Below are 70,885 nucleotides of genomic sequence, written 5' to 3'. Positions count from 1 at the left end.
GTATTAGAGACTCAGCAGCAGGCTCTTGCACAAAGAACATTATCCTTAACTGAGACTATGAATCTAATATACTCTTGATCCCAAAACCAGACATGAACAATATAAGAAAAAAATCCCTGCCGGACTTAATCATGAACACACCTGTACATGTGTGTGCACTTGGTCGTGTCCAACTCTGCAATCCCATGGATTGTAGCTCACCAGGCTCCTCTGTCCATGGGATTTCCCAGGCAAGAATACTGGAGTGGGTTGCCATTTCCTACTCCAGAGGATCTTCCCGACCCAGGGATCAAACCCGTGTCTCCTGCATTGGCAGGCAGATTCTTTACCACTGCACTAGCCGGGAAGCCCCCAAACAATCCTTACTGTGTTAATTATATATGTACAACCATTTTATATGTGTTAAATATACCAGTATAACCATTTTGTAAACTGGTAAAAACCCAAACACTATTAAGCAAAGTAAGCAGCTCACAATTTTGTTTCTTTTCTACTGGACGTTTTAAATGAGCTATTTCTTTACATTTTCTTCTGTATTATAGGCTATTAACATCTCATTTCACAATCGTATTAGTCATATCTTAATGTAGCTGTAATGAGGCAATATTTTCCAATTTAAAGGCCTCTGATTGAAGCCTAAATTCTTATAGAGTAACAAGTAAAAGTAAAAAGTCCTAAACAAAATATTAACAACTGAATACAACCACACGTTAAAAAAGATAATATATCATGACCAAGTTTTATTTATCCCGGAAATTTGAATGGTTTAACATTAGAAAGTCTACCATTATCACATGCCACATTAACAAATTAAAAGATAAAATTTTGAGCATCTCACCTGACAAATTTACTGATTCATAAAAACTCTTAGCAAACCAGGAATAGAAGAAAATACCTTAATATAACTAAGATTAAGTAATAAAAACCTATGGGTTACCATTTGCAACAAGGTGGATGGACCTAAAGGGTGTCATGCTTAGTGAAGTAAGTCAGAAAGAGACAAATACTGCCTGTTTTCACTTATACTCTGAATCTAAAAAATGAAACAAATTAACTATAACAAAACAGAAAGAGACTCACAGACACAAGAAGCTAGTGATAAGGAGTGGGGAGAAGAGTGGGAGAAAGGGCAAGATGGAGAGGGATATTAAGAGGCACGAACTACTAGGCATAAAATAAGCAAGATAAGATCTAATATAGAGCGCAGGAAATATGATCAATATTCTATGATAACTTTAAGTGGAATATAATCTTTTAAAAACCAAATCACTATGCTGTACACTTGAAACTAATATAGCATTGTAGATCAACTATATTTCAACTTTTTAAAACTCTATTCTAAAGGAAATGTAAGGATGTAACATCAGTCCTCTTCAGACGAAAGACAAGACAATGATGCCCAATCCTACCACTTCTGTTTAAACCACATTGGAAATCCCAGGAAATGCAACAAGACATTGAAAACAGGGGCTTGCCCAGTGGCCCAGTGGGTAAGAGTCCACATTCCCGATGCAGGGGGACTGGGCTCAATCCCTGATTAGGGACCTAGATCCTGCACACCTGCTGCAACCAAGATCAGTGCAGCCAAATAAATAAATAATTTTTAAAAGGGAGAAAAACAGAGTCAAAAAGATCAGAAATAAGCTATCATTAATAATATATGATATAATCATCCCAAAAGTATCTACAAAAATACTAAAAATTAATAGAAATGTTGGCAAGGTAACCAAATATAAGATCAATATTTTGAAAACCTAGGGACTTTCCTGGCAGGCCTGTGGTTAAGACTCCACATTGTTGACACCCATAGAATGTACACCACCAAGTGAACCCTAATGTAAATTGTGGGCTCTGGGTGATACTGGCGTGTCAATGTATATTCATTAGTTGTAACAAAAGTACCTTCTGCTGGGGATGCTGATATTGGGGGGAGGTCGTACATGTGTGGGGACAGGAGGTATACAGAAAAACTCCATACCTTCTGCTTGATTTTGCTGTGGACCTAAAACTGCTCTTATAAATAGAATCTTTTTTAAATTATTCAAAGAGAAAGCCACAAAAACATCATTTAAAAAATATATGCATCCAGGACTTCCTGTTGGCCCAATGGTTAGGACCCCAAGCTTCCAATGCAGGGGGCGTGAGTTCAGTCCCTGGTCAGGGAACTAAGATCTTACATGACTCTTGGCACAGCCAAAAAATAAAAATATATAAAATAGCAATAAGAATAATAAGATATTTTAAAAATATATGCATCTGTGTTGTGAAAAAGATCTAAAAGATATAAACAAAATCAGAAAACAGTGGTTACCTCTAAGGTCATCTTTCTCAAACATGTATACAAATTACCTCAGGACATTGTTAAAAGTGTTAGAAATCATATTCTAATTTAGTAGGTCTGGAGTGGGGCCTAAGATTTTGTGTCTTGCACAAACTCCCAGGCAGTGATAACTGGAACCAGCTCATCGTGGCTCGCAAGAGCCAATTGCTATACTTTTAAGAATTTTGTGAATCTGTTAGTAAGTAGTCATAATTAAATGAATGTTATTTAAAGCAGAGGTAACAAATACTGGAAACATCATTTCATAATTATTCTGCATTTTGCCATTATCTATACTCTTTTATGGGCTTCCCAGGTGGCTCAACTGGTAAAGAATCTGCCTGCAATGTAGGAGACCCCAGTTCAATTCCTGGGTTGGGAAGATCCCCTGGGAAAGAAATAGGCTACCCACTCTCTAGTATTCTTGGGCTTCCCTGGTAGCTCAGACAGTAAAGAATTCACCTGCAATGTGGGAGACCTGAGTTCAGTCTCTGGGTTGGGAAAATCCCCTGGAGGAGGGCATGACAACCCACTCCAGTATTCTTGCCTGAGGAATCCTCACGGACAGAGGAGCCTGGCGGGCTACAGTCCATTGAGTCACAAACAGTTGGACATGACTGAGTGACTGAGCACAGCACATACTCTTTTTTTAAGTACTAGCAACATTTTATTTTATTTTTTATTGGAGTATAATTGTCTTTACAATGTTGTGTTAGTTGGAGCTGTACATTGTTGTTCAGTTGCTAAGTCCTGTCCAACTCTGTGACCCCATGCACTGCCACACGATAGGCTGCCCTGTCCATCACTCTCTCCCCGAGTTTCCTAAAATTCATGTTCATTGAGTTAGTGACGCTATCTAACCATCTCATCCTCTGTCATCCCCTTCTCCTCCTGCCTTCAATCTTTCCCAGAATCAGGGTCTTTTCCAATGAGTCAGTTCTTCTCATCAGGTGGCCAAAGTGTCAGAGTTTCAACGTCAGCATCAGTCTTTCCAATGAATATTCAGGTTGATCTCCTTTAGGATTGACTGGTGTGATCTCCTTGCAGTCCAAGGGACTCTCAAGAGTCTTCTCCAACAGCACAGTTCAAAAGCATCAATTCTTTGGTGCTAAAGTAGTAGGTACATATCAACATATATCTGTACAGAGGGAATTCTATACAGCGGTGTGGTGCTACACAACTCTTTCCAATTTTGCAGTCAGTGACACTGAGACCACGGGTTAACAGAAACTGGTGACTTGCAGAAATTCTTGAGCTTGTCTTACAGAACAGCAGGTAAGGGAACAGCTTGTTAAAATCCTTCTGTTTGTAACCTGACTTTACTGATTAAGCTTGATTTAATTGTGTTTTCTTTTTTTAATTGCCTACCCTCCAAGTTTCACATAGCCTAGATAAATATATCGCTAGACTCCTTAACCACCCCTATTAGACAGTACCTCTGACGTATGGGTTGTTATAGTAACGGAAACAGGTTGTTTTTCAGAAACTTGGAGTCAGTTCTTGTCCAGTTCAAGACGGCTGAGACTGGTTGGGACCACTGACCCCACTGACCCTAAAACTGGACTAGCACAAATGTCCAGTGAATGACATATTGATGTCAGAAGGCTGAAAACTCCACCCTCAGATCATGCTAAAGCACCTCCCCTTTTGAACATGCATCCCATGGAGAAGCACATAACCCAGATACACCTACTTTTTTTTGTTGTTCGGTCACTAAGTCACGTCCAATTCATTGCGACCCCATGAACTGTGTCGCCCACCAGGCTCCTCTGTTCATGCGATTCTCCAGGCAAGAACACTAAAGGTTGCCATTTCCTCCTCTACGAGATCTTCCCAATCCAGGGATCAAACCCTTGCCTCCTATGTCTCCTGCATGGGCAGGTGTCTTCTTTACCAATGAGCCACCAGGGAAGCCCATATTTGCCTATACAGAATACCAAATACCCTACCTTTTCCCTAACTTCAATCCCCTTTCCCCAACACCTAAGATCATGCTGCTTCTTTATCCCATAAATATTGCAAGCCGCTCACCTTTGGGGAGGCGGATCTGAGACTTATTCTCCTGGCTTGGCTACCTTGAGGATAAACTCCTTCTCTGCTATCAACCCTCATGTCTCGGTGCTTGGTTTGCAGAAAGTCGAGTAAACAAACCTGGTTTCAGTAACATCACGTCAGTAGCATGAAAATGCAGCCTTGGTGGAGGCTGTGAAAGCCAGCTGTCAATCTTTTAACAGCTCACCATGCTCAGAGAGCAGAATCACAGAACAGGGCTGCTATGAACATTAGATCCTTAGCCTGTTAGTGGCTGCTGCTGCTGCTAAGTCGCTTCAGTCATGTCCGACTCTGTGTGACCCCATAGACGGCAGCCCAGCAGGCTCCCCCGTCCCTGGGATTCTCCAGGCAAAAACACTGGAGTGGGTTGCCATTTCCTTCTCCAATGCATGAAAATGAAAAGTGAAAGTGAAGTCATTCAGTCGTGTCTAACTCTTAGCGACCCCATGGACTGCAGCCTACCAGGCTCCTCCGCCCATGCGATTTTCCTGGTAAGAGTACTGGAGTGGGTTGCCATTGCCTTCTCCGCTGTTAGTGGCAGGTAGTGCTTAACAGGGCTTCCCTGGAGGCTCAGATGGTAAACAATCTGCCTGCAATGCAGGAGACCAGGGTTCAATCTCTGGGTTGGGAAGATCCCCTGGAGAACAGAACGGCTTCCCACTCTAGTATTCTTGCCTGGAGAATTCCATGGACAGAGGAGCCTCTGGGGTTGCAAAGAGTAGGACACGACTGAGTGATTTTCACTTCACTTCTTTCAGGTCTATGAACGAACTAATGGGTGCCATAAAGAAAAAACAAGAAGCTTCCACTGGGAAACACAGGATGCCCCGCTTCCTTTCCCATGGGAGCTGGGAATAAACGCGCCAGGCAGGCGTGAATGCACTCCTGAGGGCCCCTAGCAGGGGAAGCCCAGGACTGGTCCTCGCCCTCTCCCCCACTTCATTTCCTGCATGATTTTGGTTCCCGTATCTGGAAGCCAGTATTTATTTAACTCCTGCCCTGGAGTTCAGCAAGAAAAGCCCAAGGCAACCCAAAGTACTGGCCAAGTAAACAAATGACCAGGTCTGGAAGCAGACAGCGGGCGCCCAGCAGACTCCGGGACTCAGCGCCAGTCACATGGAAAAGGCAGTGCTCATGGCCCCACCCCCTCTGGCCCCGCCCACCACCCCCTGCCTCCTGCCCCTCCCCCGCTGCCCGAATCCTCTCTCCCCCACTCCCTTGCCTTACTCCTCTGACCACCAGGCAAAGTTCCATGATTAATAGAACTGGCTCTTCCTGCAGCCCCTGCCTGCCTGCTCGCTCCCTCCCACCTGCTCCTTCCATCCCACCCTCCAGGGCTCAGATCCACCTTGCCTTCCCTGAACCCCAGGCAGAGGCTACTCTGTTCTGCTATTATTGCTACCCACCCATCAGTACTCTCTACTCCCCATCCAGGGAGCCTCAGCTGAGTCCTACTGTGTGCTGGCATTATTGCAGGTGATGGAGACCCTAAGAGTCAGACAGACCATTCCAAGAGCTTACACTTGGTGAGGGAGGAAGCTGATGAACAAGTGTTTATATCCCCCTAACATTCATATGTGTGCGTGCTCAGTCATGTCCAACTCTTTGCGACCCCATAGACTGTAACCCTCCAGGCACCTCTGTCCGTGCAATTCTCCAGGCAAGAACACCTTGGCGTTGCCATTTCCTTCTGCGGAGGATCTTCCTAACCCAGGGATCAAACCCAAGCCTCCTGCATTGGCAGGCATGTTCTTTATCACTGTGCCACCTGGGAAACCCCAACATTCATATGGTAAACCCTAATTTTTACCTGGTAAAACCCCAGGTAATGGTGTTTGGAGGTGGAGCCTTTGAGAGGTAATTAGAACTAGAATGGGTCACAGGGTGGGGCCCTCGTGATGGGATTAGTGCCCTGATAAAAAGTGGAGGAGTTGGGAGGTTTCTCAGCCTGCCTGCTCCCAGGAAGGCCCTGTGAGGGTCCAATGAGAAGAGAGGAAGATAGCTGAATCTCCCAGCACCTTGACCCTGGACTCCCAGTCTCCAATACTATGAGAAATAAATGTCTGTTGTTTAAGCTACCCAGTCTGTGGGCATTTGTTAGAGCAGCCCAAGCTGGTGAAGACACAGGGGAACAAGCTTAACTCAAATGGTGACAGCACTAGGAAGAGGACACAGGATAAGCGAAGCAAGCGATGGGGGCGAGTGGTATTTATGGACGGTAGTCAGGAGGGCCTCTCTGAGGAGGCGACTTGAGAGCAGAGGCCTGTACAAGGCTGAGTCAAAGAATATCTGCCTGTGTGCTAAGTCGCTTCAGTCTGTCCGACTCTGTGCGACACTATGGACTGCAGCCTGCCAGGCTCCTCTGTCCATGGGGACTCTCCAGACAGGAATATACCTAGAGTGGGTTGCCATTTCCTCCTCCAGGGAATCTTCCCAGCTCAGGGATTGAACCTGCATTCCTTACATCCCTGCATTGGCAGGCAGATTCCTTACCACTGTTGCCACCTGGGAAGTCCTTAGGTGCCCTTTAGGGAATTTATTATTCTTTTTTTTTTTTAAGTGAGGGTCTTTTTAAACAACGAAATCACCAACAGAAAGCACAAACGTGGGAAAGATGTGGCACAAAGCAGACCACGAAGAGAGGAAACAAGGAGACTGAGCGTCTCCTTATTCAGCTGGGAATGTGACTTTCTGACAGCTCACACTAGTCACCGCTCAGCACACATGTTCCAAAGACCTCAAAGTACTTTGAGTACGGATTCAAGGGATTACAAGTAGGCAAGTTTGAAAATCAGGAATCCGCCAATAGTGAAGATCAGCCGTTGGATTAGAAGCATTGGATGACTAGTTACCTCGTAAGCCTGCTGAAATGGATGTTGCTGTTTCCACTTTATAGATGAGGAAAGGGAGTGCCTGAGAGGCTGAAGATCTGGACGGGTCACAGAGTGGGTCAGCACTGGTGTCAGGACTTGAACCCACCTGCACACCTGGCTTAACCCTTTCTTTGCCGCTCAGATCCGGGGCCGCAGCTCTTCCCATACTGCATCTGCAGGGGCTCGTGCAGGCCAGCCCCACGCACACAAACAGCATCTCCTGTGTCTACACCGGAGCTTCCTTTCCCAAACCTCTTTGACTGGGCTGGCCAGAGACCCCTGAGGAACAAAGAGGTTTCCCAGCTTCCTGCCAGGCTGGAGCATTCCCTCACTCTGGTGGCAGCATCCCACCATGCCCCCACACCAGGCCTTCTCTCCCCCTCTGCTCCAGCACCTCCCACCCAGCACCAGACACCAAGGCAACCTGACAAAAGGGGGCAAGTAGCTGATCGTGGGTCCTGGTGCCCACACCCCGCTGGATCTCCAGTAAACCTGGTGTCCACCAGGAACAGACAGGTCACCCTGCCTCCCTCCCAGGCCCAGAAGTCTCTGAGTGGGTCTGAGATTGGCTCTGTAAACTGAAAATGTACCATTCTGCAGCCATGTGCATCTCTGTTCACATGTTAGCAGGGGGCAGTAAACTAGGGCCTGAAGGCCCAGTCCAGCCAGTGGCCTGTCTGTGCACAGCTCACCAGCTGAGAAAGGTTTGTACATCTGTAAGGGTGGAAGGAAGAGAGAAGGAGGAGGAGGACAGAAGACTCTATGTCACCCACAAAGCCTAAAATAGTTACTTTTTCCAGAAAAAGGTGCCCACTTCTAACCAGGATTAACCCCACTCTGGGGGCCAATCCCCCACATACAGAAGGTCACACACGGGTCCCTGGTGTGTGACCTTGGGTGTGTTATTTAGCTTCTGGAAAGCTCTGTCTCTCCATCTGTAAAATCAAGGCAGGAACAGCAGCCATGCCCCAGGATTGTAGAATGAAAACAGTTGTTCAATTCAGCTCAGTTGCTCAGTCGTGTCCGACTCTTTGCGACCCCATGAATCGCAGCACGCCAGGCCTCCCTGTCCATCACCAACTACCAGAGTTCACTCAGATTCACGTCCATCGAGTCAGGGATGCCATCCAGCCATCTCATCCTCTGTCGTCCCCTTCTCCTCCTGCCCCCAATCCCTCCCAGCATCAGAGTCTTTTCCAATGAGTCAACTCTTCGCATGAGGTGGCCAAAGTACTGGAGCTTCAGCTTTAGCATCAGTCCTTCCAAAGAAATCCCAGGGCTGATCTCCTTCAGAATGGACTGGTTGGATCTCCTTGCAGTCCAAGGGACTCTCAAGAGTCTTCTCCAACACCACAGTTCAAAAGCATCAATTGTTTGGTGCTCAGCTTTCTTCACAGTCCAACTCTCACATCCATACATGACCACAGGAAAACCCATAGCCTTAACCAGACGGACCTTAGTCGGCAAAGTATAGAGTACATTATGCAGAGGACATCATGTGGAATGCCAGGCTAGACGAAGCACAAGCTGGAATCAAGATTTCCGGGAGAAATATCAATAACCTCAGATATGCAGATGACACCACACTTAAGCAGAGAGCGAAGAAGAACTAAAGAGCCTCTTGATGAAAGTGAAAAAGGAGACTGAAAAGTTGGTTTGAAACTCAACATTCAGGAAACTAAGATCATGGCATCCCGTCTTATCACTTCATGGCAAATAGATGGGGAAACAGTGGAAACAGTGAGAGATTTTATTTTCAGTTCAGTCAGTCTCTCAGTCATGTCCCGATTCTTTGCAACCCCATAAACCACAGCACACCAGGCCTCCCTGTCCATCACCAACTCCCAAAGTTCACCCAAACCCATGTCCATTGAGTCGGTGATGCCATCCAACCATCTCATCCTCTGTCATCCGCTTCTCCTCCTGCCCTCAATCTTTCCTAGCATCAGGATCTTTTCAAATGAGTCAGCTCTTCGCATCAGGTGGCCTAAGTATTGGAGTTTCAGCTTCAACAATAGTCCTTCCAATGAACACCCAGGACTGATCTCCTTTAGGATGGACTGGTTGGATCTCCTTGCAGTCCAAGGGACTCTCAAGAGTCTTCTCCATGGGCCTTCCCTGGTGGTCCAGTGGCTAAGACTCTCTGCCCCCAAAGTAGGGGCCCCGAGTTCAATCCCTGGTCAGGGAACTAGATCCCACATGCTGCAAATAAGATCTGGTGCAGCCAAATAAATGATTAATTTAAAAAAAAAAGAGTCTTCTCCAACACCTTCAAAAGCATAAATTCTTCAGGGCTTAGCTTTCTTTATAGTCCAACTCTCACATCCATACATGACCACTGGAAAAACCATAGTCTTGACTAGATGGACCTTAGTTGGCAAAGCAATGTCTGCTTTTTCATATGCTGTTTAGGTTGGTCATAACTTTCCTTCCAAGGAGTAAGCGTCTTTTAATTTCATGGCTGCAATCACCATCTGCAGTGATTTTGGAGCCCAGAAAAATAACGCTGGCCACTGTTTCCACTGTTTCCCCATCTATTGCCCATGAAGTGATGGGACCGGATGCCATGATCTTCGTTTTCTGAATGTTGAGCTTTAAGCCAACTTTTTCACTCTCCTCTTTCACTTTCATCAAGAAGCTCTTTAGTTCTTCTTCACCTTCAGCCATAAGGATGGTGTCATCTGCATATCTGAAGTTATTGATATTTCTCCCAGCAATCTTGATTCCCGCTTGTGCTTCTTCCAGCCCAGCGTATCTCATGATGTACTCTGCATAGAAGTTAAATAAGCAAGGTGACGATAAACAGCTTTGACGTATTCCTTTTCCTATTGGGGGGCTTCAAAATCACTGCTAATGGTAACTGCAGCCATGAAATTAAAAGACACTTCTTCCTTGGCAGAAAAGTTATGACCAACCTAGACAGCATATTAAAAAGCAGAGACATTACTTCACCAACATAAGTCTGTCTAGTCAAAGCTATGGTTTTTTCAGTAGTCATATATAGATGTGAGAGTTGTACCATAAAGAAAGCTGAGCACTGAAGAATTGATGCTTTTGAACTGTGGTGTTGGGGAAGACTCTTGAGAGTCCCTTGGACTGCAAGGAGATCCAATCAGTCAATCCTAAAGGAAATCAGTCTTGAATATTCATTGGACGTACTGATGCTGAGGTTGAAACTCCAATTATTCACTTGGCCACCTGATGGGAAGAACTGACTCATCTGAAAAGACCCTGCTGCTGGTAAAGATTGAAGTCAAGAGGAGAAGGGGACAAGAGAGGATGAGATGGTTGGATGGCATCACCGACTCAACAGACATGAACTTGAACAAGCTCCAGGAGTTGGTGATATACAGGGAAGCCCGATATGCTGCTGTTCATGAGGTCGCAAAGAGTCAGACAGGACTGAACTGACTGAACAAACTGTGAACAATGCCGGGATTCATGGCCTCCCCAGGAGAGGAATTCAATCCAGGGCCAGTGATGAGGCTTGATCTCTCAGAGTGTCTTGGGTAATAAAGTTTTATTAAAGTATAAAAGAGATAGAGGAAGTTTCTGACATAGACATCAGAAAGAGTGCCCTCTTGCTAGGTTTTAGCAAGGAGTTATATATCTATTGGTGGTTGAGTCACTAAGTTGTGTCCAACTCTTGCAACCCCGTAGACAGGAGCCTGACAGGTTACATTTCATGGGATTCTCCAGGCAAAAATACTGCAGTTCTGAGTGAACTCCGGGAGATGGTGATGGACAGGGAGGCCTGGTGTGCTGCGATTCATGGGGTCGCAAAGAGTCGGACACTACTGAGTGACTGAACTAACTAACTAACTAATTAGAGAAAGGAAATGTCTCAAAACTGAGAATTGCATCAGGCCCCTCACCCACAACATGCATTCTGAGATAGCACTGACACCAGGTGAGTCATCCCCGGGCCATAAAACAATTGACTTGAATCTTGAAGAAAGGCAGATTTCCTGGCAAATACATAGTTCATTTACATAGCTTAAGAAAATATATCCATAAGAAAAACACAGTGTTTAGCTCAAGATGTGAGATAAAGCTAAATTCAGGTGGAACCAGGTATTCCATGACCACACAGGATTAGAAGAGGAAAAAAAAAAAATGTCTGCCACTTGCAGTTTTGTTTCCTCCTGCCACTTGGGGACCTCTGGCCTCCCTACCGAGGATATTAACATTCTCAAAGCCAAAGGAGACAGGATGACTAAATATAATGTGGGGTCCAAGATGAGATCCTGTAACAGAAAAGGAACATTAGATTAAAAAAAAAAAAAAAAGAGCTCTTAGGACTTCCCTGCAGTCCAGTGGTTAAAATTCCAAGCTTCCAGTTCAGGGGATGCAGGTTTGATCACTGGTCAAGGAACTAAGATGCCAAGTGCCACAAGATACAGCCAAAAATAAATAAGTAGATAAAGCTGGCTTAAAGCTCAACATTCAGAAAACGAAGATCATGGCATCTGGTCCCATCACTTCTTGGGAAATAGATGGGGAAACAGTAGAAACAGTGTCAGACTTTATTTTTCTGGGCTCCAAAATCACTGCAGATGGTGACTGCAGCCATGAAATTAAAACACGCTTACTCCTTGGAAGAAAAGTTATGACCAATCTAGATAGTATATTCAAAAGCAGAGACATTACTTTGCCGACTAAGGTCCGTCTGGTCAAGGCTATGGTTTTTCCTGTGGTCATGTATGGATGTGAGAGTTGGACTGTGAAGAAGGCTGAGCGCCGAAGAATTGATGCTTTTGAACTGTGGTGTTGGAGAAGACTCTTGAGAATCCCTTGGACTGCAAGGAGATCCAACCAGTCCATTCTGAAGGAGATCAGCCCTGGGATTTCTTTGGAAGGACTGATGCTAAAGCTGAAGCTCCAGTACTTTGGCCACCTCATGGGAAGAGTTGACTCATTGGAAAAGACTCTGATGCTGGGAGGGATTGGGGGCAGGAGGAGAAGGGGACGACAGAGGATGAGATGGCTGGATGGCATCACGGACTCGATGGACGTGAGTCTGAGTGAACTCCGGGAGTTGGTGATGGACAGGGAGGCCTGGCGTGCTGCAATTCACGGGGTCGCAAAGAGTCAGACACGACTGAGCGACTGAGCTGATACTGAAACACACCAAGCGAAGGACAGTTAGGTGTCCCATAGTCTCCTCCGGGACACCACTTGAGCCCTCACACCTGCCCCTCCAGCATCTTCCCGTCCATACTAAACTCCCACATCCTGTGTGGCCAAAAATAAAATAAAAAATTAAATCAAACTGAAAAAGTAAAATGCAGATTATTTGGTAGAAAAAAATGATCACATGAAAAAAGTAAAGTTTAAAAAATAACAATAAAAATAAAGAACTCTGAATAAACTATCCGAGAAGGAAATGGCAACCCACTCCAATATTCTTGCCTGGGATAGAGTTGACAATGTACTTATACGGCTTCATCAATAGCAACGTGTATATCACATTAACATAAGGTGTCAATAATCAGGGAAACTGGGTGTTGATTATATCGGAATTCTCTGTACTATCTCTGTAGTATTCGCAGTAATTCTGCGAATCCAAAACTAAAAGTTTATTATAAAAAATGACTCATGAACTCTGTTTCATCTTCACTCACCTCTGAAGCACAAAGTACCAGACTTAACTAGAGGACAGGGCAACGGGCAGCTGAGAACACAGGCTCTTGCCTCAGATGCATGAACTCTGAGAACTGGCTCTGCCACTCACCGCTGCTGTGTCCTAGGGTGGGGGTGGGGGGCTGGTTACTGAACCCCTCTATGCTTCTGTTTCCTTCATATTTATGAGAAGGGCTGATAAAGAAAGCTGAGCGCCGAAGAAGAATTGATGCTTTTGAACTGTGGTGTTGGAGAAGGCTCTTAAGAGTCCCTTGGATTGCAAGGAGATCCAAACAATCCATCCTAAAGGACATCAGTCCTGAATATTCACTGGAAGGACTGATGCTGAAGCTGAAAGTCCAATACTTTGGCCACCTGATGCAAAGAACTGACTCATTTGGAAAGACCCGGATGCTGGGAAAAATTGAAGGCAGGAGGAGAAGGATGACAAAGGATGGGATGGTTGGATGGCATCACCAACTCAAAGGACATGAGTTTGAGTAAACTCCAGGAGTTGGTGATGAACAGGGAGGCCTGGCATGCTGCAGTTCATGAGGTCGCAAAGAGTCGGACACCACTGAGCAACTGAACTGAGCTGATAACTAGGGCATCTATTTCATGAAACTGTTGGTTAGTGTGTAAAGCTCTTAAGCAGTATCTAAGTCAGAAAACATTCCCTGTGCTGTTGATCTGCTGTGTGGCCAAGATCTAAGGACTTCTGGAGCATGGCTGCCAGTCATGGGGAGAGCTGGGTGGCTGGAAGCCTCTTCCATTAAAGGAGGAAACAGACAGAACAGGCTCCATCTTGAAAACAGGACTCCATCTTGGGCCGGACTGTGGACTTTGAGCTATATGCCCAGTATCTATGGAAACGACAGACCAACTGGAAAACCAGACCCCCCAGATGGAAGTACCCCAGGGCTCATACCTAGACTCTCCATTGCCTAAAAGAATACCCTAATTATCTATGTAATCAAATAGTTCTATTATGCTTATTGGGGTATGACCACAGGCCTACTGATAGTTGTCCACTGTTAACTACCTAGGCTTAAGGCATAGGAATCACAGGTTAACTTTGATTGTATCTTTCTCTTCCTTTGTTCAGACTAGTTTCAGGGAATCTGGGGAGGTGGGTTTGGGCACGTACACTTAGGGTATATAAGGTTTTCACAAATGCTGATTGGGGTCCTTGGCTAAGAGGAGACTCTGCCTTGGGCCCGCTGACGTAATAAGCTGCACTTCACTATCTGCATCGTCCTTCTGAGTGAGTTTATTTCCTGGAACGTGTGGCTACAACACCATGAAGAGGATGGAGTCCAGAGGAGGGGGAGGAAGGAGGGTCTGGGAGACCTCCCATAAGTGAGCACACTGTGGGCCTCCTTGGAATGCGGGGAAGTACATACAGGGTGTTGCTGCATCTACAAAAAGGCTACAAAAGCATCCTGAGCACAATGGCCGGAAGAGCCACTCAGGGCGCAGGACCAGCAAAACACAGCGATTGTGCCTCCCCTTCAGGTCCCCCCTCCCCTAGGACCTATCACGGCACTACCATCAAATAAACGGCAGGGAACCTGGGCCTCCAGCGCCCCCACCAGCCAGCCTACAGCAGCAAGGCCACCTCAGAGTGGCCAGGCCAGCATGGCCCTGAGCTCACCCCTTGGCATTTCTGGGCCATGTCTGTCCATGAGCAACCCTGAGGGGCGCTTGCTGTTCAGACCAGAGTGGAGTGGGGGGTGGGGACAGAGGTCTGCGCTGGGCCAGTTACGGTGTGCCTGCAACACTTCGCACCCTGGGAATCAAAGGTCCCAGGTAGATGAAGGGGCTGGGGGAGCCCTCCAGCCCCCAAGCTTTCTGACTCCCTAAGAAGCAGCAAGGGCGCTGGGAGACTCTGTGTGCTCTTGAGCAAACTTGTACACAGAACATGCTGGTTCCTGCAGGTGAAGGTTGTGGCCCCATTTGAATGATGTGGAAACTGAGACCCAAGGGCTGAACTGACCTCAAGTCACCCAGCAGGTCAGTGACAGAGCTGGTCCCAGGCCAGTACTTATTCCTCATCTTAGAGCCAAGAGGCTTCACCACTGGCCTCGGCTGAGCCCGGACACTAGACTCCTGCATCCACGTCTGCCTGGGCTGGACGCTTCGTCTCTGAGCCTCTGTCTTCCTTCACCGTATGGAGAGACTACGCACAAAGAACAGTCAGTCTCTCTGAGGGACTTTGGCAAGTCTCTGTGGTTCTACAAAGCAAACAAAACCATCTCAGCTTCTGCCCTCAAGGAGAGTAAAATATAAGGATAACTAAAGTTTGTTTTACAAACAAGGGTTTTACTCACAATGCTCTGGTTGAATACCATCATGCTTTCTACCTGAGGTGCCATCCCCCAGGGGAGCTAGAAGATGAGACAGAATTTGACGGTGACCATCGCTTCATGTAGGACTTTCTCAGCTGCAAGTGACCAAAACCTAAATAAATAAAGGAGAAACCGAAACCAAATGGGAACTCGCTTAAGTGAAATCCAGGAGTCTGGCTGGGCTGCCTTCCGGTGCAGGCTGCCCGGGGGCTTACGCTCCTCAAAGGCCTGGTTTCTCTCCATTTCTCAGCTGCCGTCCCCTCAGGCCACCTGTGATGATAACAAAGCGGGACAGTGGTCCCAGTGTTTAATGCATCCAGGTTCAAGCCCATCAGGGAAGAAACCCTGTGTCTCCCCCCTGGAAACCTCAGCTGAAGTCTCTCTGCTCTACTTGAAGCCCAACCCCACTGCCCCAGACTCATTGCTGTGGTTTTGGTGAGCCAATGGAGCTTTGGTCAGTGGAGCTGAGTTATAGAGATGGGGCAATCTCACCCAAAGCAAAAGGGCAGAGGGTGGGGAGGGAGAATCTTGAAGGAAATTCAAGATACCATTTTATCCGAAGGAGGCTAGGTAGGCTTACTGTTGCTGTTCAGTCACTGAGATGTGTCCGACTCTTTGTCACCCTGTGGACTGCAGCACACCAGGCTTCCCTGTCCTTCATTATCTCCCAGAGCTTGCTCAAACTCATGTCCATTGAGGCGGTGATGCCATTCAACCATTTCATCTTCTGTCGCCCCCTTCTCCTCCTGCTTTCAATCTCTCCTAGCATCAGGGTCTTTCCCAATGAGTCGGCTCTTCAAATCAGGTGGCCAAAGCATTGGAGCTTCTGTGCACATGTGTAAAAATGAATTAAACAGTCACTGACCTCATCTGAGTCCAGCGGTTTGTCTCTGATTCTCTGAACCTCCTCCATCAGATAACAATTTCTCCCTATCAGTATCTAAACCACAGTCTTGGAATTCCTTGGCAGTCCAGTGGCAAGGACTCTGCACTTCCAATGCAGGGGTCATGGGTTGGATCCCTGGTCAGCGAACTAAGATCCCACAAGCCTCTCAGTGCAACCAAAAATCAAAACAAACAAAAAACCATAATCTCCAAGGATACTTGAGTATTTTCAAGACAGGGAAAGCTGAGTAAAAACTTCACAATCCTAAACTAACATAACATCATAAAGCAACCATACTTCAATAAAAACATTTAATTTAAAATAAAATAAAAAATAAATACTTTTTTTTAAACTTTACAGTCCTGAACTTGAACTGGAAATATACAGATTTTACAGCTTGCTATGCAGCAATCATGGAGGCCTTTTTCTGGTGGCCCCTCCTCCACGCAGACTGGACCAAGTCCCTCACTCAGAGTATCTCCTCTCTTCGCACAGCACTACACAGAGCCCATCAGAGCCGCTGTGACCTTGTCCTAGGACTGTTTACTTATCCATCTCCCTGTCCAGCTGTGAGCTGCCTGGGGACTGAGTTTACTCATCTCTCCATCCTTGACCCAATCGCACTATCAGGCACAAGTTTGCCCCTTCAAAAGTCACTGTATCTATGAGTGATGAGGAGGAGACTTGTTTCCTTCTCATTCCCTACCCTGTTTTGGGTCCACAACAGAGAAGCAGGGTGGGCAGAGGTAAGAGAAAGAGGGACACGTACTCCAGTATCCCCCCGTTTTACTCTCCCAATCCAGTTCCAGGCTCAGACTCATAGACTAAGAGAAGACTTTCTTCTTGGCCTTTCTATTGCCAGACAAGTGCTAGGTGTGAGTTGTGTGAACCTGTTATCCATTGGGCTCCCTGCCCTGCCCCCAGGGCTCCAGGGCTATTTGGGCAGCCTCTGCAGGGCTTTCTCCAGAGTATTCCACATGACTCTCTACTGGGGGGTCTTGAGGGGGACTCTGCTGCCGCTGCTTATTATTACTTGCTGTTGTTCAGTCGTTAAGTCCTGTCTGATTCTTTGAGACCCCATGGACTGCAGCACACCAGGCTTCCCTGTCCTTCAATGTCTCCCGAATTTGCTCAGATTCATGTCTATTCAGTTGGTGATGCTATCTTACCATCTCATCCTCTGCCGCCCACTTCTCCTTTTGCCTTTAGTCTTTCCCAGCATCAGGGTCTTTCTCAATGATTCAATTCTTCTCATCAGGTGGCCAAAGTATTGGAGCTTCAGCTTCAGCATCAGTCCTTCCAATGAATATTCAGGACTGATTTCTTTTAGGATTGACTGGTTTGATCTCCTGGTAGTCTGAGGGACTCTCAAGAGTCTTCTTAGGCACCACAATTTGAAATTATAAGCACAGACTTTTGTCAGAGCCTCTTAATCAGCCCAAGGGGACGAAATTCATCCTTTCCTTCATATATTCATTCATTTACCAACGTGTGCTGAGCACCTCCAGGGTGCCAAGCACTGAGGACACAGAATCAAGTGAGCACAAAGGACCTACAGTCTAGTGCAGGTGATAAATACTGAAACAGGAAGCAATCCCTGTGATGAGATGGGGAGAAGGGGATGGAGAGGGGAAACAGGACAATAGATGAAGAAAGCCTGAAGCGGCACAGTTCTCATAGGCAGCTCTCCCTCCCCTTCCAGCCTGAGCTCCAGAAATCAAGGGACCAGGAGAGGAGCATCAGCGGTCAAGAGGTCCCGCCTTTGTTTACTGGGTTCATCACACAGGCCCACAGGCTGGGGGCTTAGACACCAGGCATGGGTTCTCTCACTTTCTGGGGCCAGCAGTCTGAGATGGAGGTGAGGGTGGGCCGGCACCTTCTTACCGGCAGAGGGCGAGGTGGGTGAGTGGGTTCTTATTTTGTTGACCCCTGGTCCCTTTGTACTCCTGACAAGGCCACTTCCCTAGTGTGTTTCCCGGCAGGCTGACTCATTGGACAGGAAGGGAAGGGCAGCAATGGCTGGCTGCTGACCAGGGACCCCTCACATCTGGACACGCCCAGCACGACCTCCAGGGGAGTGCCCCAGCTCCACACACCAGCCCTCCCTACTCTATGTGTCCTGCCTGGCTAGCAGGCAGCCACCCACCCTCCAGGGGCCAGGGGGGGACCATGTGCTCCCCCCACTCTCCCTCCCTGGACAGTCTTTCATCCAAGGGCCCAGCTGTCCTGAGAGGCTTCTGATGTAGGTCACTCACTCATCCATATGTACTGAGCCTTCGTTTCCATTTCAGCAAATAAGTATTAACACCCACATGGGCATGATCTAGGCCCTGGAAATGTAGTGGCAAACAGAAGGACCAGCCATGGTCCCCCTGAAGTTCACATTCAAGTGGATGGAGACAGAAACCAGAAAAATCAACATAACCCCACATCAGCTGCTGAGAAACGCAATGAGGGGACAACACAGGACAGCTGACAAGGATGCATGGGCTGGGCTGGACCACACGTCGAGGGGAGAAGCCGATAAAGGTCCTTTAGAGCAAGGCTCAGAGAAGGAAGTATCCTCAGGGAGGGGATCGAGGCTGAGGGAACAGCAAGACCAAGGCAGGAGGCACAGTGTGCCTGACAGTTTCAAGTAGCATCCTAGGTGGACATCGCTTAGCAGTGCCGTCAAGATGCCTCGTGGAAGCCGAGGTGCCGTCAAGATGCCTCGTGGAAGCCGAGGCCGCACTTCCCGCGTGGCCCCTCCTGCCAGCCGCGCTCCACCGGCTGCCATCGGCTCCCCTGCTGCTGCTCCCCGGCAGCCAGGTCTGATGGCCCAGATGGCAACCGCTGCTGCCGGCGTGGCTGTGGGTTCTGCCGTCGGCCACGCTCTGGGACACGCCATCACTGCGGGCTTCAGCGGAGGAAGCGGTGCTGAACCCTCAAGTCCTGACATCACTTACCAGGAGCCTCAGGGAACCCAGCCGGCGCAACTGCTGCAGAATGGCCCCTGCTTCTATGAGGTGAAACACTTTTTGGAGTGTGCCCAGAGCCAGGGTGACCTTAAACTTTGCGAAGGTTTCAGCGAGGTGCTGAAACAGTGCAGACTGGCCAACGGATTAGCTTAATCAAGAAGTCCCAATTGAAGACATGAAAAATCACCTCTCGTGACCATGTTGGTTTAGCATTTAAAGTATAATCAGTAGCGAAGATGTGAAGTGTGAGACCACCCGTTAAACCTCTCCTTAATCATTAATAGGTTTTATGCTTCACGACTGTAGTGGAAGAGGGCATTGTCACTATATAGAAGTTCATTGAGATGGTATTGAGTTTGGGATTGGGCAGAAGAGGCGGTTGTGGCCTCTTAAGTGTGCTTTTCTCATGTTATTGTTTGTGAATTGATTAGAATAAAATGATTTTCTTTCCAAAAAAAAAAACAAAGAAGCATCCTAAAGTCTGGGGCATATGTTTTGGGGAAGGGAGAGAGGGGACCAGACACGCCATGTGGTATGGGCAAGGCATCGTATATCGCAGGCCCTGAGGAATTCGGGTTTTACCCTGAGGGACTGGAAATGTTAAAGGTTGAGAACAAAATGTGCCATGTCTTCAAGGAGTTCCCTGTCTAGAATCAGAAGTGGGGCCAGGGCTCTGTTGACAGTGCTTAGAGGAATGCTAATAATTACATTAGACATGCTAACGATGCTTAGAGGAACTTCCCTGGTGGTCCAGTGGCTAAGACTCTGGGCTCCCAGTGCAGGGGACCTGGGTTCCATTCATGGTCAGAGAACTAGATCCTGCCTGCCGCAACTAAGACCTGGCATAGTCAAATAAATAAATAACAATTTAGAAGAGAAAAAAAAGCTTGAAACTCAGCCTCAAGATGGAAAAGCGTCCTCTGCCAGGCTCAGGGAAACACCCACCGCCCGCCTCGGTTCAGAAGCTTGCTGTTCTGCATCAGTGTCAGCTCTCAACTCTTTGTCTCCAAAGGGAGTGCTTGTTTGTTCATCTTGAATTTAAATCGAGGGGGAAAGTGTTGTAGACTCTTGGTTAACTGCCTCAGAAAACCGAGCTGATCCAGCCACAGCCAACCTCATGCCATGGAAAGCAGAACATAGTATGTGTGTGTGTGTGGTGTGTGTGGTGTGTGTATATGGTGTGTGTGTGTGTGGTGTGTGTATATGTGGGGTGTGTGTGTGTGTGTGGTGTGTGCGTGGTGTGTGTATATGTGGTGTGTGTGTGTATATGTGTGGTGTGTGTATATGTGGTGTGTGTGTGTGGTGTGTAGGTGGTGTGTGTATATGTGGTGTGTGTGTGGTGTGTGTATATGGTGTGTGTGTGTGTGGTGTGTGTATATGTGGGGGTGTGTGTGTGTGGTGTGTGCGTGGTATGTGTATATGTGGTATGTGTGGTGTGTGTGTGTGTGGTGTGTGTATATGTGGTGTGTGTGTGGTGTGTGTATATGTGGTGTGTGTGTGGTGTGTGTGTGTGGTGTGTGTATATGTGGTGTGTGTGTGTATATGTGTGGTGTGTGTATATGTGGTGTGTGTGTGTGTGGTGTGTACGTGGTGTGTGTATATGTGGTGTGTGTGTGGTGTGTGTATATGTGGTGTGTGTGTGTGTGGTGTGTGTATATGTGGTGTGTGTATATGTGGTGTGTGTGTGTGTGGTGTGTGTATATGTGGTGTGTGTATATGTGGTGTGTGTGTGTGTGGTGTGTGTATATGTGGTGTGTGTATATGTGGTGTGTGGTGTGTGTATATGTGGTGTGTGTATATGTGTGGGGTGTGTGTGTGTATGTGGTGTGTGTATACGTGGTGTGTGTGTGGTGTGGTGGGTGTGTGTGTAGGCTGCATAAACTCATTGCCCTCTTCGCTTGTCCCTTCCAGCTGTGAGGGTTTCCTAGGGCTGTTCCTCTCTTCTGGAGGGTGCGGCAGGGGAGGGGGACAGGAGAGGAGGCGGCGTTGGGAGACACTTAGCAGAGTGTGGCAGAAATAGACTGTGTGCAAGCAAATGGGGCAGAGAGAGAGAGAAGTTCAAGCAGGGACCATGGAAGTGTAGTGCCGGGGGAACATTCCTGCGGTTCTCAGGACTGGGGAAAACGAGTTGCAGATCTGGACAAGCCCAGGCAGGGAGGGGTGCAGTGGGATGGACCAGGGCCAGAGCTAAAAATAAGACGGTATTTCTAGCCGAGCAGAAGAGTTAGCATCTGTGGGACAGTGTGAGCCGAGGAGAGTGTTGGCACCACCGGGCACAGTGAGGCCAGAGAAGTGGGGAGGGGTCGCCGGGTGTCAGTCTCAGCCTTGAGAGAGGATGACGCTGCCCTCAAAGAGGAGACTGCTTTCCTCTTCCCAGCCCAGAGAAGCCCAGATTCTGGGCAAGGGAGGACCGAGGCAAAGCCTGTCCCGCAGCCGGACAAAGGCTTGGGGCAGTTGCTGCGGGCCCACCCCCGAGGCTGGCCTGACTGCCCCCTCCCCCAGAGTAGCAGAGCCGAGGGCCCGCCTCCAAACCTCCTCCGCACCGAGCCATTAAGGAACCCAAGAGTGGCCCGCAGTCCCCAGTCCAGGGAAGGGAGGCAGTATTTAGTGGTTGTTCACTGTGCAGAGATGTTTCCCATAGGGTCCCACAGTGATCCTGGAAGTGAGTATTTTGTTCCTTTTGTACAGATTATGAAAACATGGTTAAGGACTTCCCTGGTGGTCCAGTGGTTAAGACTGGGCTTCCATTGCAGGGGGTCCGGGTTCAATCCCTGGTCGGGGAAGTAAGATCCCCACATGCCATGCAGCGCAGGAGAGAAAGAAGGGAAGGAAGCAGAGGAAGGAGGGTGAAAGGAAGACAGAAAAGCAGGGGACTGGGGGGCACAGAGGACGATGGGAGGGTGGAGGTGGGTAGAGTTAGGGAGCCCAAGGTTCTGGCATTCTGGGGGGTTTCCTGGATGGCTTGGCAGAGGTGGGTGGAAGGGTTGGGGGGACACCAGTGACAGCGTAAGCTGGAACAGCCTGAACAAAGTCCCTGAGGCCAAGGATAATGCAGTTTTATCTAAATATGCAGCTGCTGTGAAACCACAGGAAACCCTCCACCCACCAAACCAAGCCAAGTGTTACACCAAAGCACCCCCAGACCAGACAGCGCAGGAACGTGGGGGTGGATCATCACACACGACAGAGGAACCGATGAAACTCCCAGAGGTCAGAGACCTGGGCTCTGTTTGAGCTCTGATTCCAGCCACCTGTGCGATCCTGAAAAGCTCACCTGTAGATGCAGGCTTTTGAGTAGGGGGGAGCAGGGAGTGAGCAATAATACACACTAGCTTGGATTTGCATAAAGGTTACATCAAAACCAAGGCTTCCCTGGTAGCTCAGAGGGTAAAGCGTCTGCCAGCAATGTGGGAGACCTGGGTTCAATCCCTGGGTCAGGAAGATCCCCTGGAGAAGGAAATGGCAACCCACTCCAGTATTCTTGCCTGGAAAATCCCATGGATGGAGAAGCCCAGGGGGCTACAGTCCACAGGGTCACAAAGAGTCAGATATGACTGAGCAACTTCACTTTCTTTCTTTCTTACATCAAAACCAAAGGAGAACAGCTGGGGTAGCAGGGGAGAAGGAGAGGGTAGCAGGTATGGAGAAAGTAACATGGACACTTACATTACCATATGTAAAACAGATAGCCAATGGGAGTTTGCTGTATGACTCAGGGAACTCAAACTGGGGCTGGATAACAGCCTAGAGGGAGGTGGGAGGGATGTTCAAGTGGAAGCGGACATGAGTAAACCTATGGCTGATTCATGTTGATGTTTCATAGAAACAAATGCAATACTATAAAGCAATTATCCTTCAATTAAAAACAAATAAATAAAAAACCAAATGAGAGTCAAATGAGATCCTGAGTATGGAAGGGGCAGTGGAAATTCTCCCCATTTAATATTACAGCCAGATCTCCTAACCTTCTCCTATCAGCCTCCCCACAGTATCCCTGCCTGCAAGAGGGGTTGTAGCAAGATGAATAGGACTTCTGTGGGAACTGGGAATGGAAAAGTTACTGTAAACAAAATAAATGACAGGGTCAAAGGTAGAAAGGTGGGAGGGAGCCCAGTTCACTCACAGAATTAAAAGGAATGCAAAGTGTTACATCCCTGTGGGGTCCAAATCCCTTGGACTCTGGGAAAGAAAAAGAATGTTAGTGGAAAAATGGGTGAAATCTGAATAAAATATGCAGTTTAGTTACTAGTGCCATATCAATATTAACTTCTTAGTTTTGACAAATCATGATTTTTTTTTAAAATGTGAACATTACGGCTTTCCTGGTGGTCCAGTACTTGCGAATCCACCCGCCAGTGTAGAGGACACGGGTTTGATCCCTCATCCAGGAAGATCCCACATGCTGCAGAGCAACTAAGCCCAAGTGCTGTAACTACTGAGCCTGTGCTGTGCTCTAGAGCTTGCAAGCTACGGGTACTGAAGCCTACACACCCTAGAGCCCACGCTCCACAACAAGAGACGCCGCTGCAATGGGAAGCCTGTGCACCGCACCTAGAGAGTGACGCCCGGTCACTGCAACAAGAGAAAGCCCAAGGGCAGCAACAAAGGCCCAGGGCAGCCACAAGTGTATAAATCAATAAATTTTTAAAAGGATGTGAACATTTGTGGGAAGTTGTACTATCTTTGCAACTTTTCTGTATAAACCTAAAATTATTCCAAAATAGAAGAGTTAAAACACACACACACACACACACACAAAATAGAAGAGTTATTAAGAGAGAGAGACCTGGAAAAGAAAATGGCTACCCATTCCAGGATTCTTGCCTGGGAAATCTCACGGACAGAGGAGCCTGGCGGGCTATGGAATATGGAGTCACAGAGAGCCAGACACAACTGGGCAGCTAATACTTTTGCTTTCACTTTTTCCTTCAATTCTAACTCATCAACATCAAGACGCTGTTATCTGTCTAGGTCAGGTGACAGCTTCCCGACTGAGGACATAGCTGTTGACAGCTGATGTGTGTTGTACAAGCCCACTTGTGCAAATATGTACTTTCTCTGAAATTCTGTTTAAAAAATTTATTTATAATGCTATTTGAATGATTTCTTATAAATGCTGTGAATCTATATTTGTTGCGTTTGTATCTGTGTATTAAAGTTAATTTGCAAAAAAAAAAAAAGAGAGAGAGAGAGAGGAAAAAAGACAAAAAAAAAAGTATAATAGTACCAAAAGGCTAAAGCAGATAAGATGCCAGAAGAGGGAATGGATGCTGGACATCGACACAGACCAGGTTACAGTGACCTCTTGGGGGACACCATGAGGTCCAGATTCCATCTTTCTGCAAGTGACACTCCTAGGTGATGCCTCCTCTCATCTCTCTCCCCACAGGCCCCAGGGGGCCACAGCTTCTTACGTTCAGGTTCATCTTAATTATATTTCATCTGCCCACATGTGTCTGAACCCACAGACAAAGAACCCAGGAGCGGCATCAGTGAGCAGGTGTGGCACCAGTCAGAGCACAGCAGTCTTGGGTTGGGGGGCAAGGACTGGAGCTGACTGGGGGGAGAACAGGGATCAGGGGAGAGGGACAAGGAGAAAGGAAGTCAGCCTCTTATACAGGGAGGCCCTCAGAGATTACAAAGTCTGATTTTAATGTTTATTTTGAGACAAGTCTTTTTGCTTCTGTGACTAAGTACTGCAGATATACTGGCTTAAAATAGCACATATTGGGACTTCCCTGATGGCCCACTGGCTAAGACGCCATGCTCTCAACACAGGAGGGCTCGGTTTCTAACTCTGGTCAGGGAACTAGATCCTACAAGCCACAGCTAAGAGTTTACATGACTCAAGTAAAAAAGATCCTGCATGCCACAACGAAGATCTTGTGTACACAACTAAGACACAGCACAGCCAAACAAACAAACTTTTTTTTTAATAGCACATATCACTTTAGAATTCTGCAGATCAGAAGCCTAAAATGGGACACTGAGGCTCTACTTGTTGCCTCTGGCAGCTCTAGGGGAGAATCTTCTTGGTTGCTGTTTCCAATTTCCATTGTTGCCTGCATTCCTTGGCTTGTGGCCCCATGTCCCTCCCATCTCTGCTTGCCTTCTCTGATTCTGAGCCTCCTGCCTCTTCCTCTAAGGACTCCTGGGAGTACACTGGGTCCACAAGCACACTCCAGGGTTACCTCCTCACCTCAAGATCCTAACATAATCATATGTGCAAAATCCCTTTTGATGTGGAAGGTGATGTCTTCACAGATTTGGAGGGTTAGGAGGTGGGAATATCTCAGTTCAGTTCAGTCCCCCAGTCATGTCCAACTCTTTGTGACCCCATGGACTGCAGCACACCAGGCCCCCCTGTCCATCACCAACTCCCAGAGTTTACTCAAACTCATGTCCATCTAGTCGGTGATGCCATCCAACCATCCATCTCATCTGTTGTCCTCTTCTCCTCCCGCCTTCAATCTTTCCAGGCATTAGAGTCTTTTCAAATGAGTCAGCTCTTTGCATCAGGTGGCCCAAGTATTGGAGTTTCAGCTTCATCATCAGTCCTACCAATGAACACTCAGGACTGATCTCCTTTAGGATGGACTGGTTGGATCTCCTTGCAGTCCAAGAGACTCTCAAAAGTCTTCTCCAACACCACAGTTCAAAAGCATCAATTCTTCAGCACTCAGCCTTCTTTACAGTCCAACTTTCACATCCATACATGACTACTGGAAAAACCACAGCCTTGACTAGTTGGACCTATGTTAGCAAAGTAACGTGTCTGCTTTTTAATATGCTGTCTAGGTTGGTCATAATTTTTCTTCCAAGGAGTAAGTGTCTTGTAATTTCATGGCTGCAATCACCATCTGCAGTGATTTTGGAGCCCCCCAAAATAAAGTCTACCACTGTTTCCACTGTTTCCCCATCTATTGCCCATGAAATGATGGGACCAGATGCCATGATCTTAGTTTTCTGAATGTTGAGCTTTAAGCCAACTTTTTCACTCTCCTCTTTCACTTTCATCAAGAGGCTCTTTAGTTCTTCTTCACTTTCTGCTATAAGGGTGGTGTCATCTGCATATCTGAGGTTATTGATATTTCTCCTAGCAATCTTGATTCCCGCTTGTGCTTCTTCCAGCCCAGTGTTTCTCATGATGTACTCTGCATAGAAATTAAATAAGCAGGGTGACAATATACAGCCTTGACGTACTCCTTTTCCTATTTGGAACCAGTCTGTTGTTCCATGTCCAGTTCTAATTGTTGCTTCCTGACCTGCATATAGGTTTCTCAAGAGGCAGGTCAGGTGGTCTGGTATTCCCATCTCTTTCAGAATTTTCCACAGTTTATTGTGATCCACACAGTCAAGGCTTTGGCATAGTCAATAAAGCAGAAATAGATGTATTTCTGGAACTCTCTTGCTTTTTTGATGATCCAGAGGATGTTGGCAATTTGATCTCTGGTTCCTCTGCCTTTTCTAAAACTAGCTTGCACATCTGGAGATTCACAGTTTACATATTATTGAAGCCTGGCTTGGAGAATTTTGAGCATTACTTTACTAGTGTGTGAGATGAGGGCAATTGTGTGGTAGTTTGAACATTCTTTGGCATTGCCTTTCTTTTCTGTTGGAATGAATACTGACCTTTTCCAGTCCTGCGGCCACTGCTGAGTTTTCCAAATTTGCTGGCATATTGAGTGCAGCACTTTCACAGCACCATCTTTTAGGATTCGAAATAGGGGGTATCTTGGGGGACATTAGATTGGAAATGGCCAACAGGCCCAGGAATATCATGATGAACTTCGGGAGAAGTCAACTCCAAAGAAAAATGGAGAGAGAAAAAGGGGGCGATGCGAGTCCAGGGAGAGAGCGGAGTAGAGAACACAGGCCAGGAGGAAGACTCACCCCCTTGCAGCTTTTCCACATGTTTGCAGAGGGTTCCTCCAGGCCATCGAGGAACTGGATGCTTGGAGAACACAGAAATCAACCAAATGCAAGTGTGTTTAAAGGAGTTCACCACCAAAGCATGGACACACACGTGTGTGTGTGTGGTAATCAACTGTGTTCCACTCTTTTGTGACCCATGGACTGTAACCTGACAGGCTCCTCTATCCATGGGATTTTCCAGGCAAGAATACCAGAGTGGGTTGCCATTTTCTACTCCAGGGCATCTTCCCAACCCAGGGATCCAACCCAGGTCTCCAGTGTCTCCTGCACTGCAGGCGGATTCTTCACCACGGACCCACTGGGGAAGCCCAAGGAGCAGCAAAGACGTTTCTAGAAGGGAAAAGAGTGAACCAAGATGGCGCAGCACCTGGGACAGTGAGGGGGAGGTGTCTAGAGGGAAGGGCTGGTCAGCAGGGTCGCAGCAAGGAGAAATGGCCATTGGTGTGGCGGCTGGGAGGCCTTAATGGCCCTTGAGAGTGGGTCTTCCTGCCGCCTTCTGCATCGGGAGGTGAAAACACCCCACGCAGATGGGCGTGGCCCGTCTTCGACGCCCCAGCCCTGTGTCCATGTCTTACCAGCAGGTGGGGCACAAGAGCCAAAGTGGACCCTCAGCCCCAGGAGCAGGGTTTTTCCAGAAACAGGATTCTCTGAGGGAGGGGAGGAACTCTTCCCACTCCTTCACCCTTCACCACAGAGCCTGGAAGACCTCGCTGCCTCCATGTGATCTCTGACTCAGGGGCTTACCCAGATTTTCCCCTTCCAGTTAAAGCAAACCATGTTTTTTCCATCATTCCATTTCCCGGTTGCCGGTAGGACAAAACACCCGTCACAAACACATGCTGCAACAGGGACTCGTGCCATCGGGAATGGAGATAAAGCCTAAAGGTGCGTGCTCAGTAACGTCGGACTCTGTTCCTCTGTTCCACACCGTGGACTGTAGCCCGCCAGGCTCCTCTGTCCATGGGATTCTCCAGGCAAAAATACTAGAGTGAGTAGCCATGCCCTCCTCCAGGGGATCTTTCCCATCCAGGAATCGAACCCGTGAATGGAGGAGACCTGCCATCTCCTAATTCAATAAGTCATGGTACAGCTACTATGTATGAAGTGGATGGCTGGTGAGAGCCCACGTATAGCACCGCTGCTGCTGCTAAGTCGCTTCAGTCGTGTCCAACTCTGTGTGACCCCATAGACGGCAGCCCACCAGGTTCCCCGTCCCTGGGATTCTCCAGGCAAGAACACTGGAGTGGGTGGCCATTTCCTTCTCCAGTGCATGAAAGGGAAAAATGAAAGTGAAGCCGCTCAGTCGTGTCCAACTCTTAGCGACCCCATGGACTGCAGCCTACCAGGCTCTCCATCCATGGGATTTTCCAGGCAAGAGTACTGGAGTGGGTTGCCATTGCCTTCTCCACATATAGCAGGAGGAGGAGAAAAAAGAAGATATAATCTGTTCATAGGACATATATTAACTTAATACTAAAAATGCATTTCAATATACTTTGTTGTTGTTCTTCTTCTTCAGTCACTAAGTTGTTCCATCTCTTTTCAATCCCATGGGCTGTAGTCCATCAGGCTCCTCTGTCCATGGGATTTTCCAGGCAAGAATACTGGAGTGAATCCACCATGAGGATCCTAGGATCCTTATGAGGTACCTAGAACAGTCAAATGCATAGAGTCAGAAAGTACATTGGTAGATGCCAGGAGCTGGGGGTGGTGGGGATGGGGCCTTAGCATTTCATGCGGACAGAGTTTCAGGTTTAGGAAGCTGAAAGATTTGGGAGACGGATGACAGTGAGAGCTGCATAACTGTGTGAATGTACTTAGTGCCACTGAACTGTACAGTGAAATATGATTAAAATGCTGTGTTTTATATTATGTGAACTCTGGAAGAGGAAATGGCAACCTATTCCAGTATTCTCACCTGGAAAGTCCCATAGACAGAGGAGCTTGGAGCGTTATTCTCCACGGGGTTGCAAAAGAGTTGAATGTAACTGAGTGACTGAGCACATGTTATGTGACTTTCACCACAATTTAAAAAAAAAAAAAAGACATTAAAAAATGGTATTGTGCAGGTGAGGATCCTGAGGTGGCTCATTGGATATAATCCGAATAGTCAGACCAAGAACAGAACTAGGATCGCCTCATTCACATTCCAAGGACCCCCTTGATTTTAAGTAATTTGATGTTTCACCATGGCCCCTCCCACGGTTTCTTGAGGGCAAATGATAACAGTAATAGTACAAATAATAACAGTAATAGTAACTGTTGCCAACATTTCCTGGGCACTCCTATGGCAGGTGAATAAAACAGTCAGGGTTCAGAATCACCCTAAGAAGGAGTTTCCGTTAGAAACTAAATGTTTCCTGAGCTCCTCCCATCTGGGCTTGTGAGCAAAGGAGGGAGAGTGGTTCAGGGAGTTGTCCTTTGGTGGTTAAGTCATGTCCGACTTTTTTGCAACCTCACGGACTGTAGCTTACCAGGCTCCTCTGCCCATGGGATTCTCCAGGCAAGAATACTGGAATAGGCTGCCATCTCCTTCTCCAGGGGATCTTCCCAATGCAGGGATCAGACCCGAGTTTCCTGCGTTGCAAGCAGATTCTTGACTGCTGAGCCACCAGGAAAGTCCAGGACAGGGTGAGGGGTATATTAAAAAGATAAAATCTTTCCTCTCCTTAGAGCTGTTCTCGAAAGACAGGTGGACTCTGGCTGAGCATGTGAGACCTTGTCTGGTTTCCTGCCTCCCTTCAAGCCTGCCCTACACGTGGACCAAACTGGGTGCGGGGCAGCGACAGAGTGCCTATGCGTGGCCACTCCTGGCAACATTAAGGAAATTCTGTTTTCTCTGCTTCTCCTTCCCCTCCTCCTTCCTTCCCTGTCTCACCCACTGTGGTGATTCCCCAGCAGCAACCTGTGGTTTCCTGCCCTGTGCCTTTGCATGTGGTTCCCTCTACCTGGAATTTCTCCCCCTCCGCCATCCCACCACCCCCCTCATCCTCTCACCCCGCCCCTTGTCTACTGGCCCGCCTTCCAGAGTTGGCTGCTGTGTCCCCCCAGAGGTTGGAAGCCTCTTCCTTCCCTGGCAGACCTGGGGACACATCCCAGCCCCTATGAGTTCCTAGGCCAAATCGCCCCTCTACTAGCACAAGTTCGTGCACCTGGCACACAGGGAGGCCAAATAAACTGAAACGTCAGACTCTGGAGCAAAGAAAGATTTATTGTAGGGCCATGCAAGGAGACGGGTGCCGTGTGCCCTGAAAAACCCCAGGCTCTCCAAAGGGTTTAGGTAAAGCATTTTTACAAACCAGGTGAGGGAGGTGGGAAGTGTCACAGGGTTTGTGATCAGCTTGTACACAATTCTCTGATGGGCTGATGGTGAGGCAGCAGGTGGTGTCACAGGGGTGAACGTTATCAGTCCTTAGGCTTCAGGAGGCCTGGGGCTGTGTGCTCCTGGTCATCAGGTAGTTAACATCTTCCTTTCGATTAGGAGTTTTCACATCTCTGAAACAACTCGGAAAAAGTGCTTCAGATACTGTCATGTAGGTACTTCAGAGGGCTTCCCAATTGGCTCAGTGGTAAAGTATCCGCTGGCCAAGCAGGAGATGTAGGTTCGATCCCTGGGTCAGGAAGATCCCCTGGAGAAGGAAATGGCAGTCCACTCCAGGATGCTTGCCTGGAGAATTCCATGGACAGAGGAGCCTGGCAGGCTACATTCCATGAGGTAACAAAGATTTAGTAACTAAACAGCAACAACAGGGTACTTCAGAGAGGAGCTAAATCAGAAGATATGGAGGAGGCCTGTCCTGGGGAAGACCACATAGGGTCCTGCTCAGTTACACCCTGAACAAAGACTCCTGGGGCTTAGTCTGGCCTGCACTGGGATTCTTCCAGGTGAGACAGAGGGCGTTGTCCTCTCAGGATCCCTTGTGTCCAGGACACACAGCAGGCTCCCCAGAAACACCCGAAGAAGAAGTGAATGAGGTGCCCTAACTCTGACCTCCCCTGGCCACCCCCTCACACACTCATCCCCTCTCCCTGTTTGCCACCTTCTCTCCAGCCTCCACTCTGCTGTCCCACCTCAGTTCATCCCTGGGTCTCTGACCTGAACCCACATCCTCCTGATGTACCTCTGTGGGTCCCCAGATCACCTCCATCTCTAGCTGCCTCACTCCCCAACCGCAGATGTTCTCGCCTTTCAGTATTAGTGGCTCAGTTGTGTCTGACTGTTTTCGACTCTTTGGATGGCAGCCCGTCAGGCTCCTCTGTCCATGCGATGCTCCAGGCAAGAATACTGGAGTGGGTTGCCTTTCCCTTCTCCAGGGGATCTTCCTGACCCAGGGATCAAACCCAGGTTTCCTGCTTTGCAGGCAGATTCTTTACTGTCTGAGCCACAGTCTAAACCTCCAGCGCTCTGAGCCAAGTTCTGGAGACACAGACAATGGTCCTTAGAGTCAAGCAGCCTTCTGCCTGCCCCTCCTGCTCCCCCACCACCCAATTTCCCAAAACAAGTTCCCCTTGCCTAAATCCACCAGTGATCCCTCACCCCTGAGGGCAGAGTCCAGTGCCAGGAGGCACCTCTAGCCAGATGCCCACCTTACTTCCCCACACACCTCCCCACTACTGTGAGTTCCAGCCCAGACTCCAGACAGCCCCTGCCCTAACTTTGCCCAATCTTCCCTTGATTACAACCACTTTTCAATGCAGCCTGCTTCCCTGTTTGGGTCAAAAGTTTGCTTTGAGCTCCCCTGGCCTTCAAGCCTCACTCCTTGCGGTCATGTAACAGGCTCAGTCCCCTTCTGCTCTAAGAATATACCCTCATGTGCCTGGATACTGAAACCACATTTGCCCTGAATGAACAAATTGATGAGACAAATGTAACAGTGGTAATAAACAGAGCAAAATATAATTTCAAATTGGTAATACACGCTGTTTCGGGTGGGTGTTATTTTGAGTTATGTTCTTTTTGCCTATTGGTATTTTCTGATGTTTTGGTAATCAAGGAGGTTTTGCTTTTGTCATTAAAAAAAAAAAAAGGAAACTTCATTTTGGAAAAAAAAAATGGGAAAGGGTTTGGGGTTTTTAAAAGTAGAGGAAACCTCCTTATCCTTTGGTGAGAACCAGGAAAGGAATGTTTAAGGAGGCATGGAATTTTTACAAGTGAAGAGGGGATGGTTAGCCAGCCAGAGGGAACAGACCACATGCCACTTGCAGGGCTGGGGTGCTGTGGAGGGCAAAATAAGGAATTTTGACTTAAGTCATTGAATGTAGGAGAGCTGCGGAAAGTATTTTTTTCTTCCAGTTTCTTTGAGATGTCAACTGCAAACTGGCACTTTCCAAGAGCATTGCCAGTGACTGAACAGCAAGGGCGTTTGCCATCTGCCTCTGCAGAGATTGAGCCCTGCACTGCTGCAGCTGCTGACCTTAAACACCTGGAGGGGGTTCAGGGTGGAGAGTGAGGGACTCTGTGCTCCAGGGAACCTGGTGGAACTGGTTTTTATACAGTTGGATATTTTCAGGAACAAATTTTATGATTCCAATCCTCGCCATCTTCTATCTAGAAAAGCACTAAATCCCTTCATGATGACATCAAATCCTCGTGACTAGCAGAAAACCTTTATAAAACTCCCCGTTCACCAAAACCTTGTATATTGACTGTCCTCCCACTGCCCCTTTGGAGCAGTCTCTCAGAGCTATCTGCGGTGCTGCCTCCTGGGCTGCAGTCCTCATTTTGCCCCAAATAAAACTTAACTCACAACTCTCACATTGTGCATCTTTTTTAGTTGATAGAGATATAATTGACGTACAGCACTGTATATGTTTAAGGTGTATGACATAATGATTTGACTCGTGTACATCATGAAATGATTACCACAGTAAGTTTAGTGAATATCCATGTTTCATATACATACATGAAAGAAACAGAAAAATATTTACGTGTTTTTCATTGTCCTGAGAATTCTTAGGATTTGTTTTCTTAACAGTTTTCCTTATAACTTACAGCACTGTTGATTATATTTATCATATTGTACATTAAATCCCTAGTACTTATTTATCTTACAACTGGAAGTTTGTACCTTTTGATTGCCTTCATCCAATTCCCCTTCTCCTATCTCCCCACCTCCACCTCTGGTAACCACAAATCTAATCTCTATCTCTGAGCTTGTTTGCTTGTTTTTGAAGTATAATTGACCTACAATATTGTGTCAGTTCCTGATATATACATAACATAGTGATTCGATATTTCTATACATTTTGAAATGATCACCACAGTAAGTCTAGTTATTATCTGTCACTGTCCAAAGATATCACATAATTATTGACTATATTCCCTACACTGTACATTTCATACCCATGACTCATTTATTTTGCAACTGAAAGTTTGTACCTCCTAATCTCCCTCACCTATTTCTCTCCTCCCCCTACCCACCTCCACTTGGCAACCAACTGTTGGTATCTCTGTATCTGTTTCTGGTTAGTTATACTTTGTGTTTTTTTTTGGATTCCATTTGTCTTTCTCTCTCTGATTTATTTCACTTAGCAAAATACCCTCTAGGTTCATCTATGTGGTTGCAAGTTTTCCTTCTTTTTATGGGTAATATTTCATCATACATATATTTTTTTCTTTATCTATTCATCTATTGATGGACACTTCTGTTGTTTCCATATCTTGGCTGCTAGAAATAATGTTACAATGAACATAGGGGTGCAAATATATTTCCAAATAGTGTTTTCATTTTCTTTGGACAAATACCCAGGAGTGGAATTGCTGCATAGTTCTATTTTTAATTTTTTAAAGAACCTCCATATCAATTTGTATTCCCTCTCAACAGTTTTGGGGGCTTCCCCGGTGGCTCAGATGGTAAAGAATCTGCCTGCAATGCGGGACACCTGGGTTCAATCCCAGGGTTGGGAAGATCCCCTGGAGGAGAGCATGGCAACCCATGCCAGTATTCTTGCCCGGATAATCCCATGGACAGAGGCGTCTGGTGGGCTGCAATCCATGGGGTCGCAAAGAGTTGGATACAACTGAGCAACTAAGCACAGCCCAACAATCTAGGAGGGTTCCCTTTTCTCCACATCCTAGCCAACATTTGTCATTTGCTGGACATTTTGGAGCAGAGGAGAAACACCCTAAGAACTCTGGCACAGGAGCTCAAAGATGTGACAGTGGGCAGTGGCAAGGGCAAGAAGGAGGGTGATGAGGAGAAGAGGCAAGAACAGAAGCCAGGCTACAGCCTTTCTCTTCTCTGGGGCATCTGAACCACAAATCCAGGAAGCAACCCCACATTGTCCAGCTCTCAGACCTATTACTATTCATTGATGGTATTTCAGGATTACTTCCATAAGCCCCTACGAATCTTCCCATCCGGAAGGCAAGCCTCCATGTGCCGAGTGAAGAGTGTGCTTCAGAGTTAAAGTGTGCAAGGAGCCACCCCAGGGAGACAGAAACAGGGCAGTTTCTCTTCAAATTGGGCCCCAAGCAAGAAGAGCCCTCATTCTGCGGGCCACCTTGGGTAAGGGGCCTCTGCCCTCACCACCCACCGGGGAAGTTCTCCCTAGGGCAGAGGGCTCGGGAGGGGCAGAATCCAGGAGAGAACCGAGAGGAGTGAGGCCTTCACATAATTCCAGGATGAAATCGGCCAAGGATGACGGCCTAGAAAGACTGCAGGACGGTTGGGAGGAAAGGGAAGGCAAGGCGGGAAGTCAGGTCCAGCCAACTCGGTGGGGAGAACCGAGACAGAGGCGGGAGGAGCCGCGGGCCCCCGGACCTGGGCGTGGCGTGGCAGGTGGGCCGGGGGCGGGGCCTGCGGGGCGTGGGCGGGGCGTGGCCGGGACCCGGCACATGCGCACCGCGGCGTCGCGCGCCCGAGGAGTGGCACTTTTTAAAAGTGCAGCCCCGAGGCCAGCCAGCAGCCGCGCGCACCTCAGTCCACAGCCCGGTCCCGCCCGTCCCGGCCTCACGCGGCCCCGTTTCACATCTGTCCAACCCAGGCCACTCTAGCTCGCATCATGCCGGTCAAAGGAGGCACCAAGTGCATCAAGTACCTGCTCTTCGGATTTAACTTCATCTTCTGGGTGAGTGAGTGCGACGGCCGCGCGCGCCTCTCGGGGGCCACCTGTCCGCCCGGCGCACTCAGTCCGCGATCGGTCTTGCCGGGCACTCGCCCCGCCTGCGCGGGGAAGACTCCTGGCGGGGAGGAGAGGGCTCTGCGGCCGCCAGCTAACTCCTCGGCCCGAGTCGAGACGGGCGGGGCGGGCGGGTTGGTCCGGGGCGCGTCCGAAGCGAGGCGGGCGGCTGACTATCCCTGATGAGCTGCGGTTGGAGTTGGTGTATGCTCCCACCCCGAGCCCCTCAGAGTGCAGGAGGAAGAATCAGAGCACCCCTCTGCTGGGGACTTAAGGCCCTGATCGTGGGAGGCTGTGGCGGACTGTGCGGCTCGTGACCCGGGCGGGGTCCCCCGAGTATCCGGGGCCGCGAGGAGGGGAAGGATGCGGACGCCAAAGGGACTAATGACTCGCCGGGGACGCTCAGCCAAGAGCTGTTGGCACGTTTGCACGGGAGGGGAAGGGACGCCCCAACCGCGGATGTCGGCGTCCCGGGACCCCATTCGTGAATGAAAGTCGGGGTCCCTCCTGCACCCCCGAGCTCTCAGACTGATTCTGAGCCGGCGTGAGAAAGTCCGAGCTCCCTCGAAACTACCTGAAAGACTAGCTTGTCTTGATTTTCTTTTTCCCCAAAGGGCGATAAGTATCTGGACTGGAGAAAACTCCGAGGCAGTTGGGGAGAGTTGGGGCCGATGCTTATCGGCGCCCGTGTGGGATGAGTCCCGTGTTTCTCCATTTCCGGGAGGGATCAGGTGGCCACCCCACCTCCTCCCCCGCCAGCCCACCCAGAAGCCGGGTGGGGCCACCGGGAGCGGACTGTCACCTGGGGAGGACGCAGGCCTGGGAGTTCCAGGACTCCCGCTGCCGGCTACTGGGCAGCTTCTCAGCCTACGGCAGCCTGAGGCGGGCAGCGGGAAAGGGGAGAGACCCCTCGGAGCCCTCCCTAGGGGGATTAAGGGGCCCCCCAGAGACAGAGGCAAGGGGTAGGGGACTTGGTGTCTTAGTTCCAGGGTCACTTCCCCCGCTCACAGGTGGACGATTTTTCCCCTTTGCCATTAGGAAGGCATTTGGAAAGGCAGACCCTGTGCTGCTCTCCAGAGAGAGATGGCTATAGAAGCAGGGGCGTGCCACAGGAGGCTTGTAACAAAACTGTTCTTATTCACTCGGATCTGTTTCCCCATGAGCCCCAGGGAAAAGTCTCCCAAGATTTACTCCTCTCCCTGGAGCTGACGGGGTATGAGATGGACCTGCCCTTGTTCAAGTCATCACACCAAACACCTGCCCTAGTGAAGGTGGAGCATAGACGTGCCTTGCCCAGCCCAGGGCCTGCTCTAGGGAGACCCTCCTTTCCCATCAGTCCCAGCAGCCACCCAGCTAGCTGCCAACCTGGCTTCCTCCTCACCCCCACCAAGACACCAGAAAGGAATGTGGAAGGCGGGCTAGCCCCGCCTTTCCCCACCCTAGTCCTTTAAGGAGTTTTCCTCTAGCCCCTCCCTAGCACCTTCTTTCCCCTGCTAGTCCCCTGGTGACTCCTTGGCTTCCCAGGTGGCGCTAGTGGTAACCAAGAGACATGGGTTCGACCCCTGGGTTGGGAAAATCCCCTGGAGGAGGAGGGCACAGGAAGCCATTCCAGTATTATTGCCTAGAGAATGCCATGGACAGAGGAGCCTGGCAGAGCCTGGTGGGCCACTCCCAGACCTCTCCGGCAGCCTCCAGCCTGCCACCCCACCCATGTCCAGAGCTGCCCCAACTTGGGCATCAGTGCTGCTGATGGGCAGTGTCACCTGAAACAGAGATGACTCATTTTGGGTGTAGAATTAGGAATGACTTTCGAGGTCATCCTGTCCAACTTCTTCACAGTAAAGCAGTGGGAACCGGAACTGGGCTGATCCGATCAGCATCACGGGAACCAAGCCAGTACCTCAGCCCCTAGATCCTTTAGGTCCTGTCCTCTTACTTCTCCATCGCAAAACCAACAAGGGCGCCTGGCAACGGGTGGTGTGGGGGGTAAGCAGTAGCTGCATGAATCTGAATCAACTATTGTTGTCGCTGTTGTTGTTTCGTCGCTAAGTTGTGTCCAGCTCTTTTGTGACCCCGTGGACTGTAGCCCACCAGGCTCCTCTGTCTGTGGGATTTCCCTGACAAGAATACTAGAGTGGATTGCCATTTCCTTCTCCAGGGGATCTTCCCGACCCAGTGATCAAATCCACATCTCCTGCACTGGCAGGAGGATTTTACCAATGACCAGGAAACCAGTTCCCAGAGAGGTTCTGTAAGTTAGCCAGGGTCAGGTGGCTGGAGAGCATCAGAGATCAGTTTGAAAACAAGTCTGATGGGCTGCAGTGTACCCAGTGCACTTTTTGTCACCGCTAGCCATCATACCCAGTTGGATGAGAATGACAGGAGGGTGGCAACAAGCCCTCAAAAAGTGATTTTTAAGGGAAGCTGTGACCTGAGGGAACTCCTTGCTTGGATCATTATGTCGTCACTTCCCTTTCTGTCTTGAGACTCAGAATTTATAAATTCAGTGTTTGGAACCCTGATATGGCCTTAAAGAGCAGGAGTTGGGAGGGTAGGAGTCACCCATACCTCATGGCCAGGGGATGCTGAGATGGGTGGTCCAGCAGGGATCCAGAGAGGAGAGGCCCACCTTGATGGCAAGGGCAATCAAGGAGGGAGGGTGTACCTCTTCCCTGGCCCCCATTCTCATTCCTGAGGGACCCTCGGTGACAGCACAGCCTGCACCACCTGCCCCCCACTCCCAAAGTAAGACCCCTGGTGCCTGCAGCCCAGTCAGCAGTCACTCTGTCCTTCCAGTGGCCCCAGGACTCTTAACTTCCCAGTTCTGTTTCAGTTGTTTCTGGGTTTCCTTCGACCTGCTTGCCCACCCACCCTCCAGAAAAGATTGAGAGGGAAACCTGTTGTGATGCCAGAGTGGCAGCCTCAGCTGTTTAGTGGGGAACCAGAGCTGGGCCAGGCCAGCCTTTCCCATTCTACCCTTACCTCCCTCTGCCCCTTTGCTCACTGTGTCCCCCCACCTCATCCCTGTCCCCTCCCTCACTGATGGGAAGAGCAGGGAATTTCTCTTTCCAGAGAAACAGTATCTCCTGGGCCTAAGACAGGTTTCGTGGAAACCAGAGATCAGGGACCTGGGTGTTAGTCAGCTCTGCCCTCAGCCCACTTTGAGCATGTCACTTTTGTTTGTGTGTGTGTGTGTGTTTTATTTAGCTGCGGCATGTGGAATCTAGTTCCTTGACCAGGGTTCGAACCCATGCCCCCTGCATTGGGAGCATAGTCTTAACCACTGGACCACTAGCGAAGTCCCGAGCAGGTCACTTTTTTTTTTTTTTCTTAATATATACATTTTATTGAAATATAGTTGACTTACAGTGTTTCAGGCACGCAGCAAGATGATTCAGTTATATACATACACATTTATTATTTTTGAAGTTATTTTCCATTATAGGTTATTAGAAGATAGTGACTATAGTTCCCTGTGCTATACAGTAACCAAGCAGGTCACTTTTGAACTCCATAGTTCAGATTCCTCATCTGTAAGACCAGTGAGTTGGAGCAAATGGTCCCAAAAGGTCAGCCTAAGAAACCAGCCCCACCCCCATGACCTACAGCGAAGGACATTCCCACACAACCCAGAATAGGAGTCCGGAAATGGAAGGGTATCACAGTGGGTACCCAGGCTTGGCTCACAGAGTGGCTTCATTTGACCTTTATTTCTGGGACCTGAGCCTTGCCTCTCTTTCCTATTAACCCTGGAGTTACCTCCAGTCCTCCTGGGTGAGGTCTTCCCCTGGGTGAGCGTTTCATGGCAGTGCTGCCCAATGGTCAGAGCACCAGCAGCTCTGGGTTCAATTTCCGCATCATCACGAGGAGCTGGTGCCTGCCCCCCCTGCCCCGGGGTGGCTATGGGTTACACGAGCATGTGCTTGTGATGCACTTGGCCCAGGAGCTTAGTCCTGGGTGGCTCTTATCATCCCTGAGGGGAAAGGACGTAGGGAGGGTGGGAGCCACTGCCTGAGAAGTGTGGAATGAAACCAGAGAGGCAGCCAGGTGCACACCCCTCGTCCACACACGTCCGGGCTTCTCCTCCTCCTCCTGCGTCACAGCCAGCCTCGTTCCTCCACCCGCCTCTGCGATCCCCACTTCAGGACACTGACTCCATGTCATGAGTGGCCCCACCTCTGGAAATCAAACTGCAGAGGCGCTGGGATTCGGGGTCTGGGTCGGGGATGGACCAACAGGGGTGGCGCTGGCTGATGCCCCTCCTACCTAACCTGCAGCTTCCCCCCAGAGGCTGTTTGCTCAGTGCTGGGCTCGGCAGGCCGCTGGGCTCTTGCATGAAATGGCTTCCACCCTTTGGCACCCGGACAGCCGGAGCCCGGCAAGAGCCGGCTGTGTTTGCACAGAGCCTGGCAGGTTAGGGGAGAGGGGAGGGGAGGCCAGGTGTCTGCCTCTGCTCAGGAAAATAGGACTTCTCCCTGCCTGGCTCCTGATGGCTTTTACCCCCTCCACTTTGCCCTCCAGTGCTTAACAACAACAGGTCTGACTCCTGATGGGAGCCCTGGGGGCGGGGGGCGGGATTCCTACACAGGCACACACACTCTACTCTCTTTTCAAAGTGGCCTACAGCACCATTCCAGACCTTCCTCTTTGTGCTCAAACGAAACCACTGCTGGTGCAGAACCATTTTGATAAACAGCCCTTCGGAGGGCTGTCCTCATCTGAATGCTTACTCTGCTAAATGAAGCCTTCTGCGGTTTTAGACCTCACCCATCAGTGTTCTCACGCTTTTCCTTTTTGTGTCCAAGGCGAATCTTCCCTCTTACACACAGAACTGTGTGTCCATGTTAGATGTGTCTTGTTTTCCTGTTCAGTTCCATTTTGCAAGGAGGCTCGCCTTTTGGGATCTGTTGCACTGTCTGGGCCTTAATACCCCTGGGACTTAACACAAGCACCTTTTCTACTGAAGAACACAAGCCTTGACTGGCTTTCTTGGGTCCCTCTGTCTGCGGGGAGGGACCTGAAGTCACAGGTCACCATGGCTTCCGTGGTCCTGTAGCCTCCTTGGCGGGTAGTCTGGGCAGAGGAGCGTGGAGAAGTTTCTCAAAGCTGCGTGTTTATATTCTGTGTTCCTGCTGCCCCCAGATTTTCAACCAAAGTCTTACAGAAACCATCATTCCCTCTAACCTACAGGAGAGCACTGATTTCATCGTTTGGGAACTTGAAAATCTGGGGAAGAGAATGTCAGACCCGGGTTCACCCAGAGATCATCCTTTGCAACGAAGGGAATTCAGGAGATCAAAAGTGCTAAACAATACTTTTTTTTTTGAATTTATGTTTTCCAAGTCTAACTGCAGATACTTGCCTGCTTCGTTCCGTGGAAAAAGTAACACTGGTCCAGGGACATGTTCGTTTTCCGTCAGACGATGGCAGGCAGCTGTGGAAAGCAACATCCTGTGTCCAGATGAGATAATTTTATTTTAATTACATCCATCCAGTAATTCTTCCCCACCACCAAAAAAACACTGACTTCTGGATAGTTTTTAAGTACTGCATGCTGTCATCCTTGACTGGCAGGTCTGAATTTTGGGGGGCAGGGAGGAGACCTCATGAAAATCAGTAGGACCTTCCTCCAAAATCATAATGATTTGACATTTGTAAACCCTGAAAAATGAGCACCAGAGTAAGTCTAGGTACCATCTGTCACCAACATCATAGCATTCTTTTTTTTTTCGATATATATCACATTTTTTTATCCATTTACAGTTAGGTTGTTTCCATACCTCGGCTATTGTAAATAGTGCCGCAGTGAACATCAGGGTGCATGTGTCTTTTTCTTGAAATGAGAGCGACTTTCAAATTTGCAAAACAGTAGCACTGACTATAGTTGCCATGCTATACATTACGCATAATAAATGACTTATTTGTTTTATAACTGAAGATTTTGTACCTCTGGATCTCCTCCACCTATTTCACGCCCCATCCCTCAGCCTTCTTCCCCTCTGGCAGCCACCCATCTGTTCTCTGTGTCTGTGGGTTTGGTTTGTTCATTTTGGTTGTTTTTCAGATTTCACCTAACATAATACCTTCCACTTCCATCCGTGTTGTCACAAATGGCACAATTTCTGTCTTTTCTTTATGGCTGAATAATATTCTGTTGTGTATATGTATATGTGTGTGTGTAAATATGTATATATATATAATATGCACACACCACGTCTTCTTTATCCATTTACATTTACATTGCTACCATATCTTGGCAATAGCTGTTTACAATAGTAAATAGTGCTGCAGTGAACATCAGGGTGCATGTAACTTTTCACATTAGTATTTTCATGTTCCTTGGATATGTAACTGCAAGTGAAATTGCTGGATCACTTCCATTTTTAATCTTCTGAGGAACCTCAGTACTGGCTGCACCAGTTTACACGCCCACCAAGACTACACAAGGATCCCTTTCTCCACATCCTCATCAACTGTTACCTGTTACTTGTTGACCTTTGGATAATAGCCTTTCTGACAGGTGTAATATATCTCACTGTGGTTTTGATTTGCATTTCCCTAACAATTATGGTGGAGAAGGCGATGGCACCCTCTCCAGTACTCTTGCCTGGAGAATCCCACGGACAGAGGAGCCTGGTAGGCTGCAGTCCATGGGGTCGCTAAGAGTCGGACACGACTGAGCGACTTCACTTTCATGCATTGGAGAAGGAAATGGCAACCCACTCCAGTGTTCTTGCCTGGCGAATCCCAGGGATGGGGAAGCCTGGTGGGCTGCCGACTATGGGGTTGCACAGAGTCGGACACTACTGAAGCGACTTAGCAGCAGCAGCAGCAACAGTTAGTGACTATGGGCATCTTCTCATGTGCCTGTTGGCCAGCAGGATGTCTTCTTTGGGAGGTTTGGTGTTGTTAAGAGATTGTTTGCCATAGGGACTTCTCCGGCTGTCCAGTGGTTAAGACTCCTCAGTTCCACTGCAGGGGGCATGGGTTTGATCCCAGGTTGGGGAACAAAGATTCCACATGCCATGGGGGCACAGCCAAAGCATTTGTTTAAAAAGATAGTTTGCTATAGACTGTGTCTCATACTGTTCCTATGTTAAGTCCTAAAGTCTAATGCAGTGGTATTTGGAGGCATGGTCTTTGGGGTGATGAGCTCATGAGGACAGTTCCTCGATCTCGGACTTTTCCACAGGTCCACAGTACTTTGTTATAACAGCTTGAAAGGACTAAGATGTAGTTATTTACAGGTCCCAATCGAGAACAATTCTTCCCTTCTAGATGAACAATTGCAGTGTGCCCGTTTGCTTGCACTCCTCATATCCATGTCTCCCGCTGATGGGTGGGAAGCCACCCCAGCAGAATGTGCCCTCCAGGGACAGGAAACTGTCCCCCTAAGGCTCTTCCTCCTGCTCACCCTGAAGCACTATAAGCGCCTTCTTTCTGATGTGGGGCTGTGGATTTCATCCTGTTTTACTATTGTGCTCAAACTTTTTAAAGCCTCCTTTCTACCAGCCTACTTTCCCCCACTTCAATCACATTGTAGCCCTGATTCCCCAAGACAGGTAACCCTTAAGAGACCAGAAAACTCATTTCAACTAGGCATTTAGATGCTCTTCCAGTGCTGAGGAGGAACCCTTAGGATAGGGAGCTGTGACTTGACCCTCATGTCACAGATGCCTCCCAGGGTCCCATTCCCAGGGCTGTAACACAGGCATCTGCTGGCAGGATGGGCTGTGGGGAAAGCGCAGAGGCTCTGGGTCCCACCGTGGGGCCATGCCTGTAAGGGGTATAAGGATGGCGGGCAGCTACAGCAGTGTCTGCCTGCCAGGCTTGCAACGGTGGGAAAGCTAGGACAAGAAGGAAGTGTACTAGGTCACTCTGGAGAATCTGTTTCCCAGAGCAGGGCTGGGGCCACACTCAGTTTCTAGCCAGTTCAGCAAGAGCGTGGACAGAGCTTTCCTGCCAGAGGTCAGGAAGAGGAATCAAGCCTCCACCCACAGGGCAGCCGCCCTAGAGAGAGGCCAGGCTCCCAGGGCAGCTACAGGCCCGGTGGGGTGGCAGGTCCCTTCCTGTCTTGAGAAGGTAGACGCTCTGTTCATACACGGGATCTCTCTTGGGGCCTTTACGGTGAGAAGATGCCACTTTTGAAATAGAATCAGACGTGACTAGGAGGGAGAAAAGACAAAACTGAAAACTTCTGGCCCTGAAATGAACAAAACGGATCAACAAGACTTAGCAACATGAGAATTTAGGCTGTGTCGTCAGACTGTACTGGGTCCATGTTGTAACTCTGATACCTATGTGATCCCAAAACAAGCTACTGAACTTCTGTGACTGAAGTTTCTCATCTGAAAACTGGAAGTTAATATTACCTACCTGGGGAGTTCATTGAGAAAGTGTAATGATTCAGGTGAGGTGCTTCGGGTGCGACTAGGAACATGGCAGACAGCTTGTCTGATTGTTGGGACTAAAATGAAGGGGGCATCTTGGCAGACGAATAGGACAGGCACATCTCCCACCACTCAGGGTTGTGCAAGCAAGTGGTAACTGGTTCTACAGGTGAAATGAGAACCTGGTCCTCATGGCTAAAGTATGTCAACAAGAATGTGTGTGTGTGTGTGTGTGTGTGTGTGTGTGTGTGATCACCAGGCATCTTAGTGAGGCGTACGCAATGGAAAACACAATGGTATTTTGGAATTTAAAGCCAAACAGCCCCAAAACAATCTCCCACATCAGACGATTTTGGTTAAGATCAGAATGCCTGCTTTCAGCAAAAAATGGATTTATGGGCTGGCTGACGTCTGCTACAAGTCTGGCGAACAGGCAGTGGAAACTTGAAATGAGATTTCTTGTTTAGAAGGGGAAGTTACCTTGGGCAGAGGCCTCCCTCCCATTCCCTCAGCCCTAAACCACTTAACATCAGCACCTCGTAGGAACTGAAACTTTTCTCCTCTTAGACAGAATAAGGGCTCTGATTTTCTGTTGTTGCTGCTCTTTTCATTCACATGGCCGCACCAGGTTTTAACTGTGGCGTATGAGATCTTTTAGTTTGGCCTGTCAGCTCCTAGTTGCAGCATGTGGGATCTAGTTCCCTGACCAGGGATTGAACCTGGGCCCCCTGCACTGAGAACATGGAGTCTTAGCCACTGGACCACCAGGAAAGTCCCAGGGCTCTGGTTTTTTAAAAGTGCTGGCTCAGTCCTCAGAAGGGAGGATTTCTCAAGTCTCGAACTTGTTCAGACATAGTCACTGCCGAATTCCCATAAAGATGTGCTAAGGAAAAACTTTTATAGGTCCTTCATTCTCCACCACACCCCAGAGAGGGGACCAAGCTCCCTCCATTCCACCAAGGATGAGACAGGCAGTCACATAGCTGACCTGTGCCTAACACGTGCTGTGCATACGACAGGTATAGAGCTGTCCGCCAAGGCACTGCGTGTCTGCTCTGCGACGGTGGGCAAGTTACTTTACCACTCTGAGCCTGCTTCCTCATCTCAGGCTGGGATGATGGGAACTACCTCAAAGGGTATAAGGCAGTCCCACCCGCATCCTCGGCTTCAGAAGGGTGTGCATGCGTGCTCAGTCCGATTCTTTGCGACTCCATGGACTGTAGCCTGCCAGGCTCCTCTGTCCATGGGCTTCTCCAGGCAAGAACACTGGAATGGATATTCATCTCCTTCTCCAGGGGATCTTCCTGGCCCAGGAGCAGCAGGACCCAACTGTAGGACTCTAGTTTCCCATTGTTCCTCTTCTCCCCTAGAAATCCACTCACTGTGCCCCTCCAGGGACTGTTCTCCTGTTAGCAGTCTGAACACAGTTGTCCAGAAGACACCGAGTCGGAGCAAGACTGTGGCAGCCACGGGCTGTACCTATTAAGCCACCTCCCCTCCTCCACCTGGGAGGCCCTCAGGTGTTTTAACCTCCCAGGAAAGGGAGGCCAAGGGTCCACAGACAGGCTGAGGCTGTGCTCAGGAACCTTGGGGAAGGTTACTTCTTTAGACTTACATTTTAATTTTGATTTTTTGTTTTTAAAGCGGAATTATCTAGGTGGTGGGGTAGGTGCCATGATCTTCGGAGTGTGTGTGTTAGTCATTAAGTCGTGTCTGACTCTTTGTGACCCCATGGACTGTAGCCCGCCAGGTTCCTCTGTTCATGGGATTCTCCAGGCAAGAATACTGCAATGGGTTGCCATTCCATTCTCCAGGGGATCTTCCTGACCCAGGGATCAAACCTGAGTCTTCCGCATTGCTGGTGAATTCTTGACCATCTGAGCCATCAGGGAAGCATGTTAAGGGCATGAAATAGCCATAAGAAGGGCTTCCCAGTTTCGATCCCTGGGTCAGGAAGATCACCTGGAGGAGAAAACGGCACCCCACTCCAGTATGCTTGCCTGGTAAATCCCATGGACAGAGGATCCTGGTGCGCTGCAGTCCATGGGGTCACGAAGGGCCAGACATGACTGAGCGCACACAGGCACGTACACACACACACTTGGCCACAGGAAGCAGAAGTCTGCCTGCCCAGGTCCTGGCTTGGGGGAAGCGGGGCAGGGGATAGTTGGATTTTGGTTTTGTTGCTGTTGACAGCACCTCAAGGTGCCACATTGTGTAAAAGAGCGACACAGAGCTGAGCCACAGGGGGCTTTTGTGACCCAAGAGATTACTGGGGGAAGGGAGGAAATAACTTGTTAGAAATGCAGATTCCTGGGGGGAGGGACAACCAGTGGGTGACTCTAGGTCTCACTTCCCTTAGCTGGGGAATGAAGGTAATGTGGCAACTTTCCTACAATAATTCAAGGTCATTGAGAGCAGTAACAGGATATTTAATGTAAAACTCCTATTGTGACATCTTAGCCAGAGCTCAGCTTCTGCAGCCCTCTGTAGTTGCTATTACCTAAGCTGCCTCTCCTTAGAAGTTTTCAGAGGTTGAGGCTGCCCTGAGCTTTCACGTTCAACAGTATCTTATTCCTTCAGTTCTGCCAACCCGCATCCCAGGGCATCGCTCAAAGCTGAAATTTTACCATAGGCTTCATCCCTTTCAGAAGGTGAAATAGAGAAATTATCTTTCCATCTGACTACAAAATGCCCATTTCAGAGATTTCCCCAGTTTGGAAAAGGCAGGGGAGGGAGGTACCAGTTGGGGGCACATCAGGAGGCCTGGTTGGCAGGGGCCCCTCTTGTGAAATCTGTCCCGGAAGAAAATCTGAGGAAGAGTTCACTTCCATACGGGGCTTCCCTGGTGGCCCAGTGGTGAAGAATCCACCTGCCAGTGCAGGAGCCGTGGGTTCAATCCCTGGGTCGGGAAGATCCCCTGGAGAAAGGAATGTCAACCCACTCCAGTATTCTTGGAGGATTCTGTGGACAGAGGAGCCTGGCGGGCTACAGTCCACGGGGTCGCCGACTAAACAACAAAGAACAACCCCTTCCATACACAGCACAGCCTGTCCTGGGAGATCACAGGCTGCAGACATTAGGGATGTTTCTGCCAAGGCTGCCCAGTTCGTTTTGGCCTCTCAGGGAGGAGGGTTCACCGGGTGAGTCTGTGGGTGGAGGCATGTGGGGAAGCCAAATGCAGGTACTGACTTGAGCATTTACTATGACTTCCTCCCTGCTCAGTGGGTTCAAGAGAGTGTTGTCCAGCCAGCATCTATCCTTCTTACCTCTTCCTTCCTGCCTTACTTGTCCTACATCCTCCCCCTTAACCTATCACCGTGTGGCCGCCAAGGTGATCCTCGGGCTCGGGACCCCTGGCTTTCCAGTGCCAGCCGTGTAGCCGTGCGCCCAGGGGAGGCTCAGGCCCCCATTCTGTGACTGTGCATTTTGGCACTGGCATTTCTAAAGCTGGTCTCTGTGTTCAGAAGCCCCCCACCCCAGAGAGCTTAACCATGTTCTCCAGTTGTTCGATGTTTAAATAAAAGTCTCAGAGCAGTGGTTCTCAAACTCTAGAGCACAGCAGAATCAGCTGGGGGTGCTTGTTAAAACATAGCTTGGTGGAACTTCGCTGGTGTTCCAGTGGTTAAGACTGTGCTTCCACTGCTGGGAACTAAGATCCCACGTGCCACATGGTGTGGCCAAAAAAAGAGCACAGTTTGCTGGGTTTCACCTTAGTTGTTGCGTGTAGTCGCTCAGTCGTGTCGACTTTGCAACTCCATGGACTGTGGACTGTAGCCCGCCAGGCTCTTCTGTCCATGGAATTCTCCAGGCAAGAATACTGGGGTGGGTTGCCGTTCCCTTCTCCAGGGGATCTTTCCAACTCAGGGACTGAACCTGCGTCTCCTGCATTGCAGGTGGACTCTCTACCACTTGAGCCATGGGGGAAGCCCACCTTACTTGGGTTTCTAATCAAATAAGTCCCGGGTGGGTACAGCAAGTTTGCACACCCAACAAGTTCCCAGGTGATGCTGTTGTCACTATCGCTGATTTGGGGACCACACATTGAGAACTGCTGGCCTGGAAAGAAGTCTCCCAGTGGCCTTTGAGGGTACTGGTTTCTGTAGATCCATAGCTCAGCAGAAGCCCCAAGGGAACAAGATGGCCCCTGGGATGATCATACGCACGAGGAAGGAGAGAGGGGGATCGGTCATTCCCCAGGACTGTGGTCTCTGGTTCTTGTCCATCATCTCTAATAAAACTAAAGTTGGTAACAGGCCCTGGTTGGCCTCTTTCCATTCTGCCATAACTAACAGTTTACTTGTGAATGTTGCAGAAAGCGAGTTATGGCAGTTTTTTTTTTTTTAATCAGGGTGGAATTTGGTTTCTGCTCTTGTTATCTTGTCTGGCAGACCTGGAGAAGGCAGAACCCCAGGATCTCTGCTGATGCCAAAGGGCTTCGTCCTTCCAGAGATAGCAGCTCGGGGGGAAGTGGGCACCAGGAGAGGGTGAGAGAGGAGGTGGGGATCCAGCTGCTGTTAGCTCCTGCTTGCTCCTGCCGGCAGCGCCCAGCCCAGACTTCTGACCGTGAATCAGCCCATCCAGCCCATCGAGGCTTGGCAAGCCGCCCTGAGCCCGGGTTGCCGTGGAGATGGGTGAGGCCGGAGCCCACAGGCCTAGGTGGCCCGACTGGTTTTTAAAGGCATCGTGAATACCGAGCCACTTATCTGCACTCCCAGGGCTTCCATCAGGCATGGGCAGTGGGGCCGCTTGCATCCTCTTGTTAGCCTCTTGTGGCTCCCTGGGCGCCTTGGGCAGCTATGCCAAGGTCTCCCAAGCCCAGTAAGTTAACAAAAAAATTCCAGGGCTGATACAGATCTTATCCAAGGAGGAAAGTCAAGAGGTCAAATCCCCTTCCTCTCTGTGATCTGCCCCTTTAATAACTGCCTTCTGCAGAGTGACTTCACTCTTGACGCAAGCAGCCTGGATCCCAGGAAGGACAAAGGCCTCCACTCTCAGCCAACCGTCTCCCTAACCTTCCCCATCCCACCTCTCTCCGGCCTATTCCAGCTGGTCCCTGTGGAGTTCTGGGAGGTATGTCCTCACCCACCACACTCAGACTCACAGGAGACAGACCCCCCTGTCCTCGGTTGCCCTGTGCCCACCCAGCCACCTTCTCAGATCAGGGAAGGACACACCACTGAGGTCATACATTTCCCCACTATTGTCTTCGTGTCATTTTCAAGGTTTATTTAAAAAAAGAAAAACTCCTTATATTGTATTGGGGTATAGCCAATTAACAGCATTGGGATAGTTTCAGGTGAATAGCCAAAGAACTCAGCCATACATATACATGTACCATTCTCTCCCAGATTCCCATCCCATCCAGGCTGCCACATAACTTTGGGCAGAGTTCCCTGTGCTATTCAGTAGGTCCTTGCTGGTGATCCATTTTAAATAAGCAGTGTGTCCATGTCCATCCTAAACTCCCTAACTCTCCCTTCTCCCCATCCTTCCCCCCTACTCCGGCAACCGTAAGTTCATTATCTAAGTCTGTGAGTCTCTTTCTGTTCTGTAATCATTTGTATGCTATTTCTCCTCTGTCTGACTTACTTCCCTCAGTATGACAGTCTCCAGGTCCATCCATGTTGCTACACGTTGCAAATGGCGTTTCATCCTTTTAATGACTGAGTAATGTTCTGTTGTGTATATAGGCACTACTTTATCCATTCTTCTGTCGATGGACATTTATTATTGTTGTCGTCGTTTTCCCCAGAGTCTAGCCAGCTCTAGAACTCACAGTTTTCAGAGTGTTTGACATGCATCACTGCATTTAATCGTCACCTTCAACCTGGGTCAAAGGCAAGAAAGTGTCAAACTCCTTTTTTACACATGGGAGCTCTGAGGTTCAGAGACACTAAGGAAAGTGCTGAAAGTCACACAGCTCCTTGGAGGCAGCACCAGAATCAGACCCCGAGGCCACGCCATCACGCGTGCAGCCCTTCTCAGCAGAGGTGTGCATTATCCTGGCAGCACCCAGACGCCCCCGGGTGGAGCTGTGGCAGGGGCTTGCTTAGAGCTCCACCAGGTGCCTCTGACATCTCCCCGTGGCTGGCAGTGGCCTGCAAGTGACAGGGACAGAGCCAGGGCCCCTGTTTCTTGCCCTTTTCTGTCCCACCACCTGTCCCCTCACTGAAAAGTCTGCCGCATCCCTTAGGGACCACAGGCTCACCAAAGTCACCAGATAGCCAGGGCTTCATAGGATGGTGGGATGAAGGAAAGAAAGCCCTGCCTTCTCCCCCACCTGCTCGTCACCACTGTCACCTCCAGCCACTCCCATGATGGCAGGTGGGACCCCTGCCGTCTGCGGTCGGCCCAGAGATATGGCTCGTGAAGAATGATCTGCCCTGCACCCCTCGGGCTAGGACTGCTGGGTGGAGAAAGGGTCATGAGTATTTTGCCCTTTAAAAAAGAGCTCCCATGTGACCAGGGGCTTCCCTGGTGGTCCAGTAGCTAAGATCTTGCACTCCCAAGGCAGCGGGGGACCAGGTACCATCCCTGGTCAGGGAACTAGACTCCTCGGGCCATAACTAAAGATCTTGCATGCCGCAAAGAAGATCGAAGGGCCCTCGTGCCGCAGCTTAAGACCCAGTGCAGCCAAAGAAATTTTTTTTTTTAATGTGTGACTGGTCAGCTCATATTACAGAAAACAGAGGGGACCATGTGGAGAGAAGGTGCTGAGACCACCCAGTGTGTTGGCCGGAGTGGGGGGTTGTCCCATGGGGAGACATGGTTCCTTCTACCTGAGGGATGGGGTGCAAGGCCGCATACATGCATTTACGCACATGCACGCACATACACACACACATGAAATCTCCTCTTCAGTCAGCAAGCTTCTCTTCTCCTCACATCCCATCTCTCAGACTTCAGGTGTTCCTGTTGGTGGATTGGGCCCCTGATCGCCCACCCCTCCTTAGGCTCTGACTGGAAGCAAGCAGTCTTGCAGACTTGGCAGCAGGTCCAGGGCAGCCAGGAGCCTCTGAGCAACGCTGCGTTTGGATTTGTTTTCACTTCCCTGCTTGGATCTGGAGATTTGGGGGTCTGGCACTGTCCCTTTGGGCGTGACCCACTGAGATCCCCATCGCCGCGTGGGGGTCTTGGATGCCTGGTGCTTTCGACACTCGCCAAGGGCCTGGGCCTGAGGTGGGGTGTGGCTTTCACGTCCCTAAGGGGAGAGCTGGCACACACCCCCAGAGACCGCGGCACCTGTGTGCTCGGCAAGGATCGGAGTGTCTAGCTGGACCTCCCTGGATGCTGAGGACAGCGGGGCATGGCCTTTTTATAAAAACTCTCATTTTTCAAAAGACCTGATGTAGATATGCTCCTAAATCTCATTGTATACCCTTATGACTCTTTCTCGGTGTTTCTTCTGGGCAAGTAGTTGCTTTTTGTAGTTTCTGACTCTTGCTGTGAGATGAGTCCGGCTGACAAGCCAGTGGGAAAGGAAGCTTGTCCAAGGGAAGAGAACCCAGGAGAGGAAATTCTGGTGGGCCTCAGAGATTCTCTCTCTTTTTAATATTTATTTGTTCATTTCTTCTATTTATTTATTTAGCCAAGCCAGGTCTTATTTGCAGCACACGAGATCTCTGATCTTAGTTGTGGTGTGTGGGATCTAGTTCCCTGACCAGGGATTGAACCCCGGGCCCCTGCAAAGGGAGCTCAGAGTCCTAGCCACTGGACCACCAAGGAAGTCCCAGAGATTCTCTTTCACTGACGTCGTCCTTCAGTTGTCGTTCAGTCACTAAGTCATGTCCAACTCTTTGGGACCCCATGAACTGCAGCACACCAGGCTTCCCTGTCCTTCACTATCTCCCAAAGTTTGCTCAAACTCATGTCCATTGAGGCAGTGATGCCATCCAACCATCTCATCCTCTGTCACCCCCTTCTCCTCCTGCCGTCAAGCGTTTCCAGCATCAAGATCTTTTCCAGTGAGTAGGCTCTTGGCGTCAAGCGGCCAAGGTATTGGACCTTCAGCTTCAGCATCAGTCCTTCCAATGAGTACTCAAGGTTAATTTGCTTTATGACTGACTGGTTTGATCTCTTTGCTGTCCAAGGGACTCTCAAGAGTCTTCTCTATCACCACGGTTTGAAAGCATCAATTCTTTGGTGCTCAGCCCTCACTCACTGAATAATGATTTACCAAGGACTGTTTGGTCCCAAGTGTGGATGGGGCAGGGGTAAGAAGTCACCCTGCTCTCCAGGAAAGTGTGGACAGAAAGGGAGGGGGCGAGGATGCTGGGAAGACCAGTGTGGAATAGGGGTCACAGTTCCTGAGGTGAACATCTTGGTGGGGAAGCAGCTGGCCTGGATGACCAGGGCAGCTGTCCAGGAGGAAGGGCTTGCTTGAGCGATTGCATCTAAGGAACAGAAGAGGAGGCAGCGGCAGGGTTCCATCCACAGTGTCGCTGCTCGGAGATCGAAACGTGTGAGGACGGAGTAGAAGCCTTCACACTTGGTGATGACCCAAGCCGTCTGATCCTTTCAACAGCCACCATCCTGCATGAAGGACAGGGGTCAGAGGAGGGCAGGGGACCTTACAGGGACTCCTAACTGAGTGAGGATTCGGAGGTGGCTTAGCTACAAACTCGGGTTAAAGCACAGAGCAGCCAGAAGGAGCAGTGCGGCCGGAGGAAGAGAGGGCTTGTTTTCTGATGGGTTTTTTTAGGACAGACAAACCTTCCTCTGTGTGTTGGCAGAAAGTGAAACAGCGGCTGAGACAGGCAGCGAGGCAGGAAAGGGGTGGATTAATGGAGCAGGTTCTTAAAGGAGACAGGAAGTTTTGAAAGAGAGGTCCCACCCCCCCACCCACACGGTTTTACAACAGCTTTTAATCTACAGAAAAGTTGCAAAGATATTACAGAAAGTTCCCTTGTACTCCCCACCAAGCCCATCTTCTTTCTTGTTCACAGTGCATATTCCCAGGGTACAGTTGTCACAGCGCAGAAGCCAGCATTGCTATATTACCCTTAATTAAGCGAGACTTCCTCGGATTTCACGTGTTTTCCAGTCCTCTCACCTCTCTGCTCCAGGATCCCACCCGAGATGCCAGGTGGCGGGTGTACAGTCTCCCCTGTCTCCTCTGGTCTGGGACAGTGTCTGTCTGTCCTCTTTGTCCTCCTTTTTCATGACCCTGACAGTTTTGAGACGTTCTGGTCAAGTATTTTGTTAAGTTTGTCCAGTGTTTCTCTCCTGGCCCATCCTCTAAGAAGATAGTGAACATTCTTGAAGAAATAAAGAAATCGCCAATAAAGTGATGGGAAAAATTATACTCTTGCCCCAGTCTATCAAATGTGTAGGACTGTTTCTGGCCTAAAGGGAGAGTCTGTCCCGTGGGCTTTTGTTAGAGGTGACTGGAGCCTGGGGCTGGGAGTGAAAGGGCTGTACTTTCTACTTCCATCCCCGCCAGACAGGTTTGGTGATGCCAGGCAGGCTGCTGTTCTCTTTCCAAGACGCTGTGAGCAGGGAATTGTCAGCATCCATGCACTCGAGTCCTCCCGTGACGGGTGAGAGGCAAGACGGCAGCTGTAGCATCGGCATGGTTGACATTCCCGCCATGTGCAGCGCATTAACCCAGGAGGAAACCATCAGTTTCTTGCCCCACCCCCACCTCAGACCCCTATGTCCTTATTTTATGGAGTCCTTCCATAACTGGCTGACGCCCTTTTAATTGAAGTATTGTTGATTTACAATGTGTTAGTTTCTGCTGTATAGCAAAGGGACTCAGTGATACAGATATATACCTATTCTTTTTCATATTCTTTTCCATTATGGTTTATTACAGGATATTGAATATAGTTCCCTGTGCTATTCGGTAAGATCTGTTGTTTATATATTTTATATATATAGTACTGTGTAAATGTTAATCCCAAACTCCTAATTTGTATCTTTTTAGATTGCACATATACGTGACATCATGTGGTGTCTGTCTTTCTCTTTCTGACTTACTCACCTAGCTTGATAATTTCTAGATCCATCCATGTTGCTGCATTCTTTTTTGTGCCTGAGTAATATTCCGTTGTCTCTGTGTACCACATCTTCTTTATCCACTCATCTGTTGCTGGACACTTAGTTGTCTTGGCTATTGTAAATAGTGCTGCTATGAACCTTGGGGTGGCACTTTTTTAAACGGTAAACCTCTGTTTGGTTCTTGCTGGTCATTCCCGTTTGGTTTCTCCTAGGACTCAGATAGCTAGGGGTGAAAGCCAGGTCAGGGGCTAGGGAACCCTCTGTGCACAGCAGAAAGTGGGCCCTCTTGAGAAGTGCTCTGAGCTCTCTGGATAGCACTATCTGCACACACAGGGAGGCTACTATTAAGTGGTATCATGGCCCTGTGCTGTGCTTAGTTGCTCAGTCATGTCCGACTCTTTGTGACCCCATGGACTGTAGCCTGCCAGGCTCCTCTGTCTATGGAGATTCTCCAGGCAAGAATACTGGAGTGGATTGCCGTGCCCTCCTCCAGGAAATCTTCCCAACCCAGGGATCAAACCCAGGTCTCCCACATTGCAGCCAGATTCTTTACCAACTGAGCCTCCAGGGAAGCCTATCATGGATGGCCCTGTGACCCCCAGCGAGTTCAAGCTGTTTCTCCAACAGCACTACAGAAAGCAAAGCGGTTGTTGGCAGCATCCCCTCAAGCCAGTTAGCTCAGCAATTCAATCAAAGCAGACAGCAGGGCTCATTTGTCTGTGATTTTGGTGAACATATATACAATGGAATAATACTCAGCCATTAAAAAAGAGTGGAAACTGAGCATCTCAGTCCTGCCCCTGACTTCCTTGCCTCCTGGAAGGCTGAGCCTTCTTCCTCGCTCATGGTGAGTTTTTAGGCATCAGAAACTGAGATCTATTACTGCTTTTTCCACTTCTGTAGAACCAGTCTCTTTTCCTCCCTCTTGATGTTAGGTTTGGGGTGGGGTCCAAATACGGTGGGACCCCAGACTGTCTCCTTGTGTCTGGGCTTGTCCTTGGCCAGGCTGGGACCTTCTGAGTCCAGTTCTCATCTTGCCGCCTGTGCGCGTGTCCTTGAAATTACAGAATGGGAGTTTCGTTTCTGTGTCATTACCCACGCATGGACTCATTCCCCAAGAGGCCCAGCTCCTGCCCTGTGAAGCTTCTGGACAGAGTGTAGCCATCACCGTCTTCTGCAGCTTAGTTCTTTCAAATGGGATTGTTTTTATTTTGTGTGTGTTTGTGCTGACTCATTTAAGAATTTTCCCGGCAGAATAAGGAAGGGGTAGATGAGTAAATTTATCCACAGGGAGAATGACTGGAGGATAATTCTTGAATAAGAACAGGCAGCCTAGAGCAGAAAGGATGGGAAAGGACAGGCCTCTCAGGCCCAGGTATCCTCAGCAATATCCCTGCCAGGATGAGGGCAAGAGGAGATACGAAGGTCAGGGTTTGTTCTCAGTGCTAACCACTGTCTAGGACTACCTGCAAATGCGCTCAAAGCTCCAGCCTCCAGGCTTTTCAGGTTAATGCTTTCACGTCCCAAAACAAGCCAGTGGCCTTCCATTTTCCAAGGGCCTGATTGGGCCTTCTTGTGTTGGGAGTGGAGAAAGGGAAAGTCTTACCTTCTTTCTTGTAACTCCAAGATCCCTAAATAGGTAGGCCAGGGTCTTGGGCCTTAGTCCCCGGCACATGGACATTTTCTATCTGGGCCCCTGTTCTGGGCAGTCCTGAGAGTTGGGAAGAACCCAGACTGAGTCAGAGGATCTGGGCTCACTACTCTTGTTTGCCAGATGGGAGAACCAAAGAGATAGAATTCTAAGGAATTCCAGACCCTCACTGTGGACCCTGCTCTGGGTATAGACAAGGTTTTCTACTACAATCTGAAGTCTTGGGTCACCCCTCCTACTATAGCCATCTCCATGCTCCACTGAACACACCAAAATGCTACCAAGTCATGTTGAAAAGGAGAGAAGCAGAGAGAGAGAAAAGAAGCCTGTCTACACCACAGGCTGTGCTGGCCCCTGGAGCAGAGAACCCAGCTCCCTGAGTAGGGCTCTGACACAGGGCGCCTGTCTCTGTTGAAGAGGGTGGGCCAGTAAAACCTGGGGCTGGGTGTTGGCCCCAAGCCCACACGCCCTCATCCAGCTGGCCACCACCCACAGCCTGTGAGTCACCCAGGCAAGCCCTGGTACAGGCCAGCAGTGGGGAGGGAAGCTCAGTCGGCTGGGGGGCTGGGCAGGGAGCCACCTCCTGGCACCGAGTTCAGCAGTGCCTGAGGCCAGGATTGATGCCTCAGGCTTTCCTTATTGAGAAAATCTGCCCTTTCAAGTCTAGTATCTCAACTTGTCCACCTCTGAAAAGGGCATGTACATGCTTACTCATGTCCACCTCTTTGTGACCCCATGGACTGTAGCCCACCAGGCTCCTCTGTCCATGGAATTTTCCAGGCAAGAACACCTGAGTGGGTTGCCATTTCCTACTGCAGGGAGCTTTTCACTAAACTGTAGGATCAAACGATCTCTTGAAGGCTTCTTGTCTAATGTTTATGAGGATCATTCATAATGATGTGTCCAGCAAACCCTAGAGTTGGGTGGGTCAGGTTGTGAGGCTTCCCTGTGTGAACAGGGAGGGACCAGATATGGCGGAGGGCTGGGCGACATGGCTCAGGAGTCACAGCGGCCTGAAGAGCCAGGGATGTGCCTGCTCTTTGGGTGATTTTTTTTCTTCCTTTTTTTTATTGTATGGTATGTGTACAGAAGAGTGCAGAAAACAGAGTGAAGCATAATTGCGAGGTGAATATCTGGACCACCACCACTCAAGTCAAAGCTAGAACATCACCAGAGCTTTAGGCCCATCCACCCCACCCCCTCCACTGCTGTTCCCTCATCAGAAACCCCCGCTCCCTGTTGACCACCACTCACTTGACTTTACAATCGTCACTTTCTTCTTTTCCTGAGTTACACGCACCCCTAAATAGTCATTTTTTTTCTTTTTTTTAATTTTTTTTTTTTTTTTTTTTTACTTTACAATATTGTATTGGTTTTACCACACATCAACATGAATCCGCCACGGGTGTACACGTGTTCCCAATCCCGAACCTCCCCCCCCCACCTCCCTAAATAGTCATTTTTAACTGTATGGAATCCTATTGTGTGTGTTTGGTGCTTTTTGCTTCTTCTGTGTTTTTGGTTTTTAATATTTATGTATTTATTGTTGGCTGTGTCGGGTCTTAGTTGCAGGATGTGGGATCTTTGTTGTCCCACTTGGGGTCCAGAGCTCATAGGCTCTTCGTCATTGGTAGGCTCTGTAGTTGCGGTGTATGCGCTTAGTTGCCCAGAGGCACATGGGATCTTAGTTCCCCGACAAGACATCAAACCTGTGTCCCCTGCATTGGGACCATTGGACTGCCAGGGAAGTCCCTGCTTCTTTTGTTTAATATGGTGAGATGCACTCGTAGTATCACAGCTGGTTCGGGTTCACTGCTGTATAATATTCTCTCCACACAATAACCATCCCTGGACTGCTGGTAGATAATTGTTTATTCCCCACTGGTTGTTATTTTTAGCAAATGACATGATCCCCTGTCCCCACCCCGGCCTGGCTGCTGCTGCTACCAGGTGCCTGGCGAGGGGCAGAGGCCAAGGGCGGCTCCCCTGGGATACCACCATGACCCCTGCAGCCAGGCTCACACCGACGTCCTGTGTGTCTTGCAGCTTGCCGGGATCGCGGTCCTTTCTGTTGGACTATGGCTCCGATTCGACTCGCAGACCAAGAGCATCTTCGAGCAAGAAGCTAATGATTCCAGCTTCTACACAGGTGAGTGGGGGACCTTGCTGTTCCCTCCATCCAGCTTCAGAGAGAGAAAGTCCGTGTTGATCCAGGGACTTGGGCAGGGGAGGACTTTGGCTCCGGCCTGCATTGCCAGTCGGGTCCACTTCCAGCCCTGCTTTTGTGTAGCTGCGCCCATGAATTTGCATTTGACTGATGTGGTTTCTTTTTCCAAGCTGACCGAGCCTGGCACTTGGACTGTTCTCTGTTGTGAAATTGGCTCTGCCAAAGCTGCTGCCACTCCCAGAGGGCTACAGAGCTTCTGTTCTTATCCCTGGATTTCTCTCTGAATTTCATGTCTGAGAAGGTTCATTCATCTCCTTAATTTAGAAAACTTGGTCCTGGGGACCCATGGTGCCAGGAGAAGCAGAGGGAACATCTCCCCACGGTTCAGACCGGGACTCAAGAGGCCCAAGGTCCTGCCTCCTGGATAACTGTCAGATTAATGTGAGAGACTAGAAGAGGCACCAGCTTTTCCGACCCCCTGCACTGGGGCACAGGCTATGCATGTTAAGTCTTACTTGTTTTCTAAAGTGCTTTTGCTTCAGGGCAAAGGCGTCCAGTTGGAACATGAATAGATGTAGCAGGTTTCTCTCTGCACATAGGTCCTTTGGCATCTTTCTCTGGCACCGTTCCGCCACTTGCACTGGCAGTTTGCTGCATAAGCGTCTCTCACAGGAGCGGGAGAGCCCTGGCCTGTCCACGGCAGTTCCCCGGTTTCTGAGTTGCCTCATAGAACCCGAAGCTTCCCCCTCGCCTGGCTGGGGGATAGGAAACAAACACCTCATCTACGAGAAACAAAAGCACAAAAGCAGCCCCTATTTTAGGAGGACACTGTCATGTCATCAGTCTCAAAGTGTAAGTTTGGTCACTTCCTTTCCACCCACCAAAGAAGTTATTTTTAAAATAAAAAGACAGAGCAAGCAGTCTAAAGAGCGTTATCACCCGGACCTTTGGGAAGAACGCTGGCCGGAGGCCCATGACCCCCACCCGCCTCCAGCGCCAGCCTTGATCTGATGGCCCAGCAGGCGCCCGGTTTCCCTCCTTTCTTGGCTTTTTGGTGGTAGTGTTAGTTGGGTTTTTTAGGGCGTGCCTCCCTATTATCAGAAAGAAAATAAGAGAAGAAAAAGCACAACATGTGTTTTTTAAAAAAAATACACACACAGAGTTTTTGAAAGCAGATTTCCATAGCACCCTGACTTGTTTTAGCAACAGCGGGGTTTTTTGGTAAGTTTTTTGGTGGCTGTGGCAGGCCTGGAATGCCACCCCTTGAGCTGGGGCAGTGGGGCTGCAGGGTGGGGGCAGGGGGTGAGGGCAGGTCTTGAGCTGTCCACATCATGTCACAACAGGGAGCTGGGGACCCTCTGGCAGGGAGTGGGTCTTGGGACAGACGTTTGCAATCAGTTGGCAATGACCCAGAGAGCCCCCTGCCCCCCAGCCCCACCCCCATGCTCTGCAGGTGCCTGGCTCACACCATCATGCCCAACAATTGTTTCTGTCTTGTTATCTAGGACTCTGGCTTGTTTTGTGTATATTTTTTGGGAGAGGGGGTTGTATAGTTGATTTACAACGTTGTATTAGTTTCAGTTCAGTCACTCAATCGTGTCCCACTCTTTGCGACCCCATGAACCGCAGCATGCCAGGCCTCCCTGTCCACCACCAACTCCCAGAGTCCACCCAAACCCATGTCCATCGAGTCGGTGATGCCATCCAACCATCTCATCCTCTGTCGTCCCCGTCTCCTCCTGCCCTCAATCTTTCCCAGCATCAGGGTCTTTTCCAATGAGTTGGCTCTTCACATCAGGTGGCCGAAGTATTGGAGTTTCAGCTTCAACATCAGTCTTTCTAATGAACACCCAGGACTGATCTCCTTTAGGATGGACTGGCTGGATCTCCTTGCAGTCCAACGGACTCTCAAGGGTCTTCTCCAACACCACAGTTCAAAAGCATCAATTCTTCAGTGCTTAAAAAGCAGAGACATTACTTTGCCAACAAAGGTCCGTCTAGTCAAGGCTGTGGTTTTTCCAGTGGTCATGTATGGATGTGAGAGTTGGACAATAAAGAAAGCTGAGCGCTGAAGAATTGATTAGTTTCAGGGGTATAGCAAAGTGATATATGTATATCAGTTACATACATACATATATCTGCTTTTTTTTTTAACTTTCTAATTGTTTTTTCTTTTTAAGTTGATATTTTTTTCCTGCCTGCAAGGCTTGCAGGGTCTTTGTTCCCCAACCCAGAAATGAACTGGGGCCTTCCTCAGTGAAAGTACAGAGTCCTAACCACTGGACCACCAGAGAAGTCCCCCTCTGGGCCTTTGAGTTCACCCCAAACTGTGCTCAGGAGACAGACCCCAGCATTAGCAGCCCAGCAGATGCCAGGTGGAAAAGTCAGGCGGGTGGTAGGACAGTGCCAAGCATACAGCTGGAGGGGCCAGGCCTGTCTCTGGGTACCTCCTGGGACTTAGATTCCCCAGGTTATTGCAGGGCCCTTCTGATGGCCCGTGGTCCTAGCTGAAATGACCAGGAGCTGGTCTAAAGGCGCATCCCAGAAAGACACAGTTGTTTTCACTCAGGGGCCAGCGGCCACTGTTCCCTGAGCTCTGATGGACAAATACGAACTTTCTGCGCTGGATTCTCTTCTGGGCAAGGGCTCAGGTCTGAAGACTTCATTCTGCTGGCAGAAGCCTGGAACCTGGAGGGGATACAAGTGACATCACATAGAACACAGTCAGCAACTGACCACCCGGGTCTGCCCGGGCCCTGTACTTCACTGAGCGCTATGGGCAACTGAACAATTGTCATCTCCGGGCAAATGGCCAAGGAGGCTCCATTCTCTGTGTCCCCTTCCCCCTCGGGCTGTGACGTCAGCCTTTGCCTTGAGCCACAGCCCTTCTTCCAGCCTAGAGCACCAGCCCCTCCCAGCCACTCTTCCTGACATCATGGGGTGACTGTCCTTGCACTGGGGCACAGACTATCTGCAGGGTAACCCTCAGGCCAGCCTGGCCATGGAACTCACCCTTCAGGAAACCTGAGGGACCCAGGGATGTCTTTTCTCCAGCAGAGTCACAGTGTTCAAAGTTGAGAAAGAATGCAGAAGGAGGCTGAGAAGCGAGAGAAGAGACTTTGCCACATTCAGAGCAGTCTCTAGTGGATCCAGAATAACTGACGGCCTTATATGGGCCTGATCTCCAGTGCAGGCCCTGGAGATCAGCCTGTCAGCAGGACCTGTAATCCCCACTGCAGACAAATTTGGTAATGGCTTTTTCTTGGTCCCAGGCCAGCTGCCCTTCTTAACTCCTTGGTGTCCCTTGCAGAACCAGAATCACCGAATGAGGGCATCTGGGGAGCTCTAACCAGAGGCTCGGCATGTCCACCCCACAAGGACTGTCCCCAAGATGGGCTGAGCTGGCTTCCCCAGTCCAGTTCGTGGTCTGGGGTGGTTTGTTTTGTCACTCTGGACCTGGTTTCTCCATCCTGACACTGGCAGGGCCTATACACACACCTCTCCAGGCAGAGAGCTTCCTGCTTGACACCCGGAGTTCACTGTGGCCTCATGAATGGGGCCCGTTGGTGGGATGGAGAGGGATGAAGGGAGAGCCACTGGGGAGCCGAATTAGGGTTCCTTGGAACCCCCGCTTGAATTATTGGAGATGATAAAGTGTCCTCGGGCTTCCCTGGTAGCTCAGTTGGTAAAGAATCCACCTGCAATGCAGGAGACCTAGGTTCGATCCCTGGATGGGGACGATCCCCTGGAGACGGGAATGGCAACACACTCCAGTATTCTTGCCGTGGGAAATCCCATGGACAGAGGAGCCTGGTGGGCTACAGTCCATGGGGTCACAAAGAGTCACATACGACTGAACAAACACATGCACACTCGAGCGTGCTCACACACACACACACACACACACACAAAGTGTTCTCAGCAGGTGGAGGCCAGAGGCTCTGCCCAGTGTTGTCCTGCACACAAACAGGTGTGCTGAGCGCTGTTTTCATGATGGGGTTGGAGTGATGACAGGAGGCTGATTGTCCCCTCCCTTCCCTAGGCCGAGAGCCCCAGTAAACAGGTGAAAAGAGAAGGTTCTTGTCTAAGGGACACCCTGGCAGATGCTACTGCTTCATGAGAAGCTTTATTTTTATTTTTTAATTTTTTTTTTTTGTACTAGGTCTGTGTCAGCCTGAAACAAGCAGAATAAACAGCCCTTAAGCAAATGAATACAGTAATCCTAGAGAAGGCTCCGTGACGAATAACTTTTTCCATGAGTCAGACCGAAGGCTAACATCCACTTGCTTTATAAAGGGGAATGCTTTGTCATTCATCACCAGCAGCCTCTGCTAACAAGCTCCGGGTGCAGACTAGAAGGAGCCTGTCCAAAGGGGAAGCCCCAGATGGCCTTTTGGAGCAGCATCCTCGGCCTGCAGTGGATCAAGGGCTTCAGGGCTTGCTGCTTACAGCCGAGCCGCCCTGTGGCTTGATGTTGTGTGTGCTCAGTTGTGTCCTTTGCGACCCCATGGACTGTAACCCGCCAGGCTCCTCTCTTCATGGGATTTTCCAGGCAAGAATACTGGAGTGGGTTGCCATGTCCTCCTCCAGGGCATCTTCCTGACCCAGGGATCGAACCTGGGTCTCCAGTATTGCAGGTGGATTCCTTACCACTGAGCCACTGGGGAAGCCCTCGCAGGTGGTGCTAGTGGTAAAGAATCCGCCTGCCAATGCACAAGACCCAAAAGATGTGAGCCTCCACTGAGCCTCTGTGGCCTGATGGCCGTTGCCAAAACCCCCATAGATAGCTACCAGGGAATTGCTCCCCACCCAGAGAGGGTAAAGCTGAGACACCTGAGTTCTGCAAACTGTCTGAGCGAGATTGAAAACCGAGACTCTTGGTCCTAAAATCTTTGCTGAGCCCAGGAATGAATATTTAATATTAACTGTCAGGCCCATTAGGGAAATGTTCTCTCTGCATGGGAAATGATATTGCCTTTAGTGGCTCACTGAGGCCACCGATCCAGCACCCCATCTTCTGCCAGGGTCACCCGGGCTTGTGGACTGGGAGCTGGACAGAAAGAAAATTGTCTGATCATCCCCACTCGACCTATTTTATGGGCTTGTAAATCCTTTTGATCTCTTAATTTTTGTTGTTCAGTCGCTAAGTCACTTTGCAACTCAGTGAACTCCAGCATGCCAGGCTCCTCTGTTCTCCAAGAGTTGGCTCAAATTCATGTCCAATGAGTCGATGATGCCATCCAACCATCTCATCCTTCTCCTCGGGCCTTCAATCTTTCCCAGGATCAGGATCTTTTCCAGCGAATCTACTCTTTGCATCAGGTGGCCAAAGTACTGGAGCTTCAACTTCAGCATCAGTCCTTCCAACGAATATTCAGGGTTGATTTCCTTTAGGATGGACTGGTTTGAACTCTCAATATGCCCTATTTATTCAGCCCCTGCAGTGGGACTCAAAGGGGTGACCTCATCCTTCATTGTCATGCCCTGATGGGGAGAAACAGGGGCCCAGTTTACTGCCCCCGCTTGCTGGGGTCCACACCTTGGAGTCCAGGCCCAAAACCACTGCCATTTCTCCCGCGGCCCCTGTGTGTGGGCGGGGCGGTCCGTCCTGTGGAGGACTAGAAGGGTGGACTTGACTCGAGGACAAGCTGCATTTGTCCCCTTGCCCAGTCTGGCTGGACGTGCACGGGAACAATACCCATATTCATCAGGGTTTGCCAGCCAGCCCACGTGACCTGACATCACAACAGATGTGGGGGGACGAGCCGAGGACAAACGCTCCCTTGTGTGCACTCCGTGCTGTGCTGCCGGTGAGCCTCAGCTGCGGGCCTGCTGCATGGTTTGCTGGCTGCACGGTTCCGGCTGAGCGGAGGGCACAGATGGGGGCAGTGAAATCACTGTGACACCTGCCGGCGGGAGAGGGTTCTCATCCCCGCATCCTGTTGTGTATTGTGGGGCGCATCCCAGCTTCGGGGCAGTCTCCCTGGTCCCAGGGAGAGGACAGCAGGGACGCTTGTGAAAATCACCCTCACAGTCATGATAATTCACAATTGTCATCCATCCTTCCTATTGTTATGATTGACAGTTGTTGATTGTACATCTTATGTTGCTGTTGTTTAGTCACTCGGTTGTGTCTGACCCTTTTGCAACTGCGTGGACTGTAGCCCGCCAGGCTCCTCTGTCCATGGGGATTCTCCAGGCAAGAATACTGGAGTGGGTTGCCACTCCCTTCTCCAGGGGATCTTCCTGACCCAGGGATTGAACCCAGGTCTCTTGCATTGCAGGCAGATTCTTTACTGTCTGAGCCACCAGGGAAGCCCTGATTGTACATCATCCATACCTTAATAAAAAGATACCAATTTTTAAAGTTTGAGTTAGAAAAATCAACAGGAGCTAGCACTCGTGTGCACTTGGAACACATCCCCTGATCCTCAAGGCAGTCCTGAAGGCAGGCATTTTTCTCACCCCTGGATTGCAGATGGAAAGCTGTTGCACTGACAGTGAAGTGGGTTTCCCTGGGTCATAGAGCCGGTTTTAAAACCCAGGCGGTCTTCAGAGCTGGTCTTCTCACATGTGACAGTCGCCCCTCCCAGGAGTGGACAGAACATGCCTGCAAGCCGGGGAGGCCTGGGACATTTTTGCCATGGGGGATGGAGGAGGGAGCTGGGTTAAGAGGATGGTCACTGCAAGACAGCTGTGCTTCTCAAGATGATAACTGCATGCTGGGCCTCTCTGGGCGTTCCCTGGGGGGAGTGTGGAATGACTAGGGCCAAGCCTGTGTTCCCTGTTCCAGGCCAGAGTTGTAGAACTCACAGCCTCTCAACCACCCTTCTCCATCAGACACCCAACTGAGTGTTTACAAACCATGTCATTCAACCTCCCTTTACCAAGGAGGATCCTTTGGATCTTAAACTGGGGTGACTGAATTGCAGCTGTAAGATCCCATTGGTGTGCTAGAAGGCATCTTTTGAAATTTCCTAGCAACTAACCAGAAAAGGCGATGGCACCCCACTCCAGTACTCTTGCCTGGAAAATCCCATGGATGGAGGAGCCTGGTAGGCTGCAGTCCATGGGGTCGCTAAGAGTCGGCCCCATGACTGAGCAACTTCACTTTCACTTTTCACTTTCATGCATTGGAGAAGGAAATGGCAACCCTCTCCAATGTTCTTGCCTGGAGAATCCCAGGGACGGGGGAGCCTGGTAGGCTGCCATCTATGGGGTCGCAGAGTCGGACACAACTGAAGCGACTTAGCAGCAGCAGCAGCAGCAACCAACTTCTCATTTTTCTTGTAAGGAAATTGAGACTCAGGGAGGGAAAGTGTCTTACCCAAGATCACACAGCAGTTAGAAGCAGAGTTGGGACTGAAGCAGGGTTCTCTTGCCCTTGGATGTTGTTAACTGCACGTGCCTGGCTCCCACCAGCCATCAGGCATCCCCTCTGGGAACCTGGTCGAGCTGCCCGCCCAGAGCATGGTTGTCTGCACGTGCACGGCCCCTTCCTGATGAAGGCTTGCTCTGACAGCCTCTTCCGTCAAGTAGAGAGGTCAGCAGGATGCTTGTCAGAGTCCCCGGGAAGTTAGTCCCCCTAGTTCGGAGGGTCTAATTTAGCAGGAGTGGATCCATCCCAACTGGAAACAGCTGATCAACTGGACCAGTCTGTCCTGAGTAAAACATGGGGGTCCCGTGGATGTTCCCTGTCCTGGGTCGGGGGGGGCAGTGGGCACCTTGCTGGAGGGCTGAGGGTCAAGTGGGAGTGGGGGCTTGATGGGCAGGTCACAAAGGCAGGAGAAGACTTGCCCACAGAGGTGGAGGAGGCTGACTGGGAGATGGGGCTTGGATGCAGGCCAGTGAGGATGTGGGAGAGGAAGCGGGGGGATCAAGAAGCAATTGGGCCTCCCCCTAACCCTGCCCCGTCCCCCCAGGAGTCTATATTCTGATCGGAGCCGGTGCACTCATGATGCTGGTGGGCTTCCTGGGCTGCTGCGGAGCCGTGCAGGAGTCCCAGTGCATGCTGGGACTGGTGAGTGTCCCCTGTGTGCCCACCGCCCCTGGCCTCTCAGGTCCCCGTCCCAGGATCCTGTAGACCAGGGGGTGGGGCGGGGTGGGGCGGGTCCCCAGGGCCCTATCCCCACGTGTCTCCTCCCCTCTGTGGTAACACGCTAGCGCCTCTTCCTTCCTGAAGCCACTGTCTTGTCACTTCCCTTGGGCAACTAAATGCCAGGACTTTGTTTATCCCTTTTTCTAGGCCCACGTTTGCCTTTTTTCCCTGAATCCATCCACAGGTGCCTTCACCTCCTCTTCTTGTTTCAAAGTTTGTGTGACAGTTCTCCTCCAACTCCAGAGTGTATTCACTTCCTTCTTTCCTCACATCTCTGGGTTTTGTGAGCGTGTGAGGTTTTTTTTTAATCACCACCTCTTCATTAACACCTTTAGAAATACCAGTTCTGACCCAGAAACTAATCCCGTCACCTTAAAAGCAAAGACTTCAAGCCACGTGGCAGAGCAGTCCTGCATTCCCTTATTCTCTGCTCTCCCTAACGGCGCCCCTTCCCAATCAAGTCTCTTGCTTTGTGAGAGAAACAAACAAACAAACAAATACTAGTCTGGAGTCTCTGATGTTTTCTCCCTGAGGCTTTTCCTCGCTCCTCGCCTTGGCCAAGCGCTGGCAGCTCTGAACCTCCTCTTGCCCCTTCCAGGCATCCCTTCTAGCCCCCGATGCCAGGTCCCCAGAAGCCTGGTCCTCTGCCTGTTTCGGCCAGCTGGCTGGGCCTGCGTCTAACCCCAGCCCTTTTTCTCTTACAGTTCTTCAGCTTCCTCTTGGTGATATTTGCCATTGAAGTAGCTGCAGCCATCTGGGGATATTCCCACAAGGAGGAGGTAGGTTTTCCCTTAAGACCTCTTAGGAGTCGGGGGCGTAGGGGTGATGGCGGCAGAAAGGTATCCTGGCTGGTCACTTGGGTCACCCTTCAGCCATCAAACGTGCCTCTAACAGGAGCTGCCCAGGGCAAGGGGATGGGAGTGAGCACCAGCCTCCCAGGCGCTGTCATAGAGAAGAGGTCAGGCAGTATGGTAGAGTTGGTGTCTGCCTCTCACACCTCTACAGACCTCCCCCAACTTCTCTGGTACACAGCTTAGGAAAATAATGCTTTGTGTGGCCTAGTTCCCCTCCCCTAGTTTATAAACACATGCCACCAGCAGCCAAGAGCTATGCCACACTCTCTGCGAGGTCCAGAGATAGATGAGCTGTGCTCCACGATTCAAGGAACTTTGCCGCTCCATGTGGGATAAGGACTGACTGGTGTTACAAAAGTCATTTATATCCAGAAACCCCATGGGATTTGAAAAGCTGGCGTATGGAGAGGGAGACATTGACCAAAACCTTACCTTGATGGAGAGAGGGGATATCAGGAGGAAAGTTGGTGGAGGCAGGGGATTCCTGGCAAAGAAAGGGTCTAAGCACAGCTGGGTGTGGGCTGGGTGGGGGGCCAGGGTGGGGCTCCATCATAGCAGTGTTTTAGGGAGGGATGTCGTGTCATATTTAGCAGGAGGGGCGAAAGAAGAGAGACAGTGGATGTGGGGATGGGAAGTGGGGAAGTGGGGGAGAAAAAGATTTAATTATCCAGATGATAAATGCCGCAGCCATGGAAGTAGGAAAGGCTAATTATGAAAGCTGCTACGGGAAACGCTGGTTGTTGATCAGTTCTGGTTTGGGGGTTGGGGAGCAGGGGACAAGCATTTGTTAAATGGAGATGTGCCCAGGTGCAGGAGGAAAAGAGTGTCTCCTTCATGTTATAATATAGTAGCCAGTTCTTATCCCATATGTACTCTGCACCAGACAGTGTGCTACAGGCTTAATGCAATATCGCCAGTAACTCTTCAAGATAACCTCTGTGGTTAGGACCATTACGATCTCCATTCTACATATGCAGAAACTCATGTGCAGAGAGGTTTGGTAATTTACCAAAAGTCACACAGTCTCATAGTGAAGGGAAAAGATGGAAGCTAGAAGGAAAAAGAACTAGCTGGATCAGGAGTAGGATTTTTGCTTTTCATTCCTTATATTGAGGCAATTTAATTTTCTTTTTCTCGGTAGAAGGGAAAGAGCCAGGTGGGGCTACAGGGGCCAACCAAAGGTGCAAGCAGAAGTGGAGATGGCCGGAGGGGTTCCTAGAGGATGTGGGAGGAGATGGAGGACCCCAGAGACCCTGAGGGGGCTGTCCTAGCCCAGTGGTGCGTCTGCCCTGTGACATTTCAGAGCAGGGGAATTTGTGGCTGCATGTGAGCAAATGGAACAGGTGACATTTGTTCATAAAGAATCCATCCCTGCTCATCTCTTGTCTGTGTTTCCCAGGTGATCAAGGAAGTCCAGAAGTTTTACGAGGACACCTACAACAAGCTGAAGAACAAGGACGAGCCCCAGCGGGAGACGCTGAAGGCCATCCACATCGCGGTACATCAGCGTCCCCTCCCCACTGACTTTTTCCTGAACTCGGGTGCATCTCTGCTTCAGTCCTGGTTATCCTGTCTCTCTAACCCCCAACCCTGTCCTTCTCTCTGCAGCTGGACTGCTGTGGTATGACCGGGGTGGTAGAACAATTTTTCACCGACACCTGCCCCCCAAAGACTTTAGTTGAGGGCTTGAAATCGAAGGTAAGCTTAACACAAGACCTTGTGCCTTGCCCAGCTGCTCTGGGTAAATCCCACCAAAGCGGACATGCCTTCAGCTCCCTTGATCTGTGAGGACACCACTGTGGTGCTTCCTAAATACCTCTTCCCCATGGGAAGCACCCAGGGTGGCTGTCTCCTTTCTCCCCTGCCCTGGGTCTCTGATTCCTCCAGGGCAGCAATCAGGGACCGGAGAAGTAGCAAAGCATTCTGGCTGCCTACAGCCACTGGGCCTCCATCCAGCCATCTTGCATAGCGGGTGCTCCCAGGTCTGGACTCTTACCTTCTAGACTTGTGAGCAGCTCGTTCGTGTGAGCTGGAGCAAATGAGCAAACTTCCATAATAGTAATAGGAAGTAACTCTATGGCCAGGCTTCCCTGATGGCTCAATGGTAAAGAATCTGCCTGCCAATCCAGGAGACACAGGTTCAATCCCTTGGTCGGGAACATCCCCTGGAGAAGGAAATGGCAACCCATTCCAGTATTCTTGTCTGGAAAATTTCATGGACAGAGGAGCCTGGCGGGCTACAGTCCCTGGGGTCACAAAAGAGTCGGACACAACTTAGCGACCAACAATAATAAAAACCCTATGGCCAGATAAGACAGACACAGATCCCAAAGCAGGGGCTCACCCCTCTTCCTTTTGTGGTTTCTTGCCCAAACTTGGGGGACCCTTTCCTGGTTCTCCTTTCCATCCATCAGCCAGTCCCCAGCCCTCGCTTTGGAACCACAGCACCCCAGGGGTCGGATGAGTGCCATGGAGGGAGGGGGTGAGCCTGGAGTAGGGCTGTGTTGATCTGGGTCTTGGTTTCCCCACTAAGTCCTGCCCTGAAGCCATCGACGAGATCTTCCGAAGCAAATTCCACATCATCGGCGCTGTGGGTATTGGGATTGCCGTGGTGATGGTGAGTGTCAGGGGCTTTGGGAAAAAAACCTTAGTAATTACAATTTATGAAGCTCTTACTCTGACCATTATGAAGCTCTTACTCTGACCAGGCACTGTTTTCACTAATCCATGAATTTATCAACATATCTAACCCTTGCCATACCCATGAGGTGGAAACTATTCATATTCCCATTTTACAGATTCCAGAGAGAAAGAGAGAGGTTAAGTACATTGATCAGAGTCTCTGAGGTCAGGAGTGAAGCATCTGAGACTTGAACTCAGTGCTTCTCCAGAATCCATTCCCACTACCTGAAAGGTTTCAGGAATAAATGCAAGGTAATTCCACTGTGTTTGGTCCACGGGCCACACTTGGAGCAGCAAGGATGTAGGTCACCCAGACATCCTGCTAGTGATACCCAGATAATCTTCAGGACATGTTTTCACAAAAAGCAGCTGCTTTTCTTTGTCCTCTGAAAGCAGTTTCAGTAAAAGCAACATGGATGTGAACTGTCTCACCTCCTGCTATGGCCAGAAAGACACCGAAAGGTGAACAACGAGAGTGGGACCGAAAGTTTCCAACCATCTCTCTCTTGCCAGTCAATCCCCAGAAGTCATCAGGGGCCATCAGGTTCCCCAGGGGAGCCCCCACGAGGGAGTGATGAGATTCAGTAGGGAACACAGCCCTCCCCTCTGCCCATTGGAAAGACTCTCCAAGAGAGAGAACCACTTCCTCTCTTAGTGGTAATTGGCACCCCTCATCTGAGTCTAGGAAAGCCTTGAAGCCACTTTCAGTAAAAAGCACAAAAATATAAGGACTTCTGGTGGTCTAGTGGTTAAGACTCCTCCACGCTTCCACTGCAGGGGTCACAGATTCATTCCCTGGTTGGGGAACTAAGATCCCGCAGGTCACGTGGTGTGGCCAAAAATTTTTTTTAAGAATTTTTTTTTTTTTTAATAAAAGTAAAACTAGAATATGAAACACAGACAGGCAAAAAGAGGAAAGTGAAAGTCTCATGAGGGTATTGGAATAGCTGGAATTTGACCATTAAATTTAGCTCTGGGCGTGTCTCACACTGAGAGTTCACAGGAGCTGGCTTGTGCAGTGGAAGTGTGGAGTCTTAACCACTGGGCCACCAGAACCCCTCCACTGTCCTACCTCCTTGTCATTTGTCGGACCTCAATGGCTCCCATCTCCCCCTCTCCCTCTACCTTCCAGCAGAGAGTCAGGCAGGCCCTCACACCTCTTCCTGTCTTCCAGATATTCGGCATGGTTTTCAGCATGATCCTGTGTTGTGCCATCCGCAGAAACCGAGACATGGTCTAGAGTCGAGCTTTGTGCCCTGAGCAGGAACATTCGCCCGTGAAGACTGCTGGTTATTTTCGCGGGGTTCTGTTTTTATGGGTTTTTTTTTTCCTTTGCCACTAACTCTAGTATTCATTCTGCATTTCTAAACAAAGAAAGTTATTCTATGTTTGTGTTTTTAATGCTTTCTTCAACATTGATGTTTATAGTTAAGGGACTTGGGGATTTGGGTTTGCTTTGGTTTTATATAAATATATATATTTTTTGGTCCTTTGTTTTTGCTTATTATATTAAGCAGAAATCCTGCAATGAAAGGTACTATGTTTGCTAGACTCTAGACAAAAGATATTGTACATAGCGAGATTTGTGTGTGTGTGTCTTTAAATAGATAAAAATGTCTATCAAGTTTAATCAGGTTGTAACTTAATGTTGAAGACAATTTGATACATAATAAAAGATGATGACAACATTCCAAACTGGTTTTGGAGTTTTGCCTCTTAATTTTTTAGAGCTGCTTATTTTTTCAGGTGTCTTTCACCTGCTCTTTGCTCTGTGTTTTGTTTGAATATTTATTTATTTATTTGACTATGCCAGGCCTTAGTTGTGGTGTGTGGGAGCTAGTTGTGGCATGTGGGAGTTAGTTACTTGACCAGGGATTGAACCTGAGCCCTCTGCATTTTGAGCACAGAATCTAAGCCACTGGCC

General features: G+C 49.5%; 2 protein-coding genes across 2 annotated transcripts; both read left to right on the top strand.

The window, feature by feature from the left end:
• The first annotated feature begins 18,806 nt into the window (after positions 1–18,806).
• LOC128048655 (coiled-coil-helix-coiled-coil-helix domain-containing protein 2-like) lies at positions 18,807–19,211 on the top strand. Its single transcript, XM_052641081.1, has one exon. It carries the CDS (start codon positions 18,807–18,809, stop codon positions 19,209–19,211), a length of 405 nt encoding a protein of 134 aa, XP_052497041.1.
• A 15,657-nt stretch (positions 19,212–34,868) lies between these two features.
• CD9 (CD9 molecule) lies at positions 34,869–70,649 on the top strand. The gene is made up of 8 exons (XM_052640160.1): positions 34,869–35,063; positions 57,207–57,309; positions 65,250–65,347; positions 66,130–66,204; positions 67,679–67,777; positions 67,888–67,977; positions 68,813–68,896; positions 70,136–70,649. The coding sequence occupies exons 1-8, from the start codon at positions 34,998–35,000 to the stop codon at positions 70,199–70,201; spliced, it is 681 nt and encodes a 226-aa protein (XP_052496120.1). The 5' UTR covers positions 34,869–34,997; the 3' UTR covers positions 70,202–70,649.
• The last annotated feature ends 236 nt before the right edge of the window (positions 70,650–70,885 follow it).

Source organism: Budorcas taxicolor, chromosome 5 (assembly GCF_023091745.1).
Source record: "Budorcas taxicolor isolate Tak-1 chromosome 5, Takin1.1, whole genome shotgun sequence".
NCBI lineage: Eukaryota > Metazoa > Chordata > Mammalia > Artiodactyla > Bovidae > Budorcas > Budorcas taxicolor.
This window is presented reverse-complemented; position numbering and strand designations above follow the sequence as displayed.

Excerpts from the sequence above, each read along its gene's own strand:
- LOC128048655 (XM_052641081.1), top strand. The coding sequence starts at position 18,807 with ATGCCTCGTGGAAGCCGAGGCCGCACTTCCCGCGTGGCCCCTCCTGCC.
- CD9 (XM_052640160.1), top strand. The coding sequence starts at position 34,998 with ATGCCGGTCAAAGGAGGCACCAAGTGCATCAAGTACCTGCTCTTCGGA. Across the intron at positions 65,348-66,129 it reads CCCAGTGCATGCTGGGACTG|TTCTTCAGCTTCCTCTTGGT; the intron begins GTGAGTGTCCCC and ends TTTCTCTTACAG. Across the intron at positions 66,205-67,678 it reads GATATTCCCACAAGGAGGAG|GTGATCAAGGAAGTCCAGAA; the intron begins GTAGGTTTTCCC and ends TGTGTTTCCCAG.